The sequence below is a fragment of the Schistocerca nitens genome, chromosome 1 (genome assembly GCF_023898315.1).
Source record: "Schistocerca nitens isolate TAMUIC-IGC-003100 chromosome 1, iqSchNite1.1, whole genome shotgun sequence".
In the NCBI taxonomy this organism is placed as follows: domain Eukaryota; kingdom Metazoa; phylum Arthropoda; class Insecta; order Orthoptera; family Acrididae; genus Schistocerca; species Schistocerca nitens.
This window is the reverse complement of record NC_064614.1, coordinates 962572529-962642609: the sequence shown is the minus strand read 5'-3', so window position 1 is coordinate 962642609 and position 70081 is coordinate 962572529. Positions and strand designations below refer to the sequence as shown.

The following is a 70081-nucleotide window of genomic DNA, read 5'->3' as shown; positions in this document are numbered from 1 at the left end:
GCTCGAGGTAATTTTCGGATAGTGCACTCAGTATAATGTCACTCGATGCTCTGTCCCTACCACCCGTCCTAAACATCTGAGTGTCCCAGTCTATATCTGGTAAATTGAAATCTCCACCTAAGACTATAACATGCTGAGAAAATTTACGTGAAATGTATTCCAAATTTTCTCTCAGTTGTTCTGCCACTAATGCTGCTGAGTCGGGAGGTCGGTAAAAGGAGCCAATTATGAACCTAGCTCGGTTGTTGAGTGTAACCTCCACCCATAATAATTCACAGGAACTATCCACTTCTACTTCACTACAGGATAAACTACTACTAACAGCGACGAACACCCCACCACCGGTTGCATGCAATCTATCCTTTCTAAACACCGTCTGTACCTTTGTAAATATTTCGGCAGAATTTATCTCTGGCTTCAGCCAGCTTCCTGTACCTATAACGATTTCAGCTTCGGTGCTTTCTATCAGCGCTTGAAGTTCCGGTACCTTACCAACGCAGCTTCGACAGTTGACAATTACAATACCGATTGCTGCATGTCCTGACTTTGCCCCGCACCCGTTGAGGCTGTTGCCCTTTCTGTACTTGCCCAAGGCCATCTAACCAAAAAAACCGCCCAGCCCACGCCACACAACCCCTGCTACCCGTGTAGCCGCTTGTTGCGTGTAGTGGACTCCTGACCTATCCAGCGGAACCCGAAATCCCACCACCCTATGGCGCAAGTCGAGGAATCTGCAGCCCACATGGTTGCAGAACCGTCTCAGCCTCTGATTCAGACCCTCCACTCGGCTCTGTACCAAAGGTCCGCAGTCAGTCCTGTCGACGATGCTGCAGATGGTGAGCTCTGCTTTCATCCCGCTAGTGAGACTGGCAGTCTTCACCAAATCAGATAGCCGCCGGAAGCCAGAGAGGATTTCCATCGATCCATAGCGACACACATCATTGGTGCCGACATGAGCGACCACCTGCAGATGGGTGCACCCTGTACCCTTCATGGCATCCGGAAGGACCCTTTCCACATCTGGAATGACTCCCCCCGGTATGCACACGGATTGCACATTGGTTTTCTTCCCCTCTCTTGCTGCCATTTTCCTAAGGGGCCCCATTACGCGCCTGACGTTGAAGCTCCCAACTACCAGTAAGCCCACCCTCTGCGACCGCCCGGATCTTGCAGACTGAGGGGCAACCTCTGGAACAGGACAAGCAGCCATGTCAGGCCGAAGATCAGTATCAGCCTGAGACAGAGCCCGAAATCGGTTCGTCAGACAAACGGGAGAGGCCTTCCGTTCAGCCCTCTGGAATGTCTTTCGCCCCCTGCCACACCTTGAGACGACCTCCCACTCAACGACAGGTGAGGGATCAGCCTCAATGCGGGCAGTATCCCGGGCAACCACAGTCGTAGTCCGATCGGGGGATGCGTGGGACGAGCTGGCCGTCCCCGACAAACCCCCATCCGGACCCCCATAGTGATGCACTTTGGCAACAGCCTCAAGCTGTGTGGCCGAAGCCAACACTGCCTGAAGCTGGGAGCGAAGGGATGCCAACTCAGCCTGCATCCGAACACAGCAGTTGCAGTCCCTATCCATGCTAAAAACTGTTGTGCAAAGAACTTCTGAACTAATCTACAGAGAGCGCAAACAAATCGACAAAATTTAAACGTTTATTAAAATACAAGATTGCCTAGTAAATGCAGTAATGCTGCTACTTGCGCACTGCTGACACACTGCTCGGCGGCGGAAGGAGACTACGCGATTTTACACTATTCAGGTACTAAAACGCGATGCTACAACTCTCAAATACTATAATACGCCCGAAATTTATGAATTAATGCAAGTACCAAAAACACGCAAAGAAATTAAGAATTAAACTATGTAACAAATGAGTGAGCTAGGAGTATACGACTTGCTGCTGCAGCTGCTTATCCAACGGCGGCAGGGAGCACACTGACATTAGGGTTATCGTCAACTGCACGAAGAATTGCCTCGTCCATTGCAGGTGTCCTCGTTGTCCTAGGTCTTCCCCAGTCGCGAGTCATAGGCTGGAATGTTCCGTGCTCCCTAAGACGCCGATCAGTTGCTTCGAACGTCTTCCTGTCGGGACACCTTCGTTCTAGAAATCTGTCTCGATACAAACGTACCGCGCCGCGGCTATTGCCCCGTGCTAATCCATACATCAAATGGGCATCTGCCAACTCCACATTTGTAAACATTGCACTGACTGCAAAACCACGTTCGTGATGAACACTAACCTGTTGATGCTACGTACTGATGTGCTTGATGCTAGTACTGTAGAGCAATGAGTCGCATGTCAACACAAGCACCGAAGTCAACATTACCTTCCTTCAATTGAGCCAACTGGCGGTGAATCGAGGAAGTACAGTACATACTGACGAAACTAAAATGAGCTCTCACATGGAAATTAAGCGTTTCCGTACACATGTCCACATAACATCTTTTCTGTATTTGTGTGTGAGGAATGTTTCCTGAAAGTTTGACCGTACCTTTTTGTAACACTATATATATATATATATATATATATATATATATATATATATATATATATATATATATATATATATATATATATATATATAGTGATTAAAGTTCCTGATTCAAAATGCTGTAAAAAAAACCACAGTACAGTTCAAAATGACATCAAATTTAGAGGGAATATTATCGAAGATCTGGGGAACGTTATGGAAAAAAATAACTAAAATTTTACCACTAGATGGCGCTGTAAGTGGCAGGATAAATGACGTGAAGTACACTACTGTTCCTCAGTTTGTGTCTGAGACGCTAGGAATGACTGACTTAGCGCTGGATCGCGCGCTGCTGCCAAGACTCTTTTACGAGAATGATGAATGATGACCGTGTGCCAGTAGCTCTGCAGAAGTTCAAATGGTTCAAATGGCTCTGAGCACTACGGGACTTAACTGCTGAGGTCATCAGTCCCCTAGAACTTAGAACTACTTAAACCTAACTAACCTAAGGACATCACACACACCCATGCCCGAGGCACGATTCGAACCTGCGACCGTAGCGATCGCGCGGCTCCAGACTGTAGCGCCTAGAACCGCTCGGCCACACGGACCGGCTCTGCAGAAGTCTCGGATACTCAAGGGTATGAGAAAAGGCCTTGAATCGATGTCTTCCAAGGGTCTGGAGAAACTGATTACGAAATTCTAAAACACAGGTTCTTTTGAAGTGCAATGTGGTAGAGAGGAAAACAATTGATCCGACGTCAGTAAACCATTTGGCCACAGCATTGCATGAGGTGGTCCAGCCGTAGTGTGCAAACATGCAGTGCACATGGAATTGTCTGAACGTTCGACATACCTGTGAGCATGGTGTATAAAACTCTACGAAACACCCTGAATTTACTATCCATACAGAATTACCCATGTTCAGGAACTTCTTCATGATGATCTACCAGTAAGACAAACGTTTGCTCTAGAATTTCTTGTTCGCGTGAAAGTGGACAATGCACGGCGATGGAACATTGTGCGGACAGACGAAGTGCATTTCCATCTCCAAGGAAATGTCAATGCGCAGAAACGCAGATACAGGCAACATGGGCGCCGAAAAGTAAGTTCGCACATCAGCCAGTACCACTTCAATCTCCAAAGATAACTGTGTGATGCGGGTTGATGGCATCATTGTTGTAGGGCCATATTTTTGTCGAGGAGATGGGTCCTGTTGGTCCTGTTACCTGTACTGTCACTGACAAATGCTATAAGAGTCTTTTGCACACCGCCGTTATTCCATACCACCGACAGCATGGATGTGCCTGTACGATCATTTTATGTAAGGCTGCGCTCCTCCGCACATTGTACAGCCAGTGAAGCACCTGCTGCAGAGGCATTTTACAAATGCTAGAATTACCATCCGCCGTTTCCCTTAAGCCTGGCCGTTCATATCACCTATCTGTAATATGTAATATGTGTGACTTCTGATTATAGGGTTACCTAAAAGATGTTGCGTTCAGTTATCTGGTTACAAACGCAGCTGAATTGAAGGCAAGCATTGTGCAACGCATTCTGAACGTAACTCCTGAGAGACTCCGATCTGTTATGAAACATACTGTTCCTCGATTCCAACGTGTGCCTTGCGTCAGTCTCACAACAGTCAAAAACGCATTCCATTGTTGCTTTTTATGCGATTTTTAGCCATAGGTGAATTACAAACCGAGTTTTCCCATCCGATGTGATACGACCTTGCTTTCGTGGATGGGCTTATCTAACTAATGTTGCCACAGTTTCTGAATGCAGACTACTACGATATAAGAGAAAATTGAAAATGACCACAGAAGTAGAACAGTAGCTGATGGTTTCATCACCGGCACAAAATATAGATTTACCGTGCTACCTCAGTTACCAGACGAAGGGGCTCAAGTAGACATAAATGTGATTAATATCCAAAAGACTTTCATTAAGAAACCAACCGTTTCAGAAAAACTAGGAAGTGGTGGGCGGGGAGGGGGGTTGGGGGGGGGGGGGAGAATGTCCTGTTGCTAGGAAACAGCCATGGAAAAGGCGTGTGCCAGATTTTGCTGGAAAAATAGGTAACGGGTACCAGGTCACAAACTCTTGCAAGCGTATTGCATGTCTTGCCAAATGGTAGAGGACGTTGGATCCTTGTGCAAGGGCTTCACAAAGCAGGGTCATGTTCTGATAGCGAGGGAGCAGAAAACAGGATTGATAGGGATCAGGGCTGTAACTTGGAGAGTGACCTGCTAAAAGCACCTTCTGCAATAACCTTTGTTAAAGAGCTCTGTAAGGAGGGTCAATACGGATTTGTATCGCTACTGAGTCAAAAAAAAAAAAAATAAATGGCTCTGAGCACTATGGGACTCAACTGCTGTGGTCATCAGTCCCCTAGAACTTAGAACTACTTAAACCTAACTAACCTAAGGACATCACACACATCCACGCCCGAGGCAGGATTCGAACCTGCGACCGTAGCAGTCGCACGGTTCCGGACTGCGCGCCTAGAACCGCGAGACCACCGCGGCCGGCGCTACTGAGTCAGATATGGGTTTGGTTCCCGTTAATGTTATTGGTAGGAGGGATTTCACTAGGCATGACCTGTATCTTAGTAGGAAATGGAAGGGTAAATTTGCTGGGCTGATAGCAAAATTCTTAAGGGGGTAAGGAGCAGTGCAAATCATGAAAGCACCCATTTTTCAGACTAAGATCCATGTTTAGTGAATCAATATTGAAAAGAATTAAGCTTAATGAGAAATTCAGACAGGCAGGTACTACATATTTTAAAAAGTACAAGATTCTGCTAAAATTACAGTGAAAAATAGTGTTAGTATACTGCATCAGAATATCAGGAATTAAAATAACAAACTAGATGAGCTTCTTGTTCATTTGGAAGATTTAGAAACTGAGGATGTAACAGATGTGCTATGCCTGTCTGAACATTATGTACTCACAGATATGGAAAAGGCAGTTGTAAGTCTATATAAGGTTTCAGTACATATAACTAGATACAACATGGAAAAAGGAGAAGTTTCGATATACGAGTATATTAAAAGTTATTCTGCAGTACAATACTGTAGGACAGGCATCCAAAGTAGTGCATTAAATTAACGATTTAACTATTGCAAATTTTAGGGACGTTTGCAGCAGTTAGATTGGCAAGAGATGTACCTGGAACCTGATGTTAATTTGAAATATAACTTATTTCATGATACGTTTGTGAGTATATTTGAAGACAGTTTCCCTAAGAAAGCAGTGAAATGTAATTGTAAGAAATCATGTAAGAAACCATGGCCTACTAAGGTGATAATAATATCTTGTAACTGGAAAAGGTAAATGTATCTAATAGCGACCCATAAAAACTACTGTGCTGTATTAAGGAAAGCTGTTAAAAAGTCCAAAACTCTGTGTCTTATGTCTGAGATTAACACCACCTGAAAATGAAATGAAAACAGTTTGGAGTATTGTTGAAACGGAAACAGAGACACTAAGAGCACAGGAAGACTGTAGGCTACTACCATCAGACTGAATGAAAAGTCTGTTAACATAAAAAATCAGAAGTTGAAAATATTTTAATAATCATTTTTATATGTTGTGGAGAAAATAGGATCCATATGTTCATTAGAAAAGGCAAGGCTATATATGGAAGAGGCAATATGTGTCAGTTTGATGAAACTGAAATTATAGCCCACCTCTCTCTCTCTGAAATTAGGAAACTGATAAACTCACTCAAAAATAAAAGTCTCATGGAACTGACAACATTTCCAACAGAATACTAAAATCAGGTTCCTAACAGATAAGCAGGACGCTCAGCCACATATGGAACTAGAATGAAAAATCCTCCTATCATAGCACAAAAAAGGTGAGTATGTCCTGGGCAGAGTTAGGGATGTAAAAGAAGGGAACTAGTTTTCCATCTATCTTGCAGCTTCAAAGACATTTAAGTCAAAGCATCTTGACATATTCGCGCATTTTTACATGTTCGTATTAGTACAAATGTCGTATAACATGATGCATCGTGTCAAGTGAAGTAACATCGTACATGTTGCCGTGCCCCCGGGAACAAATCCACTTCCGGGAATTTTACCCCCCATAAAAACTTTTTTCAGATATTACATGCACGTTCTTCAGCCATATGACATTATGTATTGTTTACTATGGCTGAGGGATCTTCTGGATTTTGGGCACTGTATTAGGGATTTCAGCCTATAAATTTGCCAACACCTTGCAGCTAAGAGAGCTGGCGAAGTAGGGTTAACTCGTAAAAAAGCGCGGATATATCAAGATGTTTTGATTTAAATGTCTTTGAAGCTACAAGATAAGTCCAAAAGTTATTTCCCTTCTTTTATATCTCTGTCTCTGCCCAGGAGATTTTCGTCTTTTTTTGTTCTGTGATAGGAGCATTTTTCACTCTGGTTCTCTACTTCTATTCTAGCATAATTTTGAAATTAGATCGCCACAGCTTGGCAACCGTTGTAGATTTTTGTTGAGTCGGGCGACGACCGATGTGGTATACGTTTTTCATTGTCTTTCGAACCATGTTGCTTACATCGTGGCAACGCATAAAGCTTTCAAAAAAAAAAAAAACAGGGCGAACATTAATTACATGTTTTTGTCTACCTTCTTGTAAATCTTGAACCGATTCGCACAAGTCTGAAACGTAGCAGTGATGTGCGTAAAAAACTCACAATAAAACGTGTTTTTTACACATAAAATCAGAATGAAGTTAGATTTTTGAAAGAAAGTTTTCAATTTTGCCGTCAGAATGCATTTTTTTTATTTATCTGAATCACTTTAAACCGTCCCGCACTTTCAGTTCACGTAAGAATGACTTTCACGTGCTACTTTTACCTCGATTTTAAACCATCGTACCCGGACAATGGATAAAGATTAATGGATAAAAAATTTGGTTTCAAATTTATCTATTTATCCACTTTAGTTCAAAGTTTTAACCGATTCTACAAGTTTAAATTACAGAAGCGACATGCTTAAAAAACCTCCCAGAAAAAGATGTTCTTCGGACGTATTTGAACCTGAAATACAAACGGTGCACGTACAAAAGTTGCCATTAGCTGAGCATTAATTTCAGTTCAATTAAAATCATTTTCAAAAGGAATTAATCAATTCACACAGTTTCCCTGGGCGCTGTCTCCGGTTCGTCGTTCAAACCTTGCTTAATTTATTGAAACATAGTTTCAGTAAGACAGACGTTTGAATGGCATACAGATGGCCGCTGCTCCGGGCTAAACCAAAGACTTTGTACCCCATATTCCTAGTTCAAGTAGGAACCGAACACCAAGACCCACCAAACAGCGACTCTGCCCGCGGTCTTCTTAAATACCGGGTGATCAAAAAGTCAGTATAAATTTGAAAACTTAATAAACCACGGAATAATGTAGATAGAGAGGTAAAAATTGACACACATGCTTGGAATGACATGGGGTTTTGTTAGGATGGTGCTCCACCCCATATTTCTAACTGCGTGAAAGATCTCTTACGCGCGTCCTTTGGTGATGATCGTGTGCTCAGTCCGTGCGATTATTGGCTTTGGGGTTACCTGGAGTCGCAAGTGTATCGTGATCGACCGACATCTCTAGGGATGCTGAAAGACAACATCCGACGCCAATGCCTCACCATAACTCCGGACATGCTTTACAGTGCTGTTCACAACATTATTCCTCGACTACAGCTATTATTGAGGAATGATGGTGGGCATATGGAACATTTCCTGTAAAGAACATCACCTTTGCTTTGTCTTACTTTGTTATGCTAATTATTGCTATTCTGATCAGATGAAGCGCCATCCGTCGGAAATTTTTTGAATTTTTGTAATTCTTTTGGTTCTAATAAAACCCCATGTCATTTCAAGCATATGTGTCAATTTGTACCACTCTATCTACATTATTCCGTGATTTATTCAGTTTTCAAATTTATACTGACTTTTTGATCACCCAGTATATTTGTTACAGCGCTCTTGCGCTGCTGTAACGATAGTACTTACAAGCAACCACGCTGGTAGTGAGAGGTAAGAGGATACACGTCAAACAAACATTTTCCACAATTAGTGGACACGTCTGGTTTTCTTTTTTCGATCCAGCGAATTTTTCGCGAGATGATACCGTTTTGGAACTCAGCTGTGTTATTGGTCAATTACAGCGCTATCTATCACGCAGCGACAAAAGATTTACATACAAAAGATACGTATTTATTCCAGTAAAATCCATATTCACCATAAAAATATGTTCACTTTTACGAGTAACATTATTGACAAACTGCCTACTTGCTTGTGTCACCGGTTTTATAGACGACGTTGTTTGACTATTTTTCTGACTTTTCTACATCACTAGTGGTTGGCTTGTCAAAGCTTCACCCTCCATTGCTGCTGGCGGACAGCAATGACGGACAACAACCGTCAAACAAAAGTCGGCCGAAGAACCCGAGACAGAAACCGACAGGCAATCTGTCTTCAAGTTGCCACGAAAACTTTAACAACTTTGTAGTATTACTGTTGTCAAATCACACAATTGTCTCGACACTAATTTCAGCGTTCTGTCTGGCCGCCATATTCGGATAATAAAGCTGTATGGTAGATCAGTAGGCTCTACAAAAAAATTATTAGTTAACACGCGAGAAAAGTGTACATAGTGACGTTACACTTGGATTTATTATCCTTTGTTTCAGAAAACTGCCAGCCACGCAGCCAATATCCGTTTTTAACATATCTACAGAACGTCTTATTTCCGATTAAGACTGTAATAATAATCCTAAATAATGCGCGGTTCCAAAAATAATCCGCGAATCTATATGAACCTCGCCATACCTGATCGCCTGTGTGACACGTAACGTACGTTAGAACACACGGTGGTAATTATCCGTCAGCTCTATTTGACTATTTCATCAAATCATGGCCACAGCCGTTTCCTCGTCACCTGTCACGATAACATCGGAGGGATCACAGCAGTCGCAAGCTCTGACTCACACGGCGTTTAATCCGATCCTCTAGCTGGCCGTGACCTGCCCAAGCAAGTGACCACTGCTTTTGATCGAGCTGAGTTCCCGTGCTCGCCGCTTCCTACGGTAATACCGGGCCATCTCTGCTGCATATAACAGGCAGAGCATTCCCACTGGGAGGCTACAGGACAAGGGAAAGGAGCAGAAGATGGGATCTCACCTGATCTCGTTGCAATTACCGTCGGCGTCCCTCTGCTCCCCCGGTGGACAGGGGAAGAGCTCCTCTGGCCAATCCTCTTCTTTCAACTTTTTTATGGAGGGCGCCATGGACGTCAGGGGCGACTCCTCTGGTAATTGAGTCGTTGCCTGGGGCGACTCCTCTGCAATCTGCACCATTATCTGGGGCGACTCCTCTGCCACCTGCATCGCTGTCTGGGGCGACTCTTCTGCCACCTGCATCGCTGTCTGGGGCGACTCTTTTGCCACCTGCATCGCTGTCTGGGGCGACTCTTCTGCCATCTTCATCACTTCCTCCAGCAACTCACCCGACTTCATCTCTGCCTCTTGTGATTCATCTGTATCCAATGCACCCGGCAGTTCTGGCGAATCTGGCACGACTTCTGTAAAATACCCCCTGGTCAACACTGGTTGCTCCTCTTTAAGTTTCTTGAGCCGTTTCTGCTTCTGTCGCTGTGCCAGGGATTGTTCAAACAGCTCCATAACTTTCTTTCCCTCTGCATTATCCTGCGGCTCTATCTCAAGTGTCTCTGTCTCAGGTGACTCTGGCTCAATTAATGGCACCTGGTCATGTTTATGTTGCTCTCGCTGTGATTGCTCTCTGAGTATCTGGTCATTTTTCTGTTCCTGTGATAGTCGCATCTGCAGGGAACAAAAATGGTACACTGTATATTTCAGATTTTGCAAACTGGTCTGAGAACTATTTACAGTAGCATCATGACTATTGTATGGTCAGAAATGCGCAAGCCTCCACATCTCTGCATGACCACTGCAACCTATACCATTCATCAGGCATCACATCTACCTGTCTAATTTTCAGGATTCTCCTGTAACTCTACATTCCAAAAGATTCTGTTATCTTCTTGTGTGAAATGTTTATCAACTACGTTTGGCATTCCTACAAGCTACACTCCAGACAAATACCATGATAAAAGACATCCTAACATATTAATTTATTTTCGTTGTTAATGTGTTTCTCTTTTCCAGAAATGTTTTTGTTGCTACTGCCAGTACGCATTTCGTATCCCTGTACTTCGCACATGGTCAGTTACCTTGCTTCCCAAACAGCAAAACACACCTACTGCTTTTGGTGTCTCATTTCTTGCTGTTATTCCTTCAGCATCTCCCGATTTAACTAAACTACATTACATTATCATTATTTTACTTTTATTCATGTTCATCTTGTAACATTTTTTGAATACAGTGTCAGTTCCGTTGGTGTCTCTAATATAACTACTCTGAGGTGACAAAAATCATGGGATAATGTTATGGCGGTAATATCGCGCACACAACGTATAAAAGGGCAGCACATTGGAAGAGCTGTCGTTTGTATTCAGGTGATTCATGTGAAAAGGTTTCAGAAGTGGTTATGGCCACACGACGGGAATTAACAGACTTTGAAAGTGGAGCTAGATGCATGGAATATTTCATTTCGGAAATCGTTAGGGAATTCAATACTACCAGATCTACAGTGTCAGGAGTGTGCCGAGAATACCAAATTTCAGGTGTTACCTCTGGCCACAGACAAAGTAGTGGAAGATGGTCTTCACTTAACGACCGAGAGCAGCGACGTTTGCGTAGAGTTGTCAGTGTTAACAGACAAGTAACACTGCGTGAAATAATGGCAGAAATTAATGTGGACTTACTACAAAGTATCCATTAGTACACTGTTTTGGCATTAATGGGCTATGGCAGCAGAAGACTGACTTGGGTGCTCTTTTTAACAGCACGACATCGCATGCCGCACCTCTCCTGGGCTTTTGCCTATATCGGTTGGACCTTAGACGACTGGAAAACCGTGGCCTGGTCGGCTGAGTCCCGATTTCAGTTGGTAAGAGCTGATGGTAGTGATCGAGTGTGACACAGGTCCCAAGAAACCATGTCAACAAAGCACTGTGCAAGCTGGTGGTGGCTGATGGTGGGCCATGTTTACATCGAACGGACTGGATCCTTTGGTCCAGTCGAACCGATCATTGGCTGAAAATGGTTAGTTGGGCTACTTGTAGATCAGGTGCAGCCATTCAAAGGATTTCGTGTTCCCAAACAACAATGTCTTTTTTTTTTGTATGGATGAGAATGCGCCGTTTCACCACGCCACAATTCTTCGCGTTTGGTTTGAAGAACATTCTGGACAATTCGAGCGAATGTTTTGGCCAACTAGATCGCTCGACATGAATTCTGTAGAACATTTATTGGACATAATCGTGAGGTCATTTTCTGCATAAAATCCCGCAATTGTAACACTTTTGCAATTATGAATGGCTATAGAGGCAGCATGGGTCAATATTTCTACAGGGAACTTCCAACGAATTGTTGAGTCCATCCCACGTCGGCTTTCTGCTCTACGCCGGGCAAAAATAGGTCCGACCATGTTAGGAGATATCCAACAACTTTTATCACCTCAGTGTTACAATGTCATTAGCAAACATCAAAGTGTTTATTTCTTCTTCCTCAACTTAAATTCCCTTCCCAAATTTCTCCTTGTTTTCTTTTAAAGATTTCTCAACGTACCGCCTGAATAATAGTGGGGATAGCATGAACTCCTCTCTCACTCCCTTCTCAACTACTGCATTTATTTCATGTCCTTCCGCTCTTACTAGTATAACTGCAGCTTGATTTCGGTATAAGTTATAGGTAACCTACAGCTACTTATATCTTACCCCTGCTGCCTTCAGCATTTCAAGTGACGTATTAAACTCAACACTGTCAATAGCTGTCTCGAAACCTACGAATCGTGTAATCATAGTCTGTTATTCGTTAATATGTCTTCTAAGACGAAACGTAGAGTTAATATTGCCTTACATTTCTATGCAATGAAACCGATCTTCCTCGAGGACTGCTTCTATCATTTTTTCCGTTTTGTGATCATTTATGTCAGTATTTCGCTATCATGACATAATAAAGCGATGAGTCGATAATTTCACATCCACCAGAACCTGCATTATTTGGAACTGTCATTATTTCATTCCTCTTCAGGTCTGAAGAATATTACACTTGTCTCATACGTCTTACTCAGCGGTGCTATAGTTTTGTCTTGTCTGGAGCTCCTAAGCAGCTCAATAATTCTGGAAGATTTAAAATACGACTGTCTTGGTTGCAAATTGTTTTACCTATTTATTGACAATGACGCGTTTGCCCTTGTGGGGCATTTCCAGTTAACCTATTAACATTATGAGGCAAAGATACATTAAAAATATGTGGATGGGGGCAGTATGAAGCAAAGTATCAGACTATGTAGCGGTCCCTACAACTGACAAGAACTATGAACTTACGTGAGAAGTAATGTGGTGAGCCAACATCCGTCCTTTAATGCTAGTGTATTGCATTAAGACAAAAAGTACAAGGAAAATTAGGCAAATTAAAGCATAATGGATGAAAAGTGGGAATAAAATTCCGAAGTACAATTACGGTATCTACCAGAAACATGAGATATGATGAATCAAGAAAAAAATTGAAATTACCTGAAGTTTCTTGTCCTCTTCGTTGTCCGCTTCAGGTTTCTTGACCTCTTTATGTTTTTGTCGCTGAGCCCCTGATTGTTCAAACATTTCCACAAGTTTCTGTCCCTCCTCAAGATCCTTTGGATCTATCTCAGGTAGCTCTGTCTCCAGTGCCTGTATCTCAAATTGCTGCGTCTGCTTTATAGGTTGCTGGTCAAATTTCTGTCGCTGTGGTTGCGACTTCTGAGGTTTCTGTTGCTGTGATTGTCGCATCTGCAGGGAACAAAAAGGGCACACTGTATATTTCGCAAACTGCTGCGTTCAAGGTCTGAGAACTAACTATATACGGCAGTATGGTGGTTATTGTACAGTCAGATATGTGCAAGCCTACTTATCTCTTGTAATGCATGGTAAATGGTAAAATCCTTTGACACAGGTGCGGTGAATTATTAATGCCTAGAGCAGTATAAACTGTCTACGAGAATTGGACGTTCCGTGTTACGGGTGCATCTCTCTGGAATAAGTAACCAAAGGTGTATATTTGAGGACTCTTGTGTGAAGCGATTACAGAGATCGGACGTGTTTTATGTTGGAGAGATTTTGCTATTGTTGTGCGACGCTATTAATCTCCAGTGTGAATTTTTAGTTAGTCGATGACACAAAAAATAAATTCAAGAAAATAATACGCATTCAAAGAGTGTATTTATCAATTTATAAAAGAAATGACAAACATTCTTCAGATATCGTAAATCGATCGGAGGTGCAGTGTGGAATGATAGTGCGAGCCTGCATCTTTTCACAGTCAATATTCTTCCAGAGAATATCTCAGAAGCAATAAACTTGTCTTTGATAAAAAAAGTTAGACACATCAATGCATACGCATCATACAACATAGCACCTAGATGTGCCGAACGATGTTCGTAACGAAATAAACATTTTAGAGGTTTCAGGTGGAACAGTTCCGACGAGGAGTATCAGCGAGATCGATGTTGTGGGACATATATCTAGCTCTCCTGTGGTATTTAAAACCAAAGACTTATATTCTTTATCTTTTAAAAGACTGAAGCTAAAACCTAAATAAAACCACTGGAAATCATAACTAAAAATACCAAAAATAAATAAGAAACAGAGATTTTTCTTAAACAAAATTTCTTGAATAAATAAATTATTAAAAATACAATAAACTCAACATGATTACTGCAACCTATACCGTTTGTAACTGCCTTGCTGTAGTCAAGCCTTGGTTTGCTATGCAGTGTTTACCCCCCACTCTTCCCGCCATTGTGAATTTGACGAATCCTTGATGCCCCAGGACGTCACCTATCAAACCGATGCCTTCCTTTAGTCAAACTGTACCACAGATTTCACAAACTGAATACAGTACTTCATCAGGCATCATGTCTACCCGTCAAATCTTCAGGATTCTCCTATAACCCTACATTTCAAAAGACTGTGTCATCTTATTGTCTGAAATGTTTAACGAATACGTTTGAGATCCATAGAAGACTACACTGCAGACAAATACCTTGATAAAAGACTGCCAAACATATTAATTAATTTTCGTTGTTAATGTGTTTCTTTTTTCCATAAATACTTCTGTTGCTATTGTCAGTACGCAATTCATATCTCTGTAATTCGGCCATGGTCAATTTTTTTGGTTCCCAAATAGCACAACACACCTATTACTTTTAGTGTCTCACTCCGTATTAATTTTTCTTCAGCATATCCCGATTTTACAACACTACGTTACAGTGTCATTACTTTACCTTTATTCACGTTCATCTTATAACATCTTTTGAAGACAGTGTCAGTTCCGCTGGTGTCTCTAATATAATTACACTGATGTGACAAAAATCATGGGATAGTGTCATGCACATATACAATGGCGGTAGTATTGTGCACACAACGTATAAAAGGGCAGCGCATTGGTGGCTCTGTCGTTTGTACTCAGGTGATTCACGTGAAAAGGTTTCAGATGTGATAATGGTCGCATGGATGGAATTAACAGACTTTGAATGTGGGATGATAGGTGGAACTAGACGTATGGAATATTCCATTTCGGAAATCGTTAGGGAATTCAATATTACGAGATCCACAGTGTCAAGAGTGTGCCGAGAATACCATATTTCAGGTGTTACCTCTCGCCACAGACAACGTGTGGTGGATGGACTTCGCTTAACGACCGAGAGCCGGCCGCGGTGGTCTCGCGGTTCTAGGCGCGCAGTCCGGAACTGTGCGACTGCTACGGTCGCAGGTTCGAATCCTGCCTCGGGCATGGATGTGTGTGATGTCCTTAGGTTAGTTAGGTTTAAGTAGTTCTAAGTTCTAGGGGACTGATAACCACAGCAGTTGAGTCCCATAGTGCTCAGAGCCATTTGAACGACCGAGAGCAGCGACGTATGCGTAGAGTTGACAGTGTTAATAGACAAGTAACTCTGCGAGAAGTAATGGCTTAAATCAATGTGGACTTACGACAAACGTATCCATTAGGACACTGCATTTGGCATTAATGGGCTATGGCAGCAGAAGACTGACTTGGGTGCTCTTTTTAACAGCACGACATCGCATGCCGCACCTCTCCTGGGCTTTTGCCTATATCGGTTGGACCTTAGACGACTGGAAAACCGTGGCCTGGTCGGCTGAGTCCCGATTTCAGTTGGTAAGAGCTGATGGTAGTGTTCGAGTGTGACGCAGATCCTAGGAAACCATAGGCCGAAGTTGTCAACAAGGCACTGTGCAAGCTGGTAATGGCTGACGGTGAGCTATGTTTGCATGGAACGGACTGGTTCCTCTGGTCCAGTTGTACCGTTCATTGGCTGGAAATGGTTATGTTGGGCTACTGGTAGACCAAGTGCAGCCATTCATGGATTTCGTGTTCGAAAACAACAATGTATAATTTTTGGATGCGAATGCGCCGTTTCACAATGCTGAAATTGTTCTCGTTTGGCTTAAAGAACATTCCGGACAATTCGAGCGAATATTTTAGCCAACTAGATAACATGACATTAATCCCGTAGAATGTTTATTGGACGTAATCGAGAGGTCATTTTCTGCATAATCTCCCGCACTCGTAACACTTTTTGAATTATGGACGGCTATAGATGCAGCATGGGTCAATATTTGTACAGGGGACTTGCAACGACTTGTTGAGCCCATGCCACGTCGGGGTCTGCGCTACGCCGGGAAAAAAAGAGGTCCGAACCATGTTAAGAGATATCCCACGACTTGTATCACCTCAGCGTTACAATGTCGTTAGCGAACATAATGTTTTTTATTTCTTCTCTCTCAACTTAAATGACTTAAGACAGTACGTAGCCAACCGCTTTCCGACGTACACAGCACGGAGCGTTGCGTACAGTGGGCAAAATTTAAATATAATGCGGTCGAGTGCATGAGATACGTCAGATCTCGCAGTTGGCGGTAGAAATGTAGAGGAGTGAAGACAAGAGTATACAGCCATAGTAAGAAACATTAATGGTATATAGCTGTGGTTAACCAACGTGGTGAAGAAAAGTGGTTGCACAGCTAAATTGTATATGCAGAAAATAATTAACCAGGTAAATACTAGAACTGTTAAAATTAGATTAGAGCAGGTACAGCGATAAAATAGTGCACAGACACAAGCTGTGTAGAAGGTAAATTACGTTTATAAAGTATGAAATTGTTGAAACCTGCCTAACAATAATACTTAAAATGAAAGTAAAACATAACAAGTCAGAGCATAATAAAGCAGTTAGAAGATAAATACCGTTGCGTAACATTCACGACAATGAATGATTGATGGATTAGTAATGTGGGTGGCATGATATAATGAAACGGTTTCTGCTAATCAACTGATCATTCAATAATCTACCTTTTTCTGCACCGGGATGCATAAGAATTTCGATTTCTTCTAAAAGATCTAGCTTTTTCGCTTTGCGGGCAGTATGGAGTACATGGAAATTCTTCAACGTCGGGGGCCGGTGGCCACCAGATTTTTTGTGCTCAGTAATAATCTTACCTTTCTTGTTAAATAATATTTACTAAACCTCGTTAGAAATTTCCTACCGGTCTGGCCTACATATGAAGCTTCACAGTCGACGCACTCAATCCTATAAACACTGGAGTCAACGTATTTGTCTTTGGCAGATAGTTCATTACGGAGGTACGAATACTGGACTCCGAAAGAGTGTCGTATACTCCAGCACCCTCGACTTAGATCTTTCAGTGCACGAACAAATTCTTGTTGGAGTATACTATCTCCCTTTTCTTGTTCATCTAATTTCTTCTTTCTTTCTGTAGTACACACTAAACAAAACAAGAAGCGCAGGTACATTTGAAATGTCGAGAGCCATCCGCTTTACACTCTTTGTTCATAAACAATTACAATTTTGCACAAAGTAACTTTCCTTCCTGGGATATACTACCTCAGAATTAAATTAAAACAGTTCCTGTTGCCTCTGTCCTGACCAGAGTTTTCAGGAGATTTCTCTAGGTCGTAAGCGAAATGTTGAAACTGGGAGCCCCCTCTCAAATATTCCAAACTAGAACTGGCTCTGACACACTACCAGCTCTCCTGGTATTTGATCGAAAATTCCCTGACCTTCCAATGATGACTCTATGACTCTCGAACAGCCTGCTCTATCCTTACGGTTAGAGAACGGAAAGTGTAAATAAAAAGTCTGTAATACTGGTTTCAAGTTCGTTCCCTTGTGTAGACCTATATCTTCCTTTCCTTTTCTAGCATCCCATTCTTTGCTTAGTACTGGCTTTTCATATGAGATCTTAACATTAGTTAACGTGCTTCTTTTCCTCCAATGGTCTCTTTACTATTGTTATAAGCTGCATCTACCTTTCCCACAAATGAAACACAAATGAAAAGTGATTACTACGGCGGAGATAGAACGGTAAAGTGCCCTGATGCCATTCCAGAGTATTTCCACAGTTATATATAAATGCACTAACAATTTTTAAATGAGGATAGTATTAATTTTGTTTCTCCTTCCTGTAGCCCTTTACCTTAGCACTTAGCTTCAAATGGCTCTTACTGTCAAATTTGTTGTGTCCAATATTCATTCTTCTCATTAAACATTCATCTCACTACTTCAAATGTGAATAGTCTCTCAACTAATATAGGTACTGATGCATGATATACTCACGAATATATGGGGTGTTCCAGAAATGTTTCATCATACATCGGGGGGTTCTAGAGGGCCCAACGAAGCTAAAGAGCGTTAGATGTGAGCGCATTCTACGAGATTAGCCCTTCGGCAGAAAACGTGACTGTCTGTTGATGGACCATAGGTGGAACGCTTCGCAATGTTGTTTGTTTTTCAGCGATTGCGATTGATTGCCACGATCGGCAGTGGAAAAGATGGAGCTAGCTCCTGCGTAGAAAGGTCTTGTGTCCTACGAATGCGATGTTCTGTTGCTTTGGTGGATGACCGTTTCTGACACAGGTTTCCACCCACAGTTTATTATTCTCCTGGAATCCTCTAAAATCCCGTATGTTTTTCGGTGCACAGGAGAAAAGTAAACTGCAAATGGAAATCCGTGCTTCTCCTGTGGGTCGTTAGGTACATTTTCACTGGTGTTTCGTTGGGAATTTGCAATTTAGTTTTTACAACAGGGAGCTGGAGTCAGCCCAAACAAATCCTGCACATGATGTCTTTAAAATGACAACAGCGTCGACGGAAAGCTTTAGTTTGTTTCCCATTACAAAGAAAATAACTTTATAAAAGTTGAATTTTACGTGCCCATTCGATAGAGCGATGCCAAATTAGTCTACTGCGATATTCGGTATTCACCATGTTTATTGACAGGGACAGAATAACCAGAACTCCAGTAGTGACTGAGCAGCGCTTCTGGATAGCTGTAGCAGTCAGTGTGGGCCAGTGAGGTCCTATCGTGTTGCAGTGCTGGTTTTCTTCCTGTTTTACATTTCCTGTTAATACATGATAGACTAATTTGGTTCCGCTCTATCGAATGGGCACATAAAAGTCCACTTTTAGAAAATCGTTTTGCTTGTAATGGGAAACAAATCGATGCTTGCCATCGACACTGGGCGACACATGGAAGATGTGATGAGCTGGATTTACCTGGGTTGACTCCAGCTACACGTAGCATAATAGAAACTGCAAATATGTACATACCGTTACTTAATAATAATAATTATTAATATCATTACGATTATTATTTCTGTTACTATGCTGAGACATAACATCGTAATCAATCAAAACATGGAACAACTCCAACAAATGTTAAAAATACGTTATGTTGTATAAATAGAAACAGTAGGTCTAAAATAAGCCATAAATAGAGCTTGTACAGCTTAGCATTACTCCTCAAGCCCTTTCTGGTTTGCCCTTTTCAATTTCTGTCCATCTCATTTTTTAGATGTCTGTAGTCCTTATTGCTAGCATCATTTACTGAACTTTTATAATTTCCCCTTTCCTCAGTTAAATTCAGTATCTTGTGTGTGATCTACAGATAGCTCCCGGGCTCCGTATTTTTACAATATATGTTCCTCTCTCAGAGGCCACCCATTTGTCTTCTGTTATATTCCTTTCTCCAGTTACAGTCAATTGTTGTCTAATGATCACTTTGAAACCTCCTCAATCAGAGGTTCTCTTAAATTACGTGGATCACATATTCTTAACTTTCTATCTCACACCAATTTCTTCGGTTCATTCTAGCATCCATAACCAGTAAACAACGGAGTCACTGGAAATGTTTGCAGTTTAAAATTTAGTTTCTAAATCTCTGTCTACTATTATATAACCTATGTGACACCTTCCTGTGTCTCCAGCCCTCTTCCACCTATGCACCTATGACATCAAGTGTCAGCAATGATTAAATTGTTGTCTATGCTAAATTCAGCTAGGTGTCTTTCACGTTCATTTCTTTCTCTTGGATATGTTATACTTTTTGCCTTCTCTTTCTTTTCTGTTACCGAATTCCAGTCCGTCGTCACAATTATATTTTCGTTTCCCTTAACGATCTTACTAATTTCTTTTTCTCGCCATACATTCTTTGAATCTCTTCATCTGTGGCGCTAATAGGCATAGAAACGGCTTACTACTGTTGTTGTTGATGACTTTGCGTCTAAGTACGAGATCGATTACCATACGAAATTACTCTCTCGACACTCCACCTAGCGTGTTTACTGTGATAACAGACTGAATATGGCCACACTATAAGCATAGCTTCTGTCACAGAAAACTGAGAGCCGAGCGGAGTGGCCGCGTGGTTTGAGGTACCATGTCACGGATTCTGCGGCCCCTCCCGTCAGAGGTTCCAGTCCTCCCTCGGGCATGGGTGTGTGTGTTGTTCTTAGCATAAGTTACTTTAAGTAGGGACCGATGACCTCAGCAGTTTGGTCCCTTAGGAATTCACACACACACACACACACACACACACACACACACACAGAACGGAGAGAGTTCGGACCAGCCTCGAATTAAGGGTCTCACAAGGTGCTACCTCGGCCCCTTTCTCTGTTCGTTTTTGTCGAGAATCTCTAGAGGATGAATGGTCACGAGTGACGGAAAAAGAGCACAGTTCACTCCTGTTTATAAAAGGGATTAGAAAACGGGTGCACGTATATCTCTAACGTACGTCTGTTGTGGGATCACAGAGCATATCATAAAGTCGAACTTTTCGTTGTTCCGGAACGGAAAAAAAAAAACCTTGTAAGATTCGTCACGATGTACCCTATGCACGTGTAATAGGGTAGCTAACATTGTTAACATATCCAAAGTACTTGTAAAATGTCGCTGATGGATGATCCTAAGGAAATGCTGAACTACTAAAAAATTAATGATGGAGGATGAACCAATTAATTAAAATTTTATTTTAATGCCAGAATTCGAACCCAGATCACTTGCTTACAGAGCAGCTGTGCTAGCCACTGCGCCACACTGGCATTGCAGCTGCATAGCATATCCTAGTGTATATCTCCTTCGCTGATTCATACTCCAATTCACGCCTCAGCCTACTGATATCCCCTTCTAAACTCGCATCAATATTTTAGAGGCTTTACGATATCGAAATAGCATCTTGGAAATGCACAGAATGGGGTTAATCCTGCCTGTATCTCAGGCATAAGTGATCGTATACAGTTGATATTCCTGAGACATACTGAGCAGCATCAATCCCAGGTCTCTGACTTTGTAAACAGATACGCCAGACACTGCACCAAACTGGCGCTATAGCTACCAGAACTGCTCAGCATACATGCGTATGTCTTCCTGATTAACATATCAACTACACCTGAGGCACAGGTAGGATTTGCCCATTTTCGCTCATTGTTAAGGGGCTATTCCAATATCAGAGAGCCTCTACAATACTCATGCGAGTTGAGAAGGATAACAGCAATGGTTGAGGCATGAACTGGAATTTGTATCGGTGAGGAAGACGTACTACGGTATTCGACGCAGCAGCTGCCTAATAGAGAGGAGATGTGGGTTCGAATTCTGGCAATGGTGCATATTTTATTCTTTGTTCTGTCCTACATCATTATCGTAAATCAACTGACACTCAATATGTCTCAGGAATATTAACTGTGTACGATTGCTAAAACAGTAGTTTCACAGAATTTTACTAAATGGCAGCTAGCTTTATATGTTGATAAACGCACCAAAATGGCCATAACAAACTAAAATAATCCGATAGTATCCGTTTATAAGAGCACTGGTAGATTGCTTTCACAGTTTAAAAAATTCGAGTGTAATATTATGAACCAAATACATCGACAATATAGTGCAATAGGATAAGGTAGGCTTGGGAAAAGCCTAGAAACACAGGAAGATACCAGCTGAAAAATATAATTTTGAGACAGAAATTGCGAAATCAGCTACTGGATTGTAAGGCGAACCAGAAACAAAATGGTTCAAATGGCTCTGAGCACTATGGGACTTAACATCTGTGGTCATCATTCCCCTAGAACTTAGAACTACTTAAACCTAACTAACCTAAGGACATTACACACATCCATGCCCGAGGCAGGATTCGAACGTGCGACCGTAGCGATCGCGCGGTTCCAGACTGTAGCGCCTAGAACCGCTCGGCCACACCAGCCGGCGAACCAGAAACAGATGTAGATTCAAATCATAACGTAATAATAGTGAAAAGTAAGGTCAAGCTAAACAGGAAGACTTACTGTACAAGGGCGTAAAAGGTACGATAAAACGTTCGAGCTTCCCTGAGCTGTGGACACTGCAATATTGAATACTAATATTAGTAGATCAGCTGGAGAATAGACATCCATAAAAAAAGATAATCACATAAATTTACAGAGAGATTAAGGTATAATAAAGGTAATTGCAAAGATGTTGTGGGCAACAGAAGAAATATTTATTGTTCGACAAAAGAAGGAATTACAAAAATGTCCAGGAGAAGAAAGCGTAAACATATTTCATATGGCTGTCCGATGCCGTATCGACACTATGCTTCCCTGGTAGCACTAATTGGTTATCGTTTGAGGCAGGAAGAAGCCTTTGTTCACTCTTCACTATCATGTTACCCCGTTACAAGGGACGACGAGATACCAACACTGGTCTGTAGAGAAGTTGAGTGGGCAATGCCACAGCTGTTATTAAGCCCCACGGGGCTTTTTCGCGCTCTGAAAATGAAAATGACTGAATATTTGGCCAATATGCTTATTTTGATTGGCGACAGTGCTCTGGATAAACCACTTAAGTGTTTATAAGAGCACTGGTAGATTGCTAGAGCCTTTCACAGTTTAATAGACGGCAAATCATCGAGTAAAATTGCAGTGATAGCAGGTGTTCCCCAGGGAAGCGTCCTGGGAGCTCTGTTGTTCCTGATCTATATAAATGACCTGGGTGACAATCTGAGTAGTTCTCTTAGGTTGTTCGCAGATGATGCTGTAATTTACCGTCTAGTAAGGTCATCCGAAGACCAGTATCAGTTGTAAAGCGATTTAGATAAGATTGCTGTATGGTGTGGCAGGTGGCAGTTGACGCTAAATAACGAAAAGTGTGAGGTGATCCATATGAGTTCCAAAATAAATCCTTTGGAATTCGATTACTCGATAAATAGTACAATTCTCAAGGCTGTCAATTCAACTAAGTACCTGGGTGTTAAAATTACGAACAACTTCAGTTGGGAAGACCACATAGATAATATTGTGGGGAAGGCGAGCCAAAGGTTGCGTTTCATTGGCAGGACACTTAGAAGACGCAACAAGTCCACTAAAGGGACAGCTTACACTACACTCGTTCGTCCTCTGTTAGAATATTGCTGCGCGGTGTGGGATCCTTACCAGGTGGGATTGATGGAGGACATCGAAAGGGTGCAAAAAAGGGCAGCTCGTTTTGTATTATCACGTAATAGGGGAGAGAGTGTGGTAGATATGATACGCGAGTTGGGATGGAAGTCATTAAAGCAAAGACGTTTTTCGTCGCGGCGAGATCTATTTACGAAATTTCAGTCACCAACTTTCTCTTCCGAATGCGAAAATATTTTGTTGAGCCCAACCTACATAGGTAGGAATGATCATCAAAATAAAATAAGAGAAATCAGAGCTCGAACAGAAAGGTTTAGGTGTTCGTTATTCCCGCGCGCTGTTCGTGAGTGGAATGGTAGAGAGATAGTATGATTGTGTTTCGATGAACCCTCTGCCAAGCACTTAAATGTGAATTGCAGATTAATCATGTAGATGTAGATGTAGATTTGGAATTGAGGAGGTAATCAGCTTACCAGGTGCATGGTATCTGTCGCTTTCTTCAGCAGCTCGGCGACATCAATCTTTCCTTCCATTGGGTTGGTGGGAAGCAGCACGACTACAAAGTCAACGTCGCTTTTGTTTGCCTTAGACCTGCCCCTCCGGTTATCGTTTTTGGGCGCTGGAGCTGGCATCGCTGCAGCGACGTACACTAGGAGCAGTAACAGGTGAGACTTCGCCTCCATATTGGTCGTACCAAAATCTGTCTGGCACTAACGCTGGCCCTTTCAGAACGTGGAACGCACTTGCCTCGCTGTCCACTCACATCCCCGCACCATTCACTTACTGTTTGCAAGACACACAATAGCACTTGTGGCAGTAAATTCTGAGGTGCATATCATCAAACGACAATCTCATTATTATGCATATGGGAGGTCATTTTAAGGTAATGAGATTTCCCTATTACTTTTTTATTGCCTCAGCCCTGATAGCTATAATTACTGTACATGCACCTTCATAATCTGCCTCTGAGGCTCAGTGGTTAGCATGTATGATTTCCAGACAGAGGACTTGGATTCAATTCGTGCTACTTCCGACGATTTTCCACGGTAAGACGACTGTAATAGAATGCACTCAGCCTTATGAGATTGGCCGAAGAATTACTTCATTCAGAATTAGCGGCTTCAAGGTCTGGAAAGCTGACTGCGGCTATGAAAGCGGTGTGCTGAATCCAGGTATCTCAGTGTTGCAATTAGATTGAGGACGACACAGCCAAACAGTTTTGCGCTCTACTGTGGTCCTGATCGGTTGCTTTTTTTTTTTTTTCGCGCACGTTTATATGTTGCAGATCTCTTTGTAACGCTGAAACTCTCATTCCGGCGTCAGTCACCTCGAAACTACGGCTGTAAGAACCCCAGTGTTCTGCAGAAATAACTCAGGGCGAACTGTATACTGTACGCGCTACTAGCATGCTTCGGTTCCAGTCTGATTCACACTCCTTGAAGTGAGTTTGCAAGACAGGGATGTAAGCCAGAACCAGGTCGATTCCTCTCGGAAGATAACTGACCGCTGGTCTTGTACACTGGGTGGCTTAAGGGAAGCATATCAGGATGTGGCAGCAAACCCATGGAGACTACCAAGAGCCTATGCAGTCACAGATGTAGTGCTCTTTGTTAATGAGACAAGTATCATGACCAAGCTCAACAGATATGAAACAACTGAAGGATCCGGAATCTTCAGAAAGAATTGGTTGATTCTCGGTAAATAGTTCACTACTTAACTTAGGAAAACACTGTTCATTTACTTCTGCACATGAAAGGATATAATGCCATTTCAGTTGATTAACTGCATTCTTAGTGAAACACTGAATATCGCATAAACTGAACGAAGGTGGAGGGGATGGTGAGTGAGAGAGTGTGCACCCTCCCCACAGTGCCAAGTTTTGTCAACTGTTTGCGTGGCCGTCTTACGCAACTGCTGTTAACATCTCTTACTATAGGTTATCAGTCTCGAGCTAACTGCAATCTAATTAAAAAAGAATTACACCAGACGCGTTTCGCTTTTATTTACAAAGCATCTTCCGTTGTTATTCTGTAAATTAGATCTATAAGTTTGCACATTTTTTGATTCTTTTAGGTTAAAAACATCGTTTTTTTTTATAAAGTTGGTCTGCGAGCTACTTGGAGTGTTTCTTTACATAACCTGCTCCTTCCTTCTTTGTTAGCAGTGGCTGGTGTCGACTGGCTACATTTCACATCTACACTTGGCAGTTTTTGGCATTCTGCCGTATTTTCTGCACTGCACTATTTACAACTGACTTTCTTAACTGTTTCTCATTCTGCACTGCCACAGTGTTTATGCCTATTCTTTTGTTTTCGTTCACGTGTTGCCAACCTATCAAATGATTTTGCGCACGCGCGCGCGCGCGCGTGTGTGTGTGTGTGTGTGTGTGTGAGAGAGAGAGAGAGAGAGAGAGAGATTGTCTTGTATGTAGGTAGAACGTGAGAGGAGTGGGCTTGTTTGATTTATTTTTTTTCTTTTTTTTTTTTGCAAGCGGTGTGGGGGGAGGGAGGCGAGGAGGGGGGGGGGGAAGGAAAGAGAGGGATTGGCCTGTACAGTGATTATAGGACAGAATCAGTTTAAGGACTGTGTGGTTTGCCAAGTTGACCTGATCGTTTACGATTTGTTACTTTTCTGTTGTGGTTTTTTGGATATGGTGGTTTTCATGCAAGGTGAGGAGGTGTTTTTTGTTGTTGTTTATCCTTATGATTTCCGTATCTGTTTCGTTTCTGGTTGTAATTTTATGTTTGTGTTGGTGCAAGTGTTCTGCAAAAGTTGAATGATTTGTCCTATACTTCCACACTCTTGCGCATTCTTTGTATCTGGTGTCAAACGTCCTCCTGGTTTGACCTGTGTATCTTCCATCACATGTATTGCATTTCAGTTGGTATATTCCTGATTAATGATATAGATCAGCTTTTTCTATTGTTTTTGGGAAGTATTTCTGAATTGAGTTGTTGGTATGATGTGCTATTTTTAAGCCTTGTTTTTTGAAAATATTGGGAATTCTGTGTGTATATTTATGGTTGTGTCATAGTGTACCATCTTTTACTTTCTGTTTATTTCACACTTAGTGTCATTTTTATTCTAGCATTTTGTATATTTCCTTGTGTGTGATTTTGTCCTTGTGTTGGTGATAGTTGGAAGTTCTTTCTTTTCTGTTTCTTGATTTTTCTTGTTCAGCTTTGTTACTAAGTTCTCTTTGTATCCATTGTTTGTGACTATTTGTATTCTAGTATTCATTTCTTTTTTTAAATTGTTTGTATCTAATGGTACTGTGTGTAGTCTGTGGAATATGTATCTAAGTTCTGCATACTTTTAGAACTGGGGTGGTGTGATGTTTCATGTATAATTGTGTCTGTTGTTGTCGGTTTTCAGTATGTGGCAAATGTAAGGTGATTGTTTTGAATTTTTATGGTGAGGTCCAAGAAATTTAACTGTCTATTTTGCTCTTTATCTATTGTAAAATGTATCTTATCACGAACAGAATTTGTATGTATGTAACTGTCAATTTTATTGTTTGGTTCATCTATCAGGCATAAGATGTCATACATATATCTAATGGGGAGACATGGGGAGAAAATATGTATGGAGCTTGATACTAAATTTAAAATTATTCTGTCAGACAGGTTTAATGAAATATTGACTTCCTGGGACCTTCAGTTTTTTGAAGATGGTAATATTAAGATAAATATAAAAGAATGTAAAGAACTAAAAATAATGGCAATGAACTGCGCGATCTGGAGTTCATTATGTGAGTAAATTTTCAATGATTTAATTTTTATATTTATTTTTGTGTGTGGGTGGGTTTGATCATTAAATTATCTCCTAGTTGTCTCAAGGAGCCCACTTATGACTCTCAAGGCTAATTGTTGTTAAACATTGAGGAATTAATAGCTCTATAATATTTTTTCTAATGTGTGGGTACAACTGTGCTTTTTGAATGAGCAAAACTATATAGTCACTATCCCTCTTTAATAGCAATAACTAAAGCATGACCGCACTTTGCACAGTATGCTCACTACCACTCCTCAAATTCACTATTAGAATTGCGGTGTTACCTTATTCACAGACATCCTACACAGACTTGAAGTTGAATAACTGAATGATTATAGATTTACAGTGATTGTTCAGTTACATGCTGCTGTGCTGAAACGGACAAACAGGAGTGTATTGTACACTTGGAACAAAGCATTCTTTGCATTCAAGCCTATAGGAGGATTCTATAACATTGTATTCCTTTTTGAAAATTCAGCTCCCGTACATACATATTACAGGACCTCTATAGGTCTGCATCATTAAGTGGCTGTTTCTCGCACATGTGAAAAACAACATCTTTATATGACGCTCTAACAGGCTCTTTTGTTTTTTCGCCTTTATTCTGGGCTGGAGCTGGTCCATCCATTGTGCACCAGTTCAGAGAGCCCAAGAAAGCTTCTTCCAGTACTAAAACGATGAACCCTTGATGCCTCAGAATGTGTCCTACAAACCGATCCCTTCTTCTGGTAAATCTGTGCCACAAATTCCTGTCCTCTCCAAATCTATTCAGTACCTCCTCATTAGTTATATGATCTCCTCATCTAATGTTAAGCGTTCTTCTCTAGCACCACATTTCAAAAGCTTCTATTCTCTTCTTGTCTAAACTATTTATCGTCCATGTTTCACTTCCATACATGACTACACTCCATACAAATACTTTCAGAAAAGACTTCCTGACACTTAAATCTATACTCGATGTTAACAAATTTCTCTTCTTCAGAAACCCTTTCCTTATCATTGCCAGTCTACATTTTGTATCCTCTCTACTTCGCCATCAACAGTTATTTTGCTCCCCAAATAGCAAAACTCATCTACTACTTTCAGTGCCTCATTTCCTAAACTAATTCCCTCAGCATCACCTGATTTAATCAGACTACATTCCATTATCCTCGTTTTGCTTTTGTTGATGTTCATCTTATATCCTCCTTTCAAGACACTGTCCATTCTGTTCAACTGCTCTTCCACGTCCTTTGCTCTCTCTGACAGAACTGCAATGTCGTTGGCAAACGTCAAAGATTTTATTTCTTCTCCATGGATTTTAATGCCTACTCCAATTTTTCTTTTGTTCCTTTACTGCTTGCTCAATATACAGATTGAATAACATTAGAGATAGGCTGCAACCCTGGCTCACTCCCTTCTCAAGCACTGCTTCCCTTTTGTGACCCCTTTTCTTAAAACTGCAATCTGGTTTCTGTACAACTTGTGAATAGCCTTTCGCTCACTGTATTTGACCCCTACCACCTTCAGAATTTGAAAGAGAGGGGTCAACATTGTCAAAAGCTGTCTCTAAGTCTACAAATGCTAGAAACATAGATTTGTCTTTCCCTAATCTATCTTCTAAGGTAAGTTGTAGGGTCAGTACTGCCTCGCATGTTTCAAAATTTTTACAGAATCCAAACTGATCTTCGCCGAGGTCGCTTCTACCAGTTTTTCCATTCGTCTGAAAAGAATTCATGTTAGTAATTTGCAGCTGTGGGTTATTAAAATGATGGTTCGGTAATTATCACACCTGTCAACACTTTCTTTCTTTGGGATTGGAATTATTATGTTCTTTTTGAAGTCTGAGGGTGTGTCTCCTATCTCATACATCTTGCTCAGCAGATGGTAGAGTTCTGTCATGGCTGGCTCTTCCATGCTATCAGTAGTTCTAATGGAATGTTGTCTACTCCCAGAGTCTTGCTTCGACTTAGTCTTTCAGTACTCTGTCAAACTCTTCACTTAATATCATATCTCCTATTTCCCCCCTCAACTACATCGACCTTGTACAGACCTTCTACATACTCCTTCCACATTTCTGCCTTCCCTTCTTTGCTTGGAACTGGTTTTCCATCTGAGTTCTTGAAATTCATACAAGTGGTTTTCTTCTCTCCAAGGGTGTCTTTAATTTTCCTGTTGGTAGGACCTATCGTACCCCTAGCGATATATGCCTCTACATCCTTACATTTGTCCTTTAGCCAACCCTGCTCAGCCATTTTGCACTTCCTGTCGATTTCATTTTGAGACGTTTTTATTCTTTTTTACCTGCTTAATTTACTGCATTTTTATATTTTCTCCTTTCATCAATTAAACACAGTATCTCTTCGGATACCCAAGGATTTGTACTACCCCTCGTCTTTGTACCTATTTGATCCTCTGCTGCCTTTTTTATTTCATCTCTCAAGGCTACTCATTCTTCTTCTATTGTATTTCATCTCCCCATTCTTGTCAACCATTCCCTAATGCTCTCTCTGAAACTCTCTACAACCTCTGGTTCTTTCAGTTTATCCACGTCCCATTTCCTTAAATTCCCTCCTGTTTGCAGTTTCTTCTTAACCTACAGTTCATAACCAATAGATTGTAGTCAGGGCCTACATCTGCCCCTGGAAATGTGTTACAATTTAAAACTTGTTCCTAAAGCTCTGTCTAACCATTATATAATCTTCTGAAAACCTCCAGTGGCTCCAGGCCTCTTCCACGTATACAACTTCTTTAATGATTCTTAAACCAAGTGTTGGCTATGATTACGCTATGCTTTGTGCAAAATTCTACCATGGGACTTCCTCTTTCATTCCTTACCACCATTCCATGTTCACCTACTACTTTTCCTTCTCTTCCTTTTTCTAGCATCGATTTCCAGTCCCCTATGACTATTAAATTCTCGTCTCCCTTCACTATCTGAATAATTTCTTTTATCTCATCATACATTTCTTCAATCTCTTCGTCATCTGCGGAGCTAGTCGGCATATAAACTATTACTACTGTGGTAGGCATGGGCTTCGTGTCTATCTTTGCCACAATAACGCATTCAGTATGCTATTCATATTAGCTAACCCGTGCTCCTATTTTTTTATTCATTATTAAACCTACTAATGTATTACACCTATTTGATTTTGTATTTATAACCCTGTATTCACTTGACCACCTTGTTCCTCCTGCCACCGAACTTCACTAATTCCCACTATATCTAACTGTAACTTATCCATTTCCGTTTTTAAACTTTCTAACCTATCTGCTCAATTAAAGCATATGAAATTTCACACTCCGATCCGTAGAACGCCAGTTTTGTTTCTCCTGATAACGACATCCGTCTGAGTAGTCCCCGCCCAGAAATCCGAATGGGGGACTATTTTACCTCCGTAATATTTTAACCAGGAGGACACAATTATCATTTAACCATACAGTAAAGCTGCATGCCCTCGGGAAAAATTACGGCTGTAGTTTCCCCTTGCTTTCAGGCGTTCTCAGTACCAGCACAACAACAAAAATGATTCAAATGGCTCTGAGGACTATGGGACTTAACATCTGTGGTCATCAGTCCCCTAGAACTTAGAACTACTGAAACCTAACTAACCTAAGGACATCACACACATCCATGCCCGAGGCAGGATTCGAACCTGCGACCGTAGCAGTCGCGCGTTTCCGGACTGAGCGCCTAGAACCGCGAGACCACCGCGGCCGGCACCAGCACAACAAGGCTGTTTTGGTTAGTGTTACAAAGCCAGATCAAACAATCATCCAGATTGTTGCCCCTGCAACTACTGAAAAGGCTGCTGCCCCTCTTCAGGAACCATACGTTTGTCTGGCCTCTCAGCTGATACCCCTCCATTGTGGTAGAGCCTATGGTACAGCTATATGTATCGCTGAGGCACGCAACTTCCCCACCAATGGCAAAGTCCATGGTTGATGGGAGGAGGTATTGACAGCATTCGAACTGCTACCACTTCTTGTGGGGTGGAGGCCATGCATGGCCATCGGGTCTCACTCTGGCTGACAAGCACTTCTGCGGCTGCAGCCATGGGCCGCGTTTACGGCGTTAGTTTTCTTTGGTCTCTCGGCATTGGCGCTGTACTGTGTCATGGTGCATGTGGGCGTGTGTTTTCAACCGCCTCAATCATCTAACCATGACTGGATCGTGTTTCTTAATACCAGGTTGGATTAATAGAAGAGATAGACATGATCCAGCGAAAAGCAGCGCGATTCGTCATGGGGACATTTAGTCAGCGCGAGAGCGTTACGGAGATGCTGAACAAGCTCCAGTGGCGGACACTTCAAGAAAGGCGTTACGCAATACGGAGAGGTTTATTATCGAAATTACGAGAGAGCACATTCCGGGAAGAGATGGGCAACATATTACTACCGCCCACATATATCTCGCGTAATGATCACAACGAAAAGATCCGAGAAATTAGAGCAAATACGGAGACTTACAAGCAGTCGTTCTTCCCACGCACAATTCGTGAATGGAACAGGGAAGGGGGGATCAGATAGTGGTACAATAAGTACCCTCCGCCACACACCGTAAGGTGGCTCGCGGAGTATAGATGTAGATGTAGATCACAGTGGATTTCTTATTGTTACTTTCCTATCACGCAGTAGACCTTTCATCCCTTCTTCTTCTTTGTCCTGGTGTAGATGAGATAACCACTCAACTTAGGAATTCTATAGTACTTTTAAAAAAGAAAATATACTTAGCAGACCAGTAGTGATCGGAAACTCCATAGCCACGACAGTATAAATTCACATCGAAATTTGATATTCCAATTATCATTTCATACACCACCATTTCCAGTCGTGACGTCAAATGATAACATGTTTGGATTATTTAATAAAATTTTTCATAAAATAATAACACTACTGTTTATGCACGCAAACTTCTGTGCAGTGACGGTCTTTTTTTTATTTCGAGTAGTTTTAAACTATGTGTTTGAAGCAAATTGTTTAATTGCATATATTATGATTTCCTATGTCACATCTTCTGAAACAACACTTTGGCATCTTCGGGATATGATATCTGCATAAGATCTAACAACTCCTAAAGCACTTTGTGAAATGCACTGCAAAAAAAAGTGCGCTATGAAGGCTGGGGCAGTTAAGAGCCCATGGTGGAGTGAAATATCTCATGCTAGTTCGTAGCTCTTCCTCTCTTTGTATGCAACAATTTTTTAAAGTGTATTTAGAGCAGCCTGCCACTAGTTTTGTAACATCATCAGTTTTTGTGCGCGAACTACTCCTGCGTCCATCTTATATCCCCTAGATGAGGACTGGAAATTATTTATTATCTTCAACTGTGTTTCTGGATCGATTCTCTGTCAGATCCTTGCTTTGGAAGGAAAGTATCTTGCATGCTTTGGTATCCGGCAGGTTGGTTCATGCATACAGACCACTTGAGATCGCGGTGGACGCCGACAGGAAGTGTGTTTTTGTTCAGCGAGTGGTCAGCTCTCTGCTGGCTGTAGTGGCTGGCAAGTCACAGACACCAGTGGTTCCATACCCCCACGGCATAAGCCAGAGGGCGCTGCTGCACAGGCCCCCATGGTCAGGCAGCCAACAGCTGTCCTGGGTTCTGGGGTGTGTGGCTGGAGCAGCCTGCGAGTCTGGCGACATGCGAGAATGTTTTTCAGGTAAGTTTAAAAGATCTGTGATGGTGTAGTTACTTGTTTCCTTATGCGATAGAAATGAAAACAGCCCCACAACTGTTTAAATATTCCACACAGTGCAATCGATTTCCTAACAAATTATCTTTAAATTATATTCCATGCACCACCTTGTAGCCCATAAATTGTTTAAATAAACAATATACCACACATTGTCTAAATTGTTTAAACAATATCACAAACACTGCGATCGATCAATCAATATTTCCAGAAGGGAGGGGCAAAGAAAGCTGAAAGATATAGATTTAATTAATTAATTAGTCCATCAAATTGATACAGTGGTAGGGAGATGATCAAATAACCTGAAGCAGCTAGTGAATACCGAAAGTGGCACAATTGTGCTATTTTCCGCCAATTTATCAATTAATTTGATATCAGAAGTGTTACTGGGTTTCCGAGAGGATGGAGAAGGAGTGGGAATGACATGGAAAAACTCTTAACCAAACAATACATTAAGGATGGATTACCCCTAGGGAGCATAATCCTCTTAGTAGGAGAAGGGGTTAACGACATGTCAATCAAAAGACAACAATAGGTTTGCCCCTAAATGTATACTTTCCCCTGAATGTAGGCTACTCGCACTAACAAATTGCATTGATTCCTGCTTTGTCCCCCTACTATTGTAGGCTGGGCAGACTGGTAAAACATGACAGGTGGAGAACTGTGTCGGAACTAACATTTCATTTTAATACTCGGCAGAGTACAGGTGTGTTTGAACACACAGTGCACTGAACACTCCTAACGACGGACCTCCACAGCCGACGACCTATGCATGTGCCAATGCTGGCACCACTACATCGGCAACTACATCCGAAATGGGCACGCGACCATTGGCACTGGGTGTTGGCCCAGTAGTGGAGGTTGCATGATCTGGTCAATCCCAACACTTTCTTCACCATGCCGATGGGAGTGTGTGAATCCATCGTCTTCCACAGGAACAGCTCCTTGCCACCTTTACTGTGCGTTGGAGACAAGCTGGTGGCGGCTCCATTCTGCTCTGGGGAACATTCACATGGCCATCCACGGATCCAGTGTACCTCCTTCAAGGCACCATGACAGCCAAGGAGTATCATACACTTGTTGAAGGCCAGTACAACCCTTCATGACGATCGTGTTTCCCGATGGCAATGGCCTTTTTCAACAAGATAATGCGCCGTGTCACAAGCCTAGGAGTGTGATCGAGTGGTTCGAGAAACACAGGGACGAGTTACAATTGATGTGCATGCACCCTAACTCTCCAGATCTGAACCCAATCGAAACATCCTGGATGTGATTGAACGTGGTGTCAGAGTTCGGCACGCTACTCCCCGGAATTTACGAGAATTAGGTGACTTGTGTGTGCAGATATGATGCCAACTACCTCCAGGGACCGACCAAGGCCTCGTTGCTTCCATGCTATGACGCGTTGCCATAGTTATCCCAACCAAATGTGGACATAACGTCTGTTAGGCAGGCGGTTATAATGTTCTGGATGATCAGTGTACACGTAATGCCTAACGCCTAACGCCTGACACTTGACGCCGGATCCAAGACATTCTTTGTAAGCACACCATTGTATGAACATTTTACGTTGCTATAAATGCTAAACAAATGGCACGAAACCCAGTGAAGAGTTATATATCATAAGGACGTCATGATTTCTTTTTGGGTAAACACACCCACCTTACTGTAACTGTTTCTGATTTACATTGTCCAAATAGCACCATGCCCCATTTTAAGATATGTAAGTAAACACTAGAGTTTAAGTGACTAACAAGTAGCACAGTGTAATTTTTATACATAAACACATCGATAACACACAATAAAGCAAGCAGCACAGCAAGACAATTTAGTTAAACATTAAAACAATAAGATGCAGATGCTTGCTGGCTGATGGATAATATACACTGAAGCGCCAAAGAAACTGGTATAGGCACGCGTATTCAAATACAGAGATATATAAACAGGCAGAATACAGCACTGCGGTCGGCAACACCTATGTAAGACAACAAGTCTGGCACAGTTGTTAGATCGGTTACTGCTGCTACAATGGCAGGTTATCAAGATTTAAGTGAGTTTGAATGTGGTGACGTCAGTGCATGAGCGATGGGACACAGCATCTCCGAGGTAGCGATGAAGTGGGGATTTTCCGCTACGACCATTTCGCAAGTGTACTGTATCAGAAATCCAGTAAAACATCAAATCTCCGACATCGCTACAGTCGTTCAGAAGAGATCTCCACCCCTCGTATTCTTAAGGATATATGGACTGCCCTTCGGCACTCAGTTCCCTTCAGCACTACTTCAGACGTTAGTCGAGTCCATGCCACGTCGTTGTTGCAGCACTTCTGCGTGCTCGTGGGGGCCCTATACGATATTAGGCAGGTGTACCAGTTTCTTTGGCTGTTCAGTGTATATAACAATACGGAAATTGCGTACAATAGGAGTCATTTCATGTCAACTCACCAAGGCCTCGCTGTTCGGCTGTCACTGATTCGTTGAAACTGTATAGGAGCATTCACACATGTCCCTAATGAACACTGGTAAAGTTTAACATTAATCGATGTAATACTGGACGATCTGTTATATCTCCGGTAATATTTTGTTGAAAGAGATAAAATTTGGTTCTCTTGTACAACTTTATGCGTCCTCTAAGAATAACAATGAACAGAATTTTACGAGTAATATTCAGCCAGAAAAGTTTAGACAAAATTGGCCAAAAAAGTCGGTGCCAGAAAATATTTCGAAGTTTGGCTTCTTATATAGGCACGACGAACGTGAATCTTGCCATATACACTCCTGGAAATTGAAATAAGAACACCGTGAATTCATTGTCCCAGGAAGGGGAAACTTTATTGACACATTCCTGGGGTCAGATACATCACATGATCACACTGACAGAACCACAGGCACATAGACACAGGCAACAGAGCATGCACAATGTCGGCACTAGTACAGTGTATATCCACCTTTCGCAGCAATGCAGGCTGCTATTCTCCCATGGAGACGATCGTAGAGATGCTGGATGTAGTCCTGTGGAACGGCTTGCCATGCCATTTCCACCTGGCGCCTCAGTTGGACCAGCGTTCGTGCTGGACGTGCAGACCGCGTGAGACGACGCTTCATCCAGTCCCAAACATGCTCAATGGGGGACAGATCCGGAGATCGTGCTGGCCAGGGTAGTTGACTTACACCTTCTAGAGCACGTTGGGTGGCACGGGATACATACGGACGTGCATTGTCCTGTTGGAACAGCAAGTTCCCTTGCAGGTCTAGGAATGGTAGAACGATGGGTTCGATGACGGTTTGGATGTACCGTGCACTATTCAGTGTCCCCTCGACGATCACCAGTGGTGTACGGCCAGTGTAGGAGATCGCTCCCCACACCATGATGCCGGGTGTTGGCCCTGTGTGCCTCGGTCGTATGCAGTCCTGATTGTGGCGCTCACCTGCACGGCGCCAAACACGCATACGACCATCATTGGCACCAAGGCAGAAGCGACTCTCATCGCTGAAGACGACACGTCTCCATTCGTCCCTCCATTCACGCCTGTCGCGACACCACTGGAGGCGGGCTGCACGATGTTGGGGCGTGAGCGGAAGACGGCCTAACGGTGTGCGGGACCGTAGCCCAGCTTCATGGAGACGGTTGCGAATGGTCCTCGCCGATACCCCAGGAGCAACAGTGTCCCTAATTTGCTGGGAAGTGGCGGTGCGGTCCCCTACAGCACTGCGTAGGATCCTACGGTCTTGGCGTGCATCCGTGCGTCGCTGCGGTCCGGTCCCAGGTCGACGGGCACGTGCACCTTCCGCCGACCACTGGCGACAACATCGATGTACTGTGGAGACCTCACGCCCCACGTGTTGAGCAATTCGGCGGTACGTCCACCCGGCCTCCCGCATGCCCACTATACGCCCTCGCTCAAAGTCCGTCAACTGCACATACGGTTCACGTCCATGCTGTCGCGGCATGCTACCAGTGTTAAAGACTGCGATGGAGCTCTGTATGCCACGGCAAACTGGCTGACACTGACGGCGGCGGTGCACAAATGCTGCGCAGCTAGCGCCATTCGACGGCCAACAGCGCGGTTCCTGGTGTGTCCGCTGTGCCGTGCGTGTGATCATTGCTTGTACAGCCCTCTCGCAGTGTCCGGAGCAAGTATGGTGGGTCTGACACACCGGTGTCAATGTGTTCTTTTTTCCATTTCCAGGAGTGTAGTAACCTGTCGACACAAAGGTCTCAAATCTAAAGTTTCATTTATGTATCACTTTCCAAAACGGAATAAATTAAGCGCAAAATTAAAGATTTTGTAAAAAGATAAAAATGAGGTATTTTCGACAGGATTTTGCAAAAAACTGTATTCTATAAAACTTTCAAAAAGAGGCTCATTAGGAAGACTAGTTTTTACTACCAAAAAAGTGCATTTGATGGTCCAGCGCGGGCTAACAGTGCTAGATAATCTGGATCAAAGTTGGGCGCGAAAATCGCGACACGAAAAGAAATATTAACTACGGATTGCTATATCTCATAGAGTAAACTCATGCTGAACATTAAACTTACTACGCAGTAGGTCGGTAGCACAAGGATGTAAATACAAAATTTCATTCACCTATTATTTTCCAATAATCTACAAATTTATTGAAAAGATGATTTTTGTGAAAAGGTGAAAATAGGGTATATTCGATACTTCTTTTACAAATATCGTTTTCTACTAAAGCTTCGAAACCAGTCTCATTCGAAACAAAGTGTCTAAATACCCCCTCCCCCGCCGCCCAGAAAAGTGGGTCTAATTTCTAATACGGGCTGATAATGCTACTTAATTTGAAGCTGAGTAGCCGGCAAAATGGCACTGCAAATAAAGTTTTAATTTTGGCTTCCTGTATCTCGTTGATTAAAGGCATGATAAACATGAAACTTTCGAAACAACTTAGTAAACTAAGGTTTTCCAATACAAAATATTGTTCACGTACCATTATCTAAATTTCTACAAAATTAGTTCAAAACTGATTTTCCTAGAAATTACATAAGTAGATCACATTCGGTTTGCTTTTAGAAAATCTGTTTCCCAGAACTGATTCCAAACTAATCACAGTTGGATATGCGCAATATGTTACATTTATTTACAATCAGGATCAACTGCCAGGCCATTCTCCAAATTGATACTGTCTTCTCGTGTTGCTACTTTCTTACAGACCACCGTTTCATCTGCAAACAGTCTTGAAGAGTTGCTGACGCTTTCTGCTTCATCATTTATATACATTGTAAACATACTTCCTTAGGGTGATCCGGAAATTACCTTTATATCTGTCGTTTTTGTTCCGTTATGACCGACTTGTTGAGTTCTCTCTATAAGCAAGTCTTGAATCCAGTCGCAAATCTGATCCAACATTCGGTAGGCTGACATTCTTTATGCTAAACGGCAGTGCGTCCGGGACGATGTCAAACATCCTGAAGTCAAGGAACACGGCATCAACCTGAGCGCCTTTGTCTACAGCGCTATGGATCTCATGGAGGAACAGAGCGAGCCAAGTTTAACAAGATCTCTGTTTGCGGAATCCGTGTTGATTTTTACAGAGGAGATTTCTTTCTCCAAAAACTTCATATTTCTTGAGCACAAAACATGTTCCATAATTCTGCAACAGACTGACATCAACGCTATAGTCCTATAATTATGCGCGTCTGTCGTACGACCCTTCTTGAAAACGAGAATGACCTACGCTTTTTTCCAGTCGTTAGCTACCCTTCGTTGCTCCACCGATCTACGATAAACTGCTGCTGGAAAGGGAGAAAGTTCTTTCGCATAGTCTTTGTTGAATCTTGTGCCATAGGGGCAGAAATCCATTCCAGTACGATTATGCCATAGGTGGTAAATCATTGGAAGCGGTAACGACCGTAAAATACTTAGGAGTTACTATCCGGAGCGATCTGAAGTGGAATGATCACATAAAACAAATAGTGGGAAAAGCAGGCGCCAGGTTGAGATTCATAGGAAGAATTCTAAGAAAATGTGACTCATCGACGAAAGAAGTAGCTTACAAAACGCTTGTTCGTCCGATTCTTGAGTATTGCTCATCAGTATGGGACCCTTACCAGGTTGGATTAATAGAAGAGATAGACATGATCCAGCGAAAAGCAGCGCGATTCGTCATGGGGACATTTAGTCAGCGCGAGAGCGTTACGGAGATGCTGAACAAGCTCCAGTGGCGGACACTTCAAGAAAGGCGTTACGCAATACGGAGAGGTTTATTATCGAAATTACGAGAGAGCACATTCCGGGAAGAGATGGGCAACATATTACTACCGCCCACATATATCTCGCGTAATGATCACAACGAAAAGATCCGAGAAATTAGAGCAAATACGGAGACTTACAAGCAGTCGTTCTTCCCACGCACAATTCGTGAATGGAACAGGGAAGGGGGGATCAGATAGTGGTACAATAAGTACCCTCCGCCACACACCGTAAGGTGGCTCGCGGAGTATAGATGTAGATGTAGATGTAGATGTCTCATCTACCCCAGGTGCCTTTCCATTATTAAGCGATTGTAGTTGCTTTTCTGTTCCGCCATCAGTTATCTCCATATCTACCATTTCGACGTTCGTACAGTGACTGAAAGGAGGGACCATGTTACGATCTATCGGGGTGAAACAATAATTATGAAAGGCCGAATCACCATTTCGGTTTTCTCTTTTGCATCTATAGTTTCGGTTCCGGTATGGTCACATTCCATCAGAATTTCTAAAATCATTGGGGGAAGTGGCAACAAAACGATTATTCACGTTGGTGTGTAGAATATATGAGTCTGGCGATATACCATCTGACTTTCGGAAAAGCATCATCCACACAATTCCGAAGACGGCAAGAGCTGACAAGTGCGAGAATTATCGCACAATCAGCTTAACAGCTCATGCATCGAAGCTGCTTACAAGAATAATATACAGAAAAATGGAAAAGAAAATTGAGAATGCGCTAGGTGACGATCAGTTTGGCTTTAGGAAAAGTAAAGGGACGAGAGAGGCAATTCTGACGTTACGGCTAATAATGGAAGCAAGGCTAAAGAAAAATCAAGACACTTTCATAGGATTTGTCGACCTGGAGAAAGCGTTCGACAATATAAAATGGTGCAAGCTGTTCGAGTTTCTGAAAAAAGTAGGGATAAGTTATAGGGAGAGACGGGTCATATACAATATGTACAACAACCAAGAGGGAATAATAAGAGTGGACGATCAAGAACGAAGTGCTCGTATTAAGAATGGTGTAAGACAAGGCTGTAGCCTTTCGCCCCTACTCTTCAATCTGTACATCGAGCAAGCAATGATGGAAATAAAAGAAAGGTTCAGGAGTGGAATTAAAATACAAGGTGAAAGGAAATCAATGATACGATTCGCTGATGACATTGCTATCCTGAGTGAAAGTGAAGAAGAATTAAATGATCTGCTGAACGGAATGAACAGTCTAATGAGTACACAGTATGGTTTGAGAGTAAATCGGAGAAAGACGAAGGTAATGAGAAGTAGTAGAAATGAGAAGAGCGAGAAACTTAACATCAGGATTGATGGTCACGAAGTCAATGAAGTTAAGGAATTCTGCTACGGACGGAGCAAGGAGGACATCAAAAGCAGACTCGCTATGGCAAAAAAGGCATTTCTGGCCAAGAGAAGTCTACTAATATCAAATACCGGCCTTAATTTGAGGAAGAAATTTCTGAGGATGCACGTCTGGAGTACAGCATTGTATGGTAGTGAAAGATGGACTGTGGGAAAACCGGAAGAGAAGAGAATCGAAGCATTTGAGATGTGGTGCTATAGACGAATGTTGAAAATTAGGTGGACTGATAAGGTAAGGAATGAGGAGGTTCTACGCAGGATCGGAGAGGAAAGGAATATGTGGAAAACACTGATAAGGAGAAGGGACAGGATGATAGGACATCTGCTAAGACATGAGGGAATGACTTCCATGGTACTAGAGGGAGCTGTAGAGGGCAAAAACTGTAGAGAAAGACAGAGATTGGAATACGTCAAGCAAATAATTGAGGACGTAGGTTGCAAGTGCTACTCTGAGATGAAGAGGTTAGCACAGGAAAGGAATTCGTGGCGGGCCGCATCAAACCAGTCAGTAGACTGATGACAAAAAAAAAAAAAAAAAAAAGGTCACTGAGTGAATGAATAGAGGATTTCAAACCGCTTATTGATTTTACGAAAGACCGACCTTCCTTCGAGGACGAGAACGCCACAACAGCGGCCCCTATGTGAAGAGGACATAAGCGCCGTGACAGACTGATGAGCCGGCCGCGGTGGTCTAGCGGTTCTAGGCGCTCAGTCCGGAACCGCGCGACTACTACGGTCGCAGGTTCGAATCCTGCCTCGGGCATGGATGTGTGTGTTGTCCTTAGGTTACTTAGGTTTAAGTAGTTCTAAGTTCTAGGGGACTGATGACCACAGATGTTAAGTCCCATAGTGCTCAGAGCCATTTGAGCCATTTGAACAGACTGGTGACGGCCCTGACCCAAAAATGAAGTGCAACGCCATGGCCTGGCTACTGGGACTCACTGCCTACGCCATTTTTGAGTTACAACTCAGTGACGCCGTGCAGTACATGGCCTACCTGTGGGATTGCGCCGTTCATCGCGAACATTTTGCCAACACTCTGTCAGTTGCGTTATTGTATGGATATCAGAGGACGCTTCACTTACAGTGAATACCTTCGCTAGAAGCATCCCTTTTGTTTCTCTTTCTCATTAGAGTCTTCCATATTCTCTTAGTTTCATACCTGATACACTTAGTTTAATTTTGTTTACATTCCACAACTAATACTGATTTTTTTAGAATTGTTACTAAAAGATCTCTGTGAATAACTTGTTCGAAAGCAGCGTCTACCCCACTTGCATAGCAGCATCCACGATAGCACCTTCGATAGCAGTTCAGGACGGACTTTTGTCAGTTAGAGATCAGCAGTTACTGCAAAGACTGATTATTTCCTACGCCGCGCTTTGCTTGCGACACATCTGTGTAATTGTCAAAGTTAAGTATTATATATGATTAATTGTAATAAAACTCATTAACACGACTTGTTAGATTGTCTAGCGAACCGATAATGCAGGCTTCCTAGACACAAAATGACTGACGACGAGGTTGGACGAAACAGACGAAGCTCTCTTTGTTTACTTACAAGGGAACCTCCCAATCGCACCCCCCTCAGATTTAGTTATAAGTTGGCACAGTGGATAGGCCTTGATAAACTGAACACAGATCAATTGAGAAAACAGGAAGAAGTTGCGTGGAACTGTGAAAAAATAAGCAAAATATACAAACTGAGTAGTCCATGGGCCACATAGGCAACATCATGGACAATATGAGCTCAAGAGCGCCGTGGTCCCGTGGTAGCGTGAGCAGCTGCAGAGCGAGAGGTCCTTGGTTCAAGTCTTCCCTGGAGTGAGAATTTTACTTTCTTTATTTTTGCATAGTTATTATCAGTCCGTTCGTTCATTGACGTCTCTGTTCACTGTAATAAGTTTAGTGTCTGTGTTTTGCGACCGCATCGCAAAACCGTGCGATTAGTAGACGAAAGGACGTGTCTCTCCAATGGGAACCGAAAACATTTGATCGCAAGGTCATAGGTCAACCGATTCCTCCACAGGAAAACACATCTGATATATTTTATACGACACTGGTGACGGCATGTGCGTCACATGACAGGAATATGTTGTCGACCCACCTAACTTGTACACTTGGCGGATGGGTAAAAAGATTCTTCTACCTTGCCCGATTTTGGTTTTCTTGTGGATGTGATAATCACTCCCAAAAAAGTGATGAAAACGTAAGAGTTTGTCACATAAACTGAAAATAAAAAATTAAACTTTTCACTAGATGGAAAATTTGAACCAAGGACCTTTCGTTCCGCACTTGCTCGCGTTACCACGAGACGACGGCGCTCCTGCGTTCCCAGTGTCCTTGATGTTGCATATCTTCCCATGAACTACTCAGTTTGTATATTTTGCTTATTTTTTCACAGTTCCACAAAACTTCTTCCTGTTTTCTCAATTGATCTGTGTTCAGTTTTTCAAGGCCTATCCACTGTGCCAACTTATAACTAAATCTGAGGGGGGTGCGATGGGGAGGTTCCCTTGTTAGTAGTTTTCTAACATGTATATTAAACCATGGCGGATGTTTTCCATCTCTTAAGACCTAGCTCTGAACATCCTTGTCTAAGGCTATTGAACGATGCTTTAGAATTTTCTCCATTTGTGCTCAACGTCTTTGTCCTCAATGCCGAATATTTGATGCTGTCTACTCAGATACTCTCCAATTTGGTTCAAATAGTTCAAATAGCTCTGAGCACTATGGGACTTAACATCTGAGGTCATCAGTCCCCTAGAACTTAGAACGACTTAAGCCTAACTAACCTAAGGACATTACTCGCATCCATGCCCTAGGCAGGATTCGAATCTGCGACTGTAGCGGTCACGCAGTCCCAAACTAAAGCGCCTAGAACCGCTCGTCCACAGCGGCCGGCGCTCTACAGTTTGTATCCTGTCATGCTCGCTAAGCAAAAATACTTTCTTGCCTTTCTTAACTTCCTTGTCAAGCTCGCAGTCACAGTTGCTATCACAGCTTGAAGATCACCGATACCTTCATCTACGTTAACTGATTCTACACTACTGCCCATTAAAATCGCTACACCACGAAGATGACGTGCTACAGACGCGAAATTTAACCGACAGGATGAAAATGGTGTGATATGCAAATGATTAACTTTTCAGAGCGTTCACACTAGGCTGGCGCCAGTGGCGACACCTACAACGTGCTGACATGAGGGAAGTTTCCAGCCGATTTCTCATACGCAGTTGACCGCCGTTGCGTGGTGAAACGTTATTGTGATGCCTCGTGTAAGGAGGAGAAATGCGTACCATCACGTTTCCGACTTTGATAAAGGTCGGACTGTAGCCTATCGCGATTGCGGTTTATCCTATCGCGACACTGCTGCTCCCGTTGGTCGAGATCCAATGACTGTTAGCAGAACATGGAATCGGTGGGTTCAGGAGGTGTAATACGGAACGCCGTGCTTGATCCCAACGGCCTCGTCTCACTAGCAGTCGAGATGACAGGCATCTTACCCGCATGGCTGTAACGAATCGTGCAGCCACGTCTCGATCCCAGAGTCAACATATGGGGACGTTTGCAAGACAACAACCATCTGCACGAACAGTACGACTTTTGCAGCAGCAGGGACTATCAGCTCGGAGACCATGGCTGCGGCTATCCTTGACTCTGCATCACAGACTGGAGCGCCTGCGATGTTGTACTCAACGACGAACCTGGGTGCACGAATCGCAAAACATCATGATGGTCGTATCCGTGTTTGGCGACATCGCGGTGAACGCACATTGGAAGCGTGTATTCGTCATTGCCATACTGGCGTATCACCCGGCGTGATGGTATGAGGTGCCATTAGTTACACGTCTCGGTCACCTCTAGTTCGCCTTGACGGCACTTTCAACAGTGGACGTTACATTTCAGATGTCTTACGACCCGTGGCTCTACCCTTCATTCGATCCCTGCGAAACCCTACATTTCAGCAGGATAATGCAGACCGCATGTTGCAGGTCCTTTACGGTCCTTTCTGGATACAGAAAATGTTCGACTGCTGCCCTGGCCAGCACATTCTCCAGATCTCTCACCAACTGAAAACGTCTGGTCAATGGTGGCCGAGCAACTGGCTCGTCACAATACACCAGTCACTACTATTGATGAACAGTGGCATCGTGTTGAAGCTGCATGGGCAGCTGTACCTGTACACGCCATCCAAGCTCTGTTTGACTCAATGCCCAGGCGTATCAAGGCCGTTATTACGGCCAGAGGTGGTTGTTCTGAGTACTGATTTCTCAGGATCTATGCTCCCCAATTGCGTGATAATGTAATCACATGTCAGTTCTAGTATAACATATTTGTCCAATGAATAACCGTTTATCATCTGCATTTCTTAATGGTGTAGCAATTTTAATGACCAATAGTGTATAAGTTCACATGTGTTTGTTGATAGGATGTCTAAGACGTTACCTCCACAATTTGGTTCTCTAATTATATGCTCGAAATAATTTTCTGACAAGACATTCAGAATAATGTCACGCAAATCTCTGTCTTTAGCACTAGGTTTTATGGCATGGCTCTCATTATCTATACTTGGCAAGTTGTAATCACTCCTGTTACAACTGCATGATCAGGAAAATTGATAATAACTTTCTGTAAGTTCTCTCTGAAGCGCAGTTATGACCCAGCCGGCTTGTGAAAGCATCCGATTACGATTTTTGACCGAGTTTTGATGCTTAGCTTCATCCAGATTAATTCACGTTCGGAATCCGTGATAACCTCGCTAGATATTATCGAATACCTTACTGCAATAAATACGCCGCTACCATTGGCGACTAACTTATCCCTATGATAAATATTCCAGCCTGAACTTTAAGAATTTCTTTGCTATTCACTTCCCGTTTCAACCAATTTTCTGTTTCTAATACTATCTGGGCATCATAACCTTTAATAAACAATACTAATTCTGGAATCTTTCCTCGGATGCTCGTGCAGTTTACTAATATCATATTAACGTTCTCTGTATCCAACCTACGAGGATGAGCAGTCTCTGAGAACAATACGGATGAAGTAACTTCGATATTGCCAGGCAATTTGTCTTTGTTCCCAAGGCGGGGAGATGGTCTTTAACATAAAAACCCCATATCCATTCCACACGTACTTCGCTACCCTAGAACCTGCTTCTGGCGTGTAGTTCACGCCTGACCTGTTAACAGGGACTCTAAAATTCTCCACCCAACAGCGGAGATTGAGAAATTCGCTTCCGGTACCGTTACATTATTGTGGCCAAGATAGACACGAAGCCCACGACTACTACAGTAGTACAAGTTTATATGCCAACTAGCTCTGCAGATGATGAAGAAATTGATGAAATGTATGATGAGATAAAAGAAATTATTCAGGTAGTGAAGGGAGACGAAAATTTAATAGTCATGGGTGACTGGAATTCGACAGTAGGAAAAGGAAGAGAAGGAAACGTAGTAGGCGAATATGGATTGGGGCTAAGAAATGCAAGAGGAAGCCGCCTGGTAGAATTTTGCACAGAGCATAACTTAATCATAGCTAACACTTGGTTCAAGAATCATGAAAGAAGGTTGTATACATGGAAGAGTCCTGGAGATACTAGTAGGTTTCAGATAGATTATATAATGGTAAGACAGAGATTTAGGAACCAGATTTTAAATTGTAAGACATTTCCAGGCGCAGATGTGGACTCTGACCACAATCTGTTATGAACTGTAGATTAAAACTGAAGAAACTGCAAAAAGGTGGGAATTTAAGGAGATGGGATCTGGATAAACGAAAAGAACCAGAGGTTATACAGAGTTTCAAGGAGAGCATAAGGGAACAATTGACAGGAATGAGGGAAAGAAATACAGTAGAAGAAGATTGGGTAGCTTTGAGGAATGAAATAGTGAAGGCAGCAGAAGATCAAGTAGGTAAAAAGACGAGGGCTAGTAGAAATCCTTGGGTAACAGAAGAGATACTGAATTTAATTGATTGAAGGAGAAAATATAAAAATGCTGTAAGTGAAGCAGGTAAAAAGGAATACAAACGTCTCAAAAATGAGATCGACAGGAAGTGCAAAATGGCTAAGCAGGGATGGCTAGAGGACAAATGTAAGGATGTAGAGGCTTATCTCACGAGGGATAAGATAGATACTGCCTACAGGAAAATTAAAGAGACCTTTGGAGAAAAGAGAACCACTTGCATGAATATCAAGAGGTCAGATGGAAACCCAGTTCTAAGCAAAGAAGGGAAAGCAGAAAGGTGGAAGGAGTATATAGAGGGTCTATACAAGGGCGATGTACTTGGGGACAATATTATGGAAATGGAAGAGGATACAGATGAAGATGAAATGGGAGATATGATACTGCGTGAAGAGTTTGACAGAGCACTGAAAGACCTAAGTCGAAACAAGGCCCCAGGAGTAGACAACATTCCATTAGAACTGACAGCCTTGGGAGAGCCAGTCCTGACAAAAATCGACCATCTGGTGAGCAAGATGTATGAGACAGGCGAAATCCCCTCAGACTTCACGAAGAATATAATAATTCTAATCCCAAAGAAAGCAGGTGTTGACAGATGTGAAAATTACCGAAATATCAGTTTAATAAGTCACAGCTACAAAATACTAACGCGAATTCTTTACAGACGAATGGAAAAACTGGTAGAAGCCAACCTCGGGGAAGATCAGTTTGGATTCCGTAGAAATGTTGGAACACGCGAGGCAATACTGACCCTACGACTTATCTTAGAAGAAAGATTAAGGAAAGGGAAACCTACGTTTCTAGCATTTGTAGACTTAGAGAAAGCTTTTGACAATGTTGACTGGAGTACTCTCTTTCAAATTCTGAAGTTGGCAGGGGTTAAATACAGGGAGCGAAAGGCTATTTACAATTTGTACAGAAACAAGATGGCAGTTATAAGAGTCGAGGGGCATGGAAGGGAAGCAGTGGTTGGGAAGGGAGTGAGACAGGGTTGTAGCCTCTCCCCGATGTTATTCAATCTGTATATTGAGCAAGCAGTAAAGGAAACAAAAGAAAAATTCGGAGTAGGTATTAAAATCCATGGAGAAGAAATAAAAACTTTGAGGTTCGCCGATGACATTGTAATTCTGTCAGAGACAGCAAAGGACTTGGAAGAGCAGTTGAACGGAATGGACAGTGTCTTGAAAGGAGGGTATAATATGAACGTCAACAAAAGCAAAACAAGGATAATGGAATGCAGTCGAATTAAGTCGGGTAATGCTGAGGGAATTAGATTACAAAATGAGGCACTTAAAGTAGTAAAGGAGTTTTGTTATTTGGGGAGCAAAATAGACTGATGATGGTCGAAGTATAGAGGATATAAAACGTAGACTGGCAATGGCAAGGAAAGCGTTTCTGAAGAAGAGAAATTTGTTAACATCGAGTGTAAATTTAAGTGTCAGGAAGTCGTTTCTGTAAGTATTTGTATGAAGTGTAGCCATGGAAGTGAAACATGGACGATAAATAGTTTAGACAAGAAGAGAATAGAAGCTTTTGAAATGTGGTGCTACAGAAGAATGCTGAAGATTAGATGGGTAGATCACGTAACTAAAGAGGAGGTATTGAATAGAATTGGGGAGAAGGGGAGTTTGTGGCACAACTTGACCAGAAGAAGGGATCGGTTGGTAGGACATGTTCTGAGACACCAAGGGATCACCAATTTAGTACTGGAGGGCAGCGTGGAGGGTAAAAATCGTAGAGGGAGACCAAGAGATGAAAACACGAAGCAGATTCAGAAGGATGTAGGCTGCAGTGGGTACTGGGAGATGAAGAAGCTTGCACAGGGTAGAGTAGCATGGAGAGCTGCATCAAACCAGTCTCGGGACTGAAGACCACAACAACAACAACCGTCACAAAGTCGTCTGCGCCTCTGGTTCAGATTTTCGACTCTGCTCCAAACCAAAAGACCGCGATCGACCCTAGCTACAATGTTCTAAAGTCAGCTTAGCCTGCATGCTGTGTGCTATGCTAAGCCCGTTCATCATATTTGCCATCCGCTGAAAGGGACCAAGGATGACCTCAGAACCCAAGCGGCAGGCGTCATTGGTGCCGGCGTGTGCCACTATCTGCAGTCGGTTGCGCCCATTGTGCTCGTCATCCGCCGCCTGAGCCTCTTCCACGTTGTGAAGGAGGCCCCCTGGCAAACGTTCCGGACGCACATTGCCACCCTCTCGCGCCCGGCATGCCGTTTCCCTGAGTTGCTTCATTACGTGCCTAACGTTGGAGCCCCCAATCACTAACACACTCACCCTCTGCATTTGTCCTTACTGGGCAGGAAAATTTAAACGTTGACTACGGCCGATACTAAAAACAATTGTGTTTTAGAAGTGGTCAATCACATGTACAAGCTGACGCCACAAATGAACAGAGCACCAACAGACGCTTGTCTCAAGCAAGCCGAAGTTACTGTTTAACAAATGTCTAACAATATTTTACTACCAGTTTGTATTTTATGATCACGGAATTGGGCTTTCTTCTCACGCTTCTTTGATAACTAATTAGCGCAAGCGCGAGAATTCTGTCGTATTTATTGACGATCAAACTATTATTTATATTTATTAGAAGTGGTCTGAGTGCGACTGAAATTTAATAACATTCAATTTATTAAATTTTGTAATAATACGTAAGTCTAATACAGAAGGTGATCAAGTTAAATCGAGTCATTATAACATAAGAATGTTTTGGTGGGGATGTCCTTCAGCCAATGAGTATCAATCAGTGACAGAACACTACTGGAGCACAGAGCTAAGCGGGGAGTTGGAGGGGGACACTAGTTCCGACAGGTGGGAGAAGGCAGACCTGCCTGAGGTAACTTGTGGTATTCAGTCTTGAAGGTGATGGGTTTTCGACCGTGAACGGGCTTTCAATTCCTCTAACTTTCGAGGTGACTTAAGCTTTCGCGAGTTCTAAATGCGTTCCAGTTCTAAACTTTGATTTTTTCCGCTATCTTTACGGAGGTAAGACGGGCAGAGTACGATTTTCTACTATTTCCCTCGCGTGTGTAGATACGTAGATTAAATCTGAGCTGGCAAATATTTTGAGTTTTGTTATCAATGGACTGTGCTTACTTCTCGAGCGTCTTTGACGACTTATTAGCTTTTTGGGATTCTGCAACTTCATAGCCACTGAAAAAGATTTTATTTCTATATATATTATAATTGTTAACTGTATGATAACTTTTCAATATATTTCTGATTATCTGATTGATCAAAGCAACAATTATTCAACATAATCCTCTGGTATCATCTACATAATTTTCAGACGTTAGGCTAAAACTCGTTTTATTAACTATTTATTTATCTTTAACCCTTCGATGGGCGCGGCTTTCATACTTCCATGAGTGGGCGCGTTGCGGCTTTTGCACCGCAATTAGTTTTACATTTTTAACCTAACTTCAGTAATAAATAGGTAAAATGCATAAATTTCTCTTTCCGTAATTTCAGCACTTGCTTTTGGACCTGGCAAAACTTTTAGGATGTTCTTGGCCTTGGTTTTAGGAGAAGAAGGAAGCAGTTTACTTATCCAAATAGTTCCTTTATCTTTTCCTATGTAAAATCGGTAATTCTCTGTTTCTTGTCTCCCCTCTTCAACCAGGTGGTCATCTGTTTCCCCAGTTGATTGTTCGAAGTCACTGCTGTGGTTTTGTTCTTCATTAACTTCTTCTTCAGACTCAGTTCACATGAATCTGACAATTCTTGTAATTCTTCTTCTGACAATTCTCGCAGTACTTTCTCAAAATCTTCAGGATGAAGAATTAGACGATGCCTATCAAATGCCTTCTTTTTCTCCATTTCCACGCTTTTATGGGGCCTAATGAAACACATGTTTTTGTAAAAGTAATATATTGCAGCAAATCAATATCCAAGACTGTAAAAAGTAATGAAAATTGCATATGGGAACTTTGATTCGATTCGAATTTTCATTATATACTAATATAAAAGAAAGATTGCCTTGTGGCGAAAGAAAAACACAAGTATAGAAAATACATCACAAGGCGCGTAGCGGCAAACACACCGCAAACGCAACACTCACGTTTCAAACAACAACAGCGACCAAACTGCTGAAAGCATGAATAGCACAAATGTAGTAAGTGGTGACATCCGTTGAGAACAACAAATACGTATCTGGACGTGGACGCAACTGTAACGCTATCTGCGATAATTACAGAAAACTAAATCTTGCGGCTATCTGCCGCAGGCGCGCTCACCGAAGGGTTAATATATCTGATTATTTATCAATTCGCAATTCTAGCCAATGCATAGACTATTTGACTGCAGCGAGTTAAGCTGCTGGGTAAGAAAGCAGACATGTAACGCTCGACCTAAGATTGCCGTGCTCAGCCCTTTACTGGTCTATTCTGCTTATCTAATTTAGCCAGGTTAAAGCAGTTATAGAAGACTAATAACATCGCACCACTAATACCGTAATTTCTGTGTTTAATGTAATGTGACACAAGTATGGGTTAAAAACAGTCATGGAGCTTTCCCATCCCAAATATAAGTTGAGGAGTTGTCTCCTATCACTTCGCAAACTAGTCCTGCATACACAGGATCCCTAGCATCCTAGGTGCGATGCTAATAGATAACAATTTAAAAAGAAACCCATATACGAGAACAAACTGTTTACATGTTATAAGAATAGATCCGCAGTACATTTAACACGAAAAAAGAAAAAAAAATGAATATTACTGTGGGGTTGTATAACCTGAGAAGGTTCCATTGTGACTACGACAATGAAGTGTACTTTAGTAGCGGAAACTCTGGAGATTTGAGGTAGTGAAATGAGCATATTTAGTGCTGAAGGATGGGGTGGGATAGTTACGAGCTCATTACACACGACAGGAAATGACAACGATAAACCGCCAAATGGGCGAACTTTAGCTGACGTCGTAGCAGTATTTCTCCTGCCAAGTACTTCTCTCAAGCAAGATATGAAGAAAAGAAGCAACAACATGCTAGAGGAGGACGTAGGCCAAAAGAGGACCCGTCTTTCACACGCCATGGACCTATTAAGGAAGATGCGAATTCATTTCTCTATTCTAGTTAAATAAAATTCCATAGCCAGATAAAGATAGGCAACAATCAGTAGGTTGGTGTGAACGCTGTCCGTAGCTCAGTTCTGTTGGGGTTAGTGCGCCTTTATAAGCTGGAATCTGTGGAAAATCAATCTTTAGTGAGTTGCTTCGTTCCTTGAAATATATTGCTCTGAAGTTATTTGTTATAAGGAGCCAAACTGTTATTTATAGTAACCATGCCTGAGATATCGTTTGGCAGGAGCACATTTGCACTGGTTTTCGTACAACAATAAATTATTTAAAAAAATCGAAACCAGTTGGTAGAGTTCATGTAACTTCACTAGCTTCAAACACCAATATAGTGCGAATAGTGCTGTGTTGATCTGTTAGTGTTGATGTGTAGGACCACTATAGTAAGTCATTGTCATTCTTACTGTAAAACAGCTCTAGTTACGGTAAGGATCTGTGAAGGAAGAACTGTTGGCAGTAAAACGCCTCTCGAAAGCATCTCAGATGCGTTCTTTGGAATTCAGGGCTAGAGAACTACTTGATTATTCCATGTGTTGAACTGTTTCCTTTTTAAGATATCCGTCATGAGACAGCCGCTATATTGTGGATCACTGAAGTAGTGCATGATCGGATTAAGAAAAAAAAGAAAGAAGCAAACGATCTCTATAATGCTGCACGTGAGACTCCACGAGGATGGAAACTGAGGTCTGTGGGTTCATTTAAAGACCGAGTATACCGCAGAAAAACAATGATCTGTTCGATGGCGTCCATTTTACAGATGTAGAAAGAATGACGCTGAATTCAAAAAACCTCACCAAATCATGACTCGTATGCTGCCAGTTTGCAAACTTTGGTCTTCCATTCATCAGAAATCCAGAGTACACGTTAGCATGCTCAGAGAAAACGATCACTGCTGGGATGTGCTGTAAGTGATGCCTTCCAGACTGGTTGTCTCGCACAAATATCAGATTCCTGATAGACTGTGTCTACACCACTCACCTTCCCAGTGGACACAACAAGAGCTGACCGTAGTTTGGACGGGGTTCTTGAAGCACAAGACAAATATCAACTGTCTTTTCATGTTGGAGACACAGATGGCTGAACCTACTTCATGGTAAGAAAGTTTTGGTAAGTCCAGTTGAGCGTCTCGGGCGCTAGTCACATGTGGTATTTATCACCTTATATAGCGTTGACTACGGCCTCTTTTAGAGCCAACTTTAAATGACGAATCTTGGAGAATATTCCAACCCCCTACATAAAGCTCGCATAGAGGTCGCTGAGGCAACATTAGACTAATTACATCACACACAGAGATATTTATGCAGTCAGTCCTCCCGCGATCCATATGTGAATGGAACGGGATAAGGCCCTAATAAATGGTACAATGGGACGTACCGTCTGTCCTGAACTTGATAGTGGCTTGCAGAGCATTGTTGTAGAGGTAGATAAACATTGCTTAAAACCCAGTTTGTGTCGTGAAGTGTTCGAAACGTCCACCGTCTACAGCAATAAACGTTCGCAGTCGCTGCTGCAAGGATTTCTAGACAGACTGATGAGTTTCCTCAGACATCACTACACATGATGCAACGATGTACTTTTTTAAATCATCTTCGTTCGTCGAAACTTGTGCATATATTTCATCTTTGAGTTCAGTGTAGAGAAACTGTTGAGTGGCGTCGGATCAGGCGAAGATGTAAGCCAACTATCCAGAAAGCAGAGAAGAACTGGGTAAACACTTTCCTAACCACAAGCAGTAGTAAGGCGAGCACTCATCATGCTGATACCACATACACTGAGATGACAAAAGTCATCGGATACCTCCTAATATAGTGACGGGCCTCCTTTTGCCAGCGGCAGTCCAGAAACTCGACGTGGCGTCGACTCAACAAGTTGTTGGGAGTCCCCTGCAGAAATATTGAGCCATGTTGCCTCTACAGCTATGCATAATTTCGAAAGTGTGACCAGTGCAGGATTTTGTGCTCGAAAAGACCTGTCGATTATGTCCCATAAATCTTGTATGGGATTCGTGTCTTGCGATCTGTGTGACCAAATCATTCGTTCCAACTGTTCAGAATGTTGTTCAAACCAATCGCGAACAACTGTGGCCTGGTGACACGGCGCATCGTTCTTTGGGAACATGAAGTCCATGAATGGCTGCAAACGGTCAACAAGTAGCCGAGCATAACCATTTCCAGTTGCACCAGAAGACGCAGTACATTCCTTATAAACACAGCACACACCATTATGAATCCGCCACCAGCTTGCACAGTGCCTTGTTGACAAGTTGGGTCTATAGCTGTGTGGTTTGTGCCACACTCGAACTCTAACATAAGCTCTTACCAGCTGAAATCACGAATCGTCTGGTCAGGTCACAGTTTCCCAGTCGTCTAGCGTCTGACCGATACAGTCACGAAACCGTCAGAACTGTTGCAGGCGACGTCATGCTGATAGCAAAGGCACTCGCGTCGGTCGTCTGCAGCCATACCATAACCCATTAACGCTAAATGTCGCCGCATTGACCTAACGGATTCGTTCGTAATACGTCCCACAATGATTTCTGCGGTTATTTCACGCAGTGTTGCTTGTGTGTTTCCACAGACAAGTGTACGCAAACGCTGCTGTTCTCGATCATTAAGGGAAGGCCGTCGACCACTGCGTTGTCCGTGGTGAGAGATAATTCCCGGAATCTGGTGTTCTCGGCACATTCTTAACGCCGACCGAAGTGGCCGTCCGGTTCTAGGCGCTGCAGTCTGGAACCGCGAGACCGCTACGGTCGCAGGTTCGAATCCTGCTTCGGGCATGGATGTGTGTGATGTCCTTAGGTTAGTTAGGTTTAACTAGTTCTAAGTTCTAGGGGACTAATGACCTCAGAAGTTGAGTCCCATAGTGCTCAGAGCCATTTGAACCACATTCTTAACACTGTAGGCCTCAGAATATTGAATTTCATAACGATTTTTGAAATGGAATGTCCCATGCATCTTGCTCCAACCATCATTCCGCGTTCAAAGTCTGTTAACTCCCGTCCTGCGTCCATAATCACATAGGACACGTTTTCATACGAAACATCTGATTACACATGACAGCTCCGCCAATGCGCTACCTCGTGTACGCGATACTACCGCCATCTGTATATGGGCATATCGCTATCCCACTTCAGTGTACATCAGCATATTCAAGTGGTACTTCCTCTAGGCCGGCCGTTGTGGCCGAGCGGTTCTAGGCGCTTCAGTCCGGAACCGCGCGCCTGCTACGATTGCAGGTTCGGATCCTGCCTCGGGCATGGATGTGTGTGATGTCCTTAGGTTATGAAACTTCCTGGCAGATTAAAACTGTGTGCCGGGCCGAGACTCGAACTCGGGACCTTTGCCTTTCGCGGGCAAGTGCTCTACTTGCCCGCGAAAGGCAAAGGTCCCGAGCTCGAGTCTCGGCCCGGCACACAGTTTAAATCTGCCAGGAAGTTTCATATCAGCGCACACTCCGCAGCAGAGTGAAAATCTCATTCTGGTCCTTAGGTTAGTTAGTTTTAAGTAGTTTCTAAGTCTAGGGGACTGACGACCTCAGATATTAAGTCCCATAGTGCTTAGAGCCATCTACATCTACATCTACATTTATACTCCGCAAGCCACCCAACGGTGTGTGGCGGAGGGCACTTTACGTGCCACTGTCATTACCTCCCTTTCCTGTTCCAGTCGCGTATGGTTCGCGGGAAGAACGACTGTCTGAAAGCTTCCGTGCCCGCTCGAATCTCTCTAATTTTACATTCGTGATCTCCTCGGGAGGTATAAGTAGGGGGAAGCAATATATTCGATACCTCATCCAGAAACGCACCCTCTCGAAACCTGGCGAGCAAGCTACACCGCGATGCAGAGCGCCTCTCTTGCAGAGTCTGCCACTTGAGTTTGCTAAACATCTCCGTAACGCTATCACGCTTACCAAATAACCCTGTTACGAAACGCGCCGCTCTTCTTTGGATCTTCTCTATCTCCTCCGTCAACCCGATCTGGTATGGATCCCACACTGATGAGCAATACTCATGTATGGGTCGAACGAGTGTTTTGTAAGCCACCTCTTTGTTGATGGATTACATTTTCTAAGGACTCTCCCAATGAATCTCAACCTGGTACCCGCCTTACCAACAATTAATTTTATGTGATCATTCCACTTCAAATCGTTCCGCACGCATACTCCCAGATATTTTACAGAAGTAACTGCTACCAGTGTTTGTTCCGCTATCATATAATGATACAAGAAAGGATCCTTCTTTCTACGTATTCGCAATACATTACATTTGTCTATGTTAATTGTCAGTTGCCACTCTCTGCACCAAGTGCCTATCCGCTGCAGATCTTCCTGCATTTCGCTACAATTTTGTAATGCTGCAACTTCTCTGTATACTACAGCATCATCCGGGAAAAGCCGCGTGGAACTTCCGACACTATCTACTAGGTCATTTATACACTCCTGGAAATTGAAATAAGAACACCGTGAATTCATTGTCCCAGGAAGGGGAAACTTTATTGACACATTCCTGGGGTCAGATACATCACATGATCACACTGACAGAACCACAGGCACATAGACACAGGCAACAGAGCATGCACAATGTCGGCACTAGTACAGTGTATATCCACCTTTCGCAGCAATGCAGGCTGCTATTCTTCCATGGAGACGATCGTAGAGATGCTGGATGTAGTCCTGTGGAACGGCTTGCCATGCCATTTCCACCTGGCGCCTCAGTTGGACCAGCGTTCGTGCTGGACGTGCAGACCGCGTGAGACGACGCTTCATCCAGTCCCAAACATGCTCAACGGGGGACAGATCCGGAGATCTTGCTGGCCAGGGTAGTTGACTTACACCTTCTAGAGCACGTTGGGTGGCACGGGATACATGCGGACGTGCATTGTCCTGTTGGAACAGCAAGTTCCCTTGCCGGTCTAGGAATGGTAGAACGATGGGTTCGATGACGGTTTGGATGTACCGTGCACTATTCAGTGTCCCCTCGACGATCACCAGTGGTGTACGGCCAGTGTAGGAGATCGCTCCCCACACCATGATGCCGGGTGTTGGCCCTGTGTGCCTCGGTCGTATGCAGTCCTGATTGTGGCGCTCACCTGCACGGCGCCAAACACGCAGACGACCATCATTGGCACCAAGGCAGAAGCGACTCTCATCGCTGAAGACGACACGTCTCCATTCGTCCCTCCATTCACGCCTGTCGCGACACCACTGGAGGCGGGCTGCACGATGTTGGGGCGTGAGCGGAAGACGGCCTAACGGTGTGCGGGACCGTAGCCCAGCTTCATGGAGACGGTTGCGAATGGTCCTCGCCGATACCCCAGGAGCAACAGTGTCCCTAATTTGCTGGGAAGTGGCGGTGCGGTCCCCTACGGCACTGCGTAGGATCCTACGGTCTTGGCGTGCATCCGTGCGTCGCTGCAGTCCGGTCCCAGGTCGACGGGCACGTGCACCTTCCGCCGACCACTGGCGACAACATCGATGTACTGTGGAGACCTCACGCCCCACGTGTTGAGCAATTCGGCGGTACGTCCACCAGGCCTCCCGCATGCCCACTATACGCCTTCGCTCAAAGTCTGTCAACTGCACATACGGTTCACGTCCACGCTGTCGCGGCATGCTACCAGTGTTAAAGACTGCGATGGAGCTCCGTATGCCACGGCAAACTGGCTGACACCGACGGCGGCGGTGCACAAATGCTGCGCAGCTAGCGCCATTCGACGGCCAACACCGCGGTTCCTGGTGTGTCCGCTGTGCCGTGCGTGTGATCATTGCTTGTACAGCCCTCTCGCAGTGTCCGGAGCAAGTATGGTGGGTCTGACACACCGGTGTCAATGTGTTCTTTTTTCCATTTCCAGGAGTGTATATATTGTGAAAAGCAATGGTCCCGTAACACTCCCCTGTGGCACGCCAGAGGTTACCTTAACGTCTCTAGACGTCTCTCCATTGATAACAACATGCTGTGTTCTGTTTGCTAAAAACACTTCAATCCAGCCACACAGCTGGTCTGATATAACGTATGTTCTTACTTTGTTTATTAGGCGACAGTGCGGAACTGTATCGAATGCCTTCCGGAAGTCCAGGAAAAAAGCATCTACTTGGGAGTCTGTATCTAATATTTTCTGGGTCTCATGAACAAATAAAGCGAGTTGGGTATCACACGATCGCTCTTTACGGAATCCATGTTGATTCCTACAGAGTAGATTCTGGGTTTCCAAAAACGACATGATACTCGAGCAAAAAACATGTTCTAAAATTCTACAACAGATCGACGTCAGAGATATAGGTCAATAGTTTTGCGCATCTGCTCGACGACCGTTCTTGAAGACTGGGACTACCTGTGCTCTTTTCCAATCATTTGGAACCCTCCGTTCCTCTAGAGACTTGCGGTACACGGCTGTTAGAAGGGGGGCAAGTTCTTTCGCGTACTCTGTGTAGAATCGAATTGGTATCCCGTCAGGTCCAGTGGACTTTCCTCTGTTGAGTGATTCCAGTTGCTTTTCTATTCCTTGGACACTAATTTCGATGTCAGCCATTTTTTCGTTTGTGCGAGGATTTAGAGAAGGAACTGCAGTGCGGTCTTCCTCTGTGAAACAGCTTTGGAAAAAGGTGTTTAGTATTTCAGCTTTACGCGTGTCATCCTCTGTTTCAATGCCATCATCATCCCGGAGTGTCTGGATATGCTGTTTCGAGCCACTTACTGATTTAACGTAAGACCAGAACTTCCTAGGATTTTCTGTCAAGTCGGTACATAGAATTTTACTTTCGAATCCACTGAAAGCTTCACGCATAGCCCTCATTACGCTAACTTTGACATCGTTTAGCTTCTGTTTGTCTGAGAGGTTTTGGCTGCGTTTAAACTTGGAGTGAAGCTCTCTTTGGTTTCGCAGTAGTTTCCTAACTTTGTTGTTGACCCTCGGTGGGTTTTTCCCGTCCCTCACAGTTTTACTCGGCACGTACCTGTCTAAAACGCATTTTACGATTGCCTTGAACTTTTTCCATAAACACTCAACATTGTCAGTGTCGGAACAGAAATTTTCGTTTTGATCTGTTAGGTAGTCTGAAATCTGCCTTCTATTACTCTTGGTAAACAGATAAACCTTCCTCCCTTTTTTTATATTCCTATTGACTTCCATATTCAGGGATGCTGCAACGGCCTTATGATCACTGATACCCTGTTCTGCACTTACAGAGTCGAAAAGTTCGGGTCTGTTTGTTATCAGTAGGTCCAAGATGTTATCTCCACGAGTCGGTTCTCTGTTTAATTGCTCGAGGTAATTTTCGGGTAGTGCACTCAGTATAATGTCACTCGATGCTCTGTCCCTACCACCCATCCTAAACATCTGAGTGTCCCAGTCTATATCTGGTAAATTGAAATCTCCACCTAAGACTATAACATGCTGAGAAAATTTATGTGAAATGTATTCCAAATTTTCTCTCAGTTGTTCTGCCACTAATGCTGCTGAGTCGGGAGGTCGGTAAAAGGAGCCAACTATTAACCTATCTCGGTTGTTGAGTGTAACCTCCACCCATAATAATTCACAGGAATTATCAACTTCTACTTCACTACAGGATAAACTACTACTAACAGCGACAAACACGCCACCACCGGTTGCATGCAATCTATCCTTTCTAAACACCGTCTGTGCCTTTGTAAAAATTTCGGCAGAATTTATCTCTGGCTTCAGCCAGCTTTCTGTACCTATAACGATTTCAGCTTCGGTGCTTTCTATCAGCGCTTGATGTTCCGATACTTTACCAATGCAGCTTCGACAGTTTACAATTACAATACCGATTGCTGCTTGGTCCCCGCATGTCCTGACTTTGCCCCACACCCTTTTTGGCTGTTGCCCTTTCTGTACTTGCCCGAGGCCATCTAACCTAAAAAACCGCCCAGTCCACGCCACACAACCCATTTGAACTATTTGAGCTTCCTCTAGGACAGCTGGGAGCATTTCGGTAATCACTCTGTGTATTGTTTATTCATTAAGTTTTCTTCAATGAAGTAAGGGCCAGTTACGTAGTTTTCAATAGTCCTACACAAAATGTTCACACTCCACTGCCTGTCTGCTTCTGACGTACAAAGTTCATCAGCCACTGCGGATGAACAGCAAAGCATATTTACTACATTCAGTTTTCCACGATTTGTAAAAGTGGTCTCATTGGTAGAGAGAATTATTTGAAGCAAGAACATATGGTCTTGATATCGTATCAGAGCTCCTGTGTCATATGCAGAGGTCCTGTGTCATATACCCGCTGTTTAATCCACTGGTGAAGTAAAACATGATACGGACAGGCGCTATATGGGCTCAAAATGGTAACAACGCTGGGTTGTATTCCAGGGACACTCCATTGGAGCTAACGCGTGAATTGTGACAACAACTGCCAGACCATCTATTACATTTGCTCCTCTCGTTGCAATCCTGTTCCTACTCTCTGCGCAGTATTCCAGTGCACGGTATATCGGGACATCATTAAGTGTATAATTCAGTTGTTGTCTTCATGTTACTTCTGCATTCTCCATAAAGAAGTACGATTTCTAGTTTCCCTTAGTTTTCAGGAGACATTTAACTTTTCATACCGACCAGCACTCGACACACGTGAATGACACGGAGAGTATGAAAGCTACATTTTCTCCTTATCCGTTCTTAGGTATGAAACCACGGACTTCCGCATAAGACAGCAATAGGTTTCATGGCCAACACAATAAATCGTAATTTTCCCGAAATAAATAACAGAATTTTGAAGGGTGAAACGCCACTGAATTCGTCTCTTTTGGACTACGATACTAGCAGTGGAAACTAGTTCCACTTGAGAAAGCGAAGATGGTACCGACATCTCTATAATACTTATACAAAGAGATCATCATCGTTCAGTGAGGACTTTCTCACAGTTCGTCTGGATGAATACAGAATTGTGATATCGTAAATAGTTCGTAAATGTTTGGGGTGAACAGCTTCGCTGAATCATCATATGTATGTGTACTGAATGAGAATGTTATCGAAGTGTAAAACTATGACCTTAGCGATTTCGGCGCTATAGGAATTTCAGACAACACGTCTTTGGTAGTCATTATAGCTATATAACGCAGAATAAGTGTGAAAGTTAATAACTACTGTTCACACGTGGAAATTTTTCAGAACTTAACGATTTCAACTGAGAAGAAGTGAAAGATGCATGTTTATTTACGGAACTTGGTGACACTAGTCGCAATGTCTGGTGACTTAACGGCCCTTATGTCTCTGAGCACTATGGGACTTAACATCTGAGGTCATCAGTCCCCTAGAACTTAGAACTACTTAAACCAATCTAACCTAAGGACATCACACACATCCATGCCCGAGGCAGGATTCGAACCTGCGACCCTAGCTGTCGCGCGGTTCCGGACTGAAGCACCTAGAACCGCTCGGCCACCGCGGCCGGCTAACGGCCCTTACGAATCGCTAAAAGAATATTTTCAACAATTTGCACATATTATACTTAGCTTACTGATAGATTCTGCACTATATTAGAGCTAAATTTTGCAACAAGATCAGTCACTACTCTAAAAGAGGTCGTCTCGATCACTTACAAAGGTGAACATGTATTTCGCTGTAATCCGTGGAAGCCATCTCACATGGACGAACATAATTGCTACTCCGAGTGCCACGAGTGAGACTACAAGGCAGTGTTCAGTTACACAACTACTGATTCACGGCCCGTGACTGGGAACATGTCCAACAAGAGGGAACTTCACGCGTTCGTGACCTGTTTGATGCGGCGCAAGCGAGGCCGTCGGAGAGAGAGAAGGGCGCTAAAGCGCTCGGTTATCTGCGAGCGAGCTCTTACGTCCTGCCGTCAAGATACAGCTTAGAAAAGCCCTTATGAGCACCTGAAAGGCTCGAGACCACCGCCAGAGGGCGTAACTCTTGTCTCGTGCATATTGAGAGCTGCTCTCGGAGACTGCGTCAAAACAGCCTTCAAGTTCGCGACCTACTAAGGTTCAACAAGTCATAGATCATAGGGAACAGATAATACAGAAGAGCTTAACGGATTTGTCTGTTAGTCCTTTCCCACAGGGCGAGCAGTATGAGTTTGGTCACAGTGTAATACAGTGATTTATTGAGATGCTTTGGTGCCTCACGAACGTGGATTTTTTTTTGTTTTTTTTTGTTTTTTTTTGTTGTGGTCCAGAGACTGGTTGATGCAGCTCTCCATGCTACTCTGTCCTGTGTAAGCCTCTGCAACCGACGTTCATTTGAACCTGCTTACTGTATTCATCTCTTGGTATCCATCAAGAATGATCTCCCCTAACTTCCCTCCAACATTACACTGATGATCTCTTGATGTCTCAGAATGTGTGCCATCGACTGATCCCGTCTTTTAATCAAACTGCGCCACAAATTTATTTTCTCCCCAATTATATTCATTACTTCCTCATTAGTTTTATGATCTACGCACTTAATCAATAGCGTTCGTCTGTAGCACCACAATTCAACAATTTCTATTCTCTTCTCGTCTGACCTGTTTAGCATCCACGTTTCACTTACATACGAGGCTATGCTCCAGACAAATACCTTCAGAAAAGATTTCCTGACAATTACACTCCTGGAAATTGAAATAAGAACACCGTGAATTCATTGTCCCAGGAAGGGGAAACTTTATTGACACATTCCTGGGGTCAGATACATCACATGATCACACTGACAGAACCACAGACACATAGACACAGGCAACAGAGCGTGCACAATGTCGGCACTAGTACAGTGTATATCCACCTTTCGCAGCAATGCAGGCTGCTATTCTCCCATGGAGACGATCGTAGAGATGCTGGATGTAGTCCTGTGGAACGGCTTGCCATGCCATTTCCACCTGGCGCCTCAGTTGGACCAGCGTTCGTGCTGGACGTGCAGACCGCGTGAGACGACGCTTCATCCAGTCCCAAACATGCTCAATGGGGGACAGATCCGGAGATCGTGCTGGCCAGGGTAGTTGACTTACACCTTCTAGAGCACGTTGGGTGGCACGGGATACATGCGGACGTGCATTGTCCTGTTGGAACAGCAAGTTCCCTTGCCGGTCTAGGAATGGTAGAACGATGGGTTCGATGACGGTTTGGATGTACCGTGCACTATTCAGTGTCCCCTCGACGATCACCAGTGGTGTACGGCCAGTGTAGGAGATCGCTCCCCACACCATGATGCCGGGTGTTGGCCCTGTGTGCCTCGGTCGTATGCAGTCCTGATTGTGGCGCTCACCTGCACGGCGCCAAACTCGCATACAACCATCATTGGCACCAAGGCAGAAGCGACTCTCATCGCTGAAGACGACACGTCTCCATTCGTCCCTCAATTCACGCCTGTCGCGACACCACTGGAGGCGGGCTGCACGATGTTGGGGCGTGAGCGGAAGACGGCCTAACGGTGTGCGGGACCGTAGCCCAGCTTCATGGAGACGGTTGCGAATGGTCCTCGCCGATACCCCAGGAGCAACAGTGTCCCTAATTTGCTGGGAAGTGGCGGTGCGGTCCCCTACGGCACTGCGTAGGATCCTACGGTCTTGGCGTGCATCCGTGCGTCGCTGCAGTCCGGTCCCAGGTCGACTGGCACGTGCACCTTCCGCCGACCACTGGCGACAACATCGATGTACTGTGGAGACCTCACGCCCCACGTGTTGAGTAATTCGGCGGTACGTCCACCCGGCCTCCCGCATGCCCACTATACGCCCTCGCTCAAAGTCCGTCAACTGCACATACGGTTCACGTCCACGCTGTCGCGGCATGCTACCAGTGTTAAAGACTGCGATGGAGCTCCGTATGCCACGGCAAACTGGCTGACACTGACGGCGGCGGTGCACAAATGCTGCGCAGCTAGCGCCATTCGACGGCCAACACCGCGGTTCCTGGTGTGTCCGCTGTGCCGTGCGTGTGATCATTGCTTGTACAGCCCTCTCGCAGTGTCCGGAGCAAGTATGGTGGGTCTGACACACCGGTGTCAATGTGTTCTTTTTTCCATTTCCAGGAGTGTAAATCTACATTCGATGTTAAAAAATTTCTCTTCTTCAGAAACCATTTTCTTGCCATTACCAGCTTACATTTTATATTTTCTCTACTTCGGCCATCATCACTTATTTTACTGGCCAAACAGGAAAACTTCTCTACTAATTTTAGTGTCTCATTTCCTATTATAATTTCATCAGCATTGCCTGATCTAATTTGACTACATGTCGTTACTCTTGTTTCGCTTTTTTATGTTTATCTGATATCCTCCTTTCAACACACTATCCATACCGTTCAACTGATCTTCCATGTCTTTTGCTGTCTCCGACATAATTACAAGGCCACCGGTAGACCTCAGAGTTCTTATTTCTTCTCCCTCAACTTCAAATCCTTCTCCAGAGTCTTCTTATGTTTCTTTGCTTGGTCAGTGTACAGGTTGAATAACATCGGCGACAGGCTACAACCATGTCTCACTTCCTTCGCAAGCAGTGCTCCCCTTTCATGATCCTCGCCTCTTACAACTGCCATCTGATTCCTGTACAAGTTGTAAATAGCTTTTCGCTCTCTGTATTTTGCTCTTGCTATCTTAAGAATTTAAAAGAGAGTATTTTATTCAACATTGTCAAATGCTTTCCTGAAGTCTGCAAATGCTGTAGACTTAGGTTTGCCTTTCCTTAACTTACCGTCTAAAGAAAGTCGTAGGGCCAGCATTGCCAAGCATGTTGCTACATTTCTCCAGAACCCAGACCTTTCCCCCACGTCGACTTCTACCAGGTTTTGCGTTCTCCTGTAAATACGAGTATCTTGCAGCTGCGACTTATTAAACAGACAGTTTGGTAATACTTTCACCTATCAGTGCCTGCTTTCTTTGGAATTGGATTTACTCCATTATTGTTGAAGATTAACAGTATTTCGATTGTCTCATACATCTTACACACCATGTGGAAAAGTTCTGTCATGCCTGACTCTCACAAAGGTAACAGTAGTTCTGACGTAATGTTGTCTACTCTAGAACATTTTTTCGACTTAGGTCTTTCACTGCTGTGTCAAATTCTTCTCGTAGTATCATACTTTCCATGTCATCTTCGTCTACATCTTCTTCTCTTTGCATAATCTTGCCTTCAAGTCCATTTTCCTTGTAGAGATCCTTTATATGCTCATTGTACCTTTGAGAGATCCCTTGCTTAAAACTGGTTCTCCATTTAAGCTCTTGATATTCACAGCTGCTTCTCTGCTAAAGGCCTCTATAAATTTTCGCATAGACAGTATCTTTCCCATAGTTATGCAGGATATTCCAGAAATACTACGACAAACATCGAGGGATTGTTGAGGGTGCCTCGAGGAACAAATCGAGGCTGGAAACTCGTGTCTGGAAACGTCATCCAACGACGCTACAGAGCGTCGAAGTTATACGCGTGGATCCCTGCCATTAGGCCACACCTTCGGTAGCAAACGTGACTTTGTACGCTGACTGAGAGTAGGCGGAACGGCTCGAAACGTTGTTTGTTGTTCGGCGATCGCGACTGGTTGCCACGATCGCCGTTGGAGAAGGTGGAGCTGGGTGCAGCGTAGAAAGATCTTGTCTCCCATGAATGCGATGCTCAGTTGCCTCAGTAGTGACGGTTCTGGGCACGGCTTTCCATCTGAAGATTATTTTCCTCCTTTATACCGAAAAACATTGGAGATATTAGAGCGTTCTGTATGCGCTTCTATAGACTTGCATTTGTCCTTTATCCATTTTGGATTTCCTGTCAATCTCATGTTTTAGATGCCTGTATTTCAGTTCGCCTGTTTCATTTGCAATATTTTTATATTTCCTCCTTCCATCTATTAAATTCAAAATCTCCTACGATACCCAAAGATTTCTACTCGGTCCTCTGCTGTCCTCACTACTTCATCTCTCAAAGCTACCCAGTCGTCATCTACAGTAGTCATTGTAACTTAACCGCTTGTCTGCTTCTCTTCATGTGAGTGGATCTTCCTAAAACTGTCTACCGAAACTTCTCAAGAATGATTACCAAACAAACTAATCCCTAACTTAAACGCTTGTGTTGTGCAAAACTCTGACTATACTGGATTATACAAAGACTTTATATGATTTGCTCTACACTGTCTACAAATTGAAGCTAACTGTTTCTATAAAAATACAATGCTACCTGAATGTAGCCTGATTTCTGAAGTAAATGCGCAACTGAACTTACAAAGGAATTCCTGACCCCAAACTGTATTTTCAATTACCTCGTGTCTTGATAAACATTTTTGCAGATTTCTTGAAAACATCGTACAGCATACAGCAGCAGGGCGATAGCAAAAACTACGATTGAAAATTTTGTACCACAAATCGAAATGTATGTACGTATATAATAAACCGAATGAACTGTGGGAATTGTAACTGGTAGGAAATGAAATCCGAAAAAATTAAAATGAAACCGTATATTCAAAACTAATGCTTTAAGAGTCAGCTGAATCGCCACAGTAGTATTTACGTAATGTAACTTTAAGAAATAACTTGAAGGAAGGGGAATCTCATCTTCCTACAAGAGCAGTCCATATAAAATCGTAGCATCTATGCTTCGTTACTACAATCTCAATAACACAAAACAAAGCTAAGCACTTGCGGATTTATCTAAATCTCTCAATATTTCATAAAAAGTCATAAACAATTTTCTTAGCTTCTCTCTTCACAATTGCGTCAAAAATATTCGTACTCCAATTCCATCAATCTCATATCACGTTCACACAGAAAATTTCCCGATCATTCTTCAAAATACGTCTGCTGCTCAACACTGTCCAAATTAAAATGCGTGTTATTCTGCTAGCGCTCTCAGGCAGATGCGGTGTAGCAACATAAATGATTGTAGCACTAGTCCAAGATTACTCAGGTACATGGTTCTGTTCTGTGTGGGCTATGCATAACGATATTTACATAAGAAACAGAATTTACAGAGTGACCAAAATAATATGTGTTCCTCACATCCTTGTGCTGTTTCAGTTAATCATTGCCTAATTTTCCCTTTCAAACTCTCACATCCTCTGATTCTTGCAACTTATCCAGGTCTCTACCTTTTTGCAAATTCTTCACTTTTAATTTACAGTTCATAAGCAATTAATTGTGGTCAGAGTCCACAACTGCCACTAGAAATTTTACGGTTTAAAATCTGGGTTCAAAATCGGTGCCTTGTTATTATATAATCAATCTGGAACTTTTCAGTTTCTCCAGCTCTCTTCCACATTTACAGCCATCATTCACGATTCTTGGACCGAGTGTTAGTGTTTGTTAAATTATGCTCTGTACAAAATTATACCAAGTGGTTTCCACATTCATTCATTTTTCCCAGGCCATATCCTCCTAATATTTGACTTCTCTTTCTTTTCCTACTGTCATCCTTTTCCTACTAATATCCTTCTCCTACTATCAGATTCCATCCGCCATCAGAATGAAATTTTCCTCTCCCTTAACTATCTAAATAATTTCTTTCACCTCGACATACTTTCTTTCAGTCTCTTTATCTGCGGAGCTGTTTGGCATATAAAGTTGTACTACTGTTGGGGTTGTTGGCTTCGTGTCTGTCTTGGCTACGATAATGCGTTCACTATGCAGTTCATAGTAACTTATCCGCTTTGCTATTTTCTTATTTGTTATTAGACCTACTTCTGCATTACCCGTATTAAATTTTTTGTTTTAACGTTGTACTTATCTGACCTAAAGTTCTGTTCCTTCAGTCACCGAACCTCACTTATTCCTACTGTACCTTACTTCAACCTGCGCTGTTCCCTTTTTAAATTTTGTAACCTACTTGCCGGATTAAGCGGTCTAACGTTTTACGCTCTGGCCAGTAAACTTCCAGTTGTGTTTTTCCGGATGATAACATATTCCTGAGTAGTCCCCGAAAGGAGATGCCTCCTGATTATTTTATCCAAGAGGATACCGTAAGCATTTAACCATACACTTGCTGATAACTTTGGCGTTGACACACTTTAAACATAAAGTGGAACTGCATCCCCTAGGAAAAAATTACGACTGCAGTTTCCCCTTGCTTCCAGCCGTTCGCAATATCCGCATAGCAAGGCCATGTAGAGCCGGCCTTAGTGGCCCAGCGATTCTCGGCGCTTCAATCTGGAACTGCGTGACCGCTACGGTCGCAGGTTCGAATGCTGCCTCGGGCATGGATGTGTGTGATGTCCTTAGGTAAGTTAGGTTTATGTAGTTTTAAGTTCTAGGAGACTGATGACCTCCGATGTTAAGTGCCATAGTGCTCAGAGCCATTTGAACCATTTGAAGGCCATGTTGGTTGAACATGGATGTATAAAGCAAAATACCAAGTCAGTTGCAACAAAGTTAGAAATTTAAAATTTATATGTGTCTAGGCTCAAAGTCAAAATTACAGAGAATTGGGCAGTAACATGGTAACTCCATTTTCGAAATTTACTGCTATCTGTTTACCGGCCTCGGTTTGAGTTATGTTACAGTGTGTTTGGTTCAACTACCATGTATTGTAGAAATGTTGCCTTCTTCTCTCTTGTTTATTTCCATATTTGTTTGCTGTTGTTTCATCCACCACAGACGATAGTCAGGGACTGTTTCACAGGTTAATGTAACTGCGTCAAACTTAACATTTCAGTCGTACATGCAAATTTAAAAGCAGCAGGTACCAACGCCGAGTTTCACAGGTGACCAAGCCTTATGATAGGCACGTTCCGCATTATATGAATACTACTACTAATTATGTTTCCCTGTCAGCAACGTTTTTGATTAGGGCCTGGATAATATGGTTAATACGAGGGCGTGCTGGAAGTAATGCCTCCGAACCCTTTATGTAAAAACTCTTAAAGCTTACAAAATGAAACAAACTTCATTAACATTCTTCATTTTTATTGTTTATGTATACATATTTATTTCTCAAGATAGAGACCCTGCTGACAAACACATTTCTCACAACGATAGACCAGTTTCGCTAACGCACGCTTGTGCGGTGGCGCTCGACTCCGCCGTAGCCTGTTCGAATCCTGCTGGTGGAAAATTTTCACTGTCTCTATTTGGTCGGCAAAGGGAAGAAAGGTGGCAGCGCAAAGTTCTGATCACTAGACTATGTGGCAGTGTCTTGGATTAAATTACAAACTTTAATGCAATGTCTCAAGGAGTGAGAACGAGTTACGCTGTTGGGATGGCGACGTTAATTTCAGTCCAGCGACAGCCTTATTACACTACTAGCCATTAAAATTGCAGATCATAAACGGGTATTCATTGGACAAATATATTATTCTAGAACTGATATGTGATTACATTTTCAGCCAATTTGGGTGCATAGATCCTGAGAAATCAGTACCCAGAACAACCACCTCTGGCCGTAATAACGGGCTTGATACGCCTGGGCATTGAGTCAAACAGAGCTTGGATGGCGTGTACAGGTACAGCTTCAACACGATACCACAGTATTGTGACGAGCCAGTTGCTCGCCCACCATTGATCAGACGTTTTCAATTGGTGAGAAATCTGGAGAACGTGCTGGCCAGCGCAGCAGTCGGACATTTTCTGTATCCAGAAAGGCCCGTACAGGACCTGCGACATGCGGTCGTGCATTGTCCTGCTGAAATGTAGGGTTTCGTAGGGATCGAATGAAGGGTAAAGCCACGGGCCGTAACACATCTGAAATGTAGCGTCCACTGTTCAAAGTGCCGTCAATGCGAACAAGAGGTGACCGAGACGTGTAACCAATGGCACCCCATACGGTCACGCCGGGTGATACGCCAGTATGGCGATAACGAATACACGCTTCCAATGTGCTTTCACGGAGATGTCACCAAACACCGATGCGACCACCATGATGCTGTAAACAGAACCTGGATTCATCCGAAAAAATGACTTTTTGCCATTCGTGCACCCAGGTTCGTCGTTGAGTACACCATCGCAGGCGCTTCTGTCTGTGATGCAGCGTCAAGGGTAACCGCAGCCATGGTCTCCGAGCTGATAGTCCATGCTGCTGCAAACGTCATCGAACTGTTCGTGCAGATGGTTGTTGTCTTGCAAACGTCCCCATTTGTTGACTCAAGGATCGAGACGTGGCTGCACGATCCGTTACAGCCATGCGGATAAGATGCCTGACATCTCAACTGCTAGTGATACGAGACCGTTGCGATCCAGCACGGCGTTCCGTGTTACCCTCCTGAACCCACTGATTCCATATTCTGCTAACAGTCATTGGATCTCGACCAACGCGAGCAGCAATGTCGCGATATGGTACAATGCGTCCTTTATCAAAGTCGGAAACGTGATGGTTCGCATTTCTCCTCGTTGCACGAGGCATCACAACAGCGTTTCACCAGGCAACGCCGGTCAACTGCTGTTTGTGTATAAGAAATCGGTTGGAAACTTTCCTCATGTCAGTACGTTGTAGGTGTCGCCACCAGCGCCAACCTTGTGTGAATGCTCTGAAAAGCTAATCATTTGCATATCACAGCATCTTCTTCCTGTCGGTTAAATTTCGCGTCTGTAGCACATCATCTTCGTGGCGTAGCAATTTTAATGGCCAGTAGTGTACTATCAGACAGGAGTAAGCTATGCGCGGCACCATGTTTCATCCTTTACCTCCTCTCTTCACCACCATACAATGAAAACAGGTCATCAAACAGTACAAACATGTATTTCAGCTGTAAATTTTCCACTTCGTCCGGTTTATACCACATT

At 43.1% G+C, this 70081-nt stretch overlaps 1 protein-coding gene across 1 annotated transcript; it reads right to left on the bottom strand.

Moving 5' to 3' along the window:
* Positions 1-9648: 9648 nt before the first annotated feature.
* On the bottom strand, positions 9649-24020 carry LOC126215263 (putative uncharacterized protein DDB_G0271982). Its single transcript, XM_049941979.1, has 3 exons — positions 23811-24020; positions 13131-13382; positions 9649-10311 (listed from the first exon to the last, which is right to left on the bottom strand). The coding sequence occupies exons 1-3, from the start codon at positions 24018-24020 to the stop codon at positions 9649-9651; spliced, it is 1125 nt and encodes a 374-aa protein (XP_049797936.1).
* Between the last annotated feature and the right edge of the window lie 46061 nt (positions 24021-70081).

Bases quoted from the DNA above. Each gene is read 5' to 3' on its own strand.
- LOC126215263 (XM_049941979.1), bottom strand. From the start codon at position 24,020: ATGGAGGCGAAGTCTCACCTGTTACTGCTCCTAGTGTACGTCGCTGCA. The intron at 13,383-23,810 runs GTAAGCTGATTA...TGTTCCCTGCAG, and splicing joins CGACAGATACCATGCACCTG to ATGCGACAATCACAGCAACA. The intron at 10,312-13,130 runs GTAATTTCAATT...TGTTCCCTGCAG, and splicing joins AAGAGGACAAGAAACTTCAG to ATGCGACTATCACAGGAACA.